At 48.3% G+C, this 72,089-nt stretch overlaps 2 protein-coding genes across 2 annotated transcripts; both read left to right on the top strand.

Annotated features, from left to right (window-relative positions):
* Positions 1-50,244: 50,244 nt before the first annotated feature.
* Positions 50,245-56,390, top strand: LOC123443961 (single-stranded DNA-binding protein, mitochondrial). Its single transcript, XM_045120540.1, has 4 exons — positions 50,245-50,567; positions 50,661-50,887; positions 51,456-51,556; positions 56,032-56,390. The coding sequence occupies exons 1-4, from the start codon at positions 50,316-50,318 to the stop codon at positions 56,103-56,105; spliced, it is 654 nt and encodes a 217-aa protein (XP_044976475.1). The 5' UTR covers positions 50,245-50,315; the 3' UTR covers positions 56,106-56,390.
* A 12,175-nt stretch (positions 56,391-68,565) lies between these two features.
* LOC123440022 (protein MIZU-KUSSEI 1-like) lies at positions 68,566-69,956 on the top strand. The gene has a single exon (XM_045116614.1). The coding sequence runs from the start codon at positions 68,770-68,772 to the stop codon at positions 69,652-69,654; it is 885 nt and encodes a 294-aa protein (XP_044972549.1). The 5' UTR covers positions 68,566-68,769; the 3' UTR covers positions 69,655-69,956.
* The last annotated feature ends 2,133 nt before the right edge of the window (positions 69,957-72,089 follow it).

Raw genomic sequence — 72,089 nt, 5'->3', positions numbered from 1 at the left:
CCCCTATGCTTCAGCCATAGGTTCTATCATGTATGCAATGATGTGCACTAGACCGGATGTTAGCCTGGCCAGTTGATCAAAGATAGTCAGTGTCTTCTGATTATGAACAAAGTGTTGTTGCTTGATAACTGGATCACGTCATTAGGAGAATCACGTGATGGACTAGACCCAAACTAATAGACGTAGCATGTTGATCGTGTCATTTTGTTGCTACTGTTTTCTGCGTGTCAAGTATTTATTCCTATGACCATGAGATCATATAACTCACTGACACCGGAGGAATGCTTTGTGTGTATCAAACGTCGCAACGTAACTGGGTGACTATAAAGATGCTCTACAGGTATCTCCGAAGGTGTTAGTTGAGTTAGTATGGATCAAGACTGGGATTTGTCACTCCGTGTGACGGAGAGGTATCTCGGGGCCCACTCGGTAATACAACATCACACACAAGCCTTGCAAGCAATGTGACTTAGTGTAAGTTGCGGGATCTTGTATTACGGAACGAGTAAAGAGACTTGCCGGTAAACGAGATTGAAATAGGTATGCGGATACTGACGATCGAATCTCGGGCAAGTAACATACCGAAGGACAAAGGGAATGACATACGGGATTATATGAATCCTTGGCACTAAGGTTCAAACGATAAGATCTTCGTAGAATATGTAGGATCCAATATGGGCATCCAGGTCCCGCTATTGGATATTGACCGAGGAGTCTCTCGGGTCATGTCTACATAGTTCTCGAACCCGCAGGGTCTGCACACTTAAGGTTCGATGTTGTTTTATGCGTATTTGAGTTATATGGTTGGTTACTGAATGTTGTTCGGAGTCCTGGATGAGATCACGGACGTCACGAGGGTTTCCGGAATGGTCCAGAAACGAAGATTGATATATAGGATGACCTCATTTGATTACCGGAAGGTTTTCGGAGTTACCGGGAATGACGAATGGGTTCCGGGAATTCACCAGGGGGGCAACCCACCCCGGGGAAGCCCATAGGCCTTGAGGGTGGCACACCAGCCCTTAATGGGCTGGTGGGACAGCCCAAGAGGGCCATATGCGCCTAGGAAAGAGAATCAAAGAGAAAAGAAAAGAAAGAGGAGGTGGGAAGGGAAGGAAGGACTCCCACCCACCAAACCAAGTCCAACTCGGTTTGGGGGGGAGCCTTCCCCCTTGGACTCGGCCGACCCCCTTGGGGCTCCTTGAGCCCCAAGGCAAGGTCCCCTCCCTCCCACCTATATATACGGAGGTTTTAGGGCTGATTTGAGACGACTTTTCCACGGCAGCCCGACCACATACCTCCACGGTTTTTCCTCTAGATCGCGTTTCTGCGGAGCTCGGGCGGAGCCCTGCTGAGACAAGGTCATCACCAACCTCCGGAGCGCCGTCACGCTGCCGGAGAACTCTTCTACCTCTCCGTCTCTCTTGCTGGATCAAGAAGGCCGAGATCATCGTCGAGCTGTACGTGTGCTGAACGCGGAGGTGTCGTCCGTTCGGTACTAGATCGTGGGACTGATCGCGGGATTGTTCACGGGGCGGATCGAGGGACGTGAGGACGTTCCACTACATCAACCGCGTTCACTAACGCTTCTGCTGTACGATCTACAAGGGTACGTAGATCACTCATCCCCTCTCGTAGATGGACATCATCATGATAGGTCTTTGTGCGCGTAGGAAAATTTTTGTTTCCCATGCGACGTTCCCCAACAGGCCGGCCCCGCGAGCTGGCCATGTGCGTCCAAAAGCCCGATGAACCCCTTCGCGACTACGTCACCCAGTGGACAGAGCTCCGCAACTCCTACGAGGGGGTGCATGAGGTACAAGCCATCCAGTACTTCATCGACGGTTGTCGAGACGGCACCCTCCTCAAGCACAAGCTTATGTGCTCCGAGCCCACCTCTCTGGTGGTGCTCATGGCCAAGGCGGACAATGCGCCTCAAGGTGACCACCTCGGACAAGGCTGTCCCTACGCCGGCTACCCCCAAGCCGGCTGGGGACAACTGAGGCGGCCATTACAACAACAAGCGCATGGCGGATCAGATGGATTCGCGCTCCAACAACAAGTTGGTAGCCAGCGTGGAGGGCGACACGTCGGCTCTTCAAACCGGCCCTCCACGGAAGCGTTCCAACAGGAACAACGCCAACTGGCTGCCCAGGCAGTCCTTCGAGCAACTGCTCGACGCCCCCTGCAAGATACATTCTGGGGCGTAGCCGTCCGGCCACACCCTTCGACAGTGCAGCTTCGCGCTCCGGCTGTCGCAAGGGGACGGCCTGCCGGCTCCCCCAGGTGCGCATGCGGCTCCTCGTGCACCGGCTCCTGATCCTGCTCTGGCTCCACCACCGCCGCCTCACGACGATGGCCACCTCCATAACGACTACCCTCATCAAGACGGAGCATTCATCGTCTTCACCAGTGAAGGTGACGACAAGCACAGCCTGCGCCAAAGACAGCGCGAGGTGAATGCCACGGTTCCCCCGGTTCCCCAATACATGCATTGGTCGGATAGACCAATCACATTGAGTCGGGTGGACCCATCCTGCGGTGATGCCCAACCCGGGCTTATACGCGCTCGTTCTCGACCCCACCTTCGCCTCCAAGAGGCTCACCTGCCGGTTCTCCCGGGTGCTGGTCGATGGCGGCAGCAGCATCAACATCCTCTACCTCGACACTCTCCTGAAGCTTGGGCTCAAGGAGACAGACGTCCTGCCGACCAGTACTGTCTTCCACGGCATCATGCCTGGGCAGTCCTGCTCGCCCATTGGTAAAATCTAGCTGGACGTCCTCTTCGGCGACAAAGCTCACTTGTCCCGAGAGTCCATATGGTTCGAGGTAGTGGACCTCAGCAGCCCGTATCACGCGTTGTTGGGCAGACCGGCTCTGGCCAAATTCATGGCTATTCCGCACTACGCCTACCTAAAGATGAAGATGTCGGATCCCAAGGGCATCATCACTGTTGCTGGCGACTACAAGAAGTCGCTCGAGTGTGCCCAAGATAGCAGCCGCCTCGTCGACGCCCTGGTGATCGCTGAGGAGAAGCGGCAGATCGACCGGCTCGTGGCCCAGGCCACCGAGCAGCCGGCGATTCCTTCTCCTCCGTCCGAGTCGGCCGGCGAGGGCTCTTTCAAGCCGGCGAAAGAGATCAAGCAGGTCCCACTCGACCCTGCCAACCCCAAGCAGTGCGTCACCATCGGGGCTGGCCTCAGCCCCAAATAGGAAGGCGAGCTCGTCGACTTCCTCTGTGAGAATCGGGACATCTTCGCATGGTCCCCCAAGGACATGCCGAGTGTTCCGGGGAAGTACACCAAGCACAAACTTCACGTGCGACCGGATGCAAAGCCCGTGAAACAACCTTTGCGCCGCTTCGCCGAGGGGAAGCGACGCACAATCGGAGAAGAGATCACCCGGCTCCTTGCAACCGGCTTCATCATGGAGGTTTTCCACCCGGACTGGCTGGCTAATCCAGTCCTGGTGCTGAAGAAGAACAACACCTGGCGAATGTGTATCGACTACACTATCCTGAATAAGGCCTGTCCGAAAGACCCTTTCGCGTTGCCTAGGATAGATCAAGTGATCGATTCCACTGCAGGCTGCGAGTTGTTGTCGTTTCTGGATGCTTATTCAGGCTACCATCAAATCAAGCTAGATCTAGCTGATCGCCTGAAGACCTCCTTCATCATACCCTTCGGGGCCAACTGCTACACCACCATGACGTTCGGTTTGAAGAACGCTGGTGCGACGTTCCAACGCTGCATGCAGCAGTGCCTACTGCCACAGATCGGCAGAAACATCCACGTCTATGTGGATGACATCGTCGTCAAGACAAAGCAGCACTTCAGCCTCCTCGACGACCTGCGGGAGACGTTCGCCAACCTACACGAGTACAAGATCCGGCTCAACCCGGAGAAGTGCATCTTTGGGGTTCCAGGCGGCAAACTCTTGGGGTTCTTCGTGTCCGCTCATGGCATCGAGGCGAACCCTGAGAAGATCGGCACCATCGAGCGGATGGTGCAGCCGGCTCGGATCCTAGATGTCCAGAAGTTTGCCGGCTGCCTCGCGTCCCTTAGCCAGTTTGTGAGCCGGCTTGGCGAGAAGGCCCTTCCACTCTACCAGCTCATGAAGAAGACGACGAAGTTCGAGTGGAATGACCAGGCGGACGAAGCCTTCCGCGACCTCAAGCGGGTCATCTCAAGCCTGCCAATCTTGGCAGCGCTGGCTGAAAGGGAACCCATACTCATATACATTGCAGCAACCACTCGCATGGTTAGTGTACTATTGGTAGTTCAGCGCAAGGAGGAGGGCAAGGCACTGCCAGTGCACTGCCCTGTCTACTACCTCAGCGAGGTTTTGTCCGCCTCTAAGCAGAACTACCCACATTACCAAAAAATGTGTTATGGTGTTTACCTTGCTGCAAAGAAGTTGAAGCAATACTTCCAAGAGCATGCCATCACTGTGGTGAGCACTGCTCCACTTTCAGAGATCATGGGCAACCGCGATGCCACGGGCAGGATTGCCAAATGGTCCATCGCCATGGCGGAACATGATATTCGGTACGAGCCTCGCACCGCCATCAAATCTCATGTGGTGGCCGACTTCTTAGTCGACTGGGCCGGGACCCAGTTCGAACCGCCGCCTCCAGACTCCACGCATTGGCGGATGCACTTCGACGGCTCGAAGATGCAGACGAGTCTGGGAGCCGGCATCATCTTGACGTCTCCGAAAGGGGACCAGCTCAAGTATGCTCTCCAGATCCACTTCGCCGCCTCCAACAACGTCGCCGAGTATGAAGCACTGGCTCACGGCCTCCGACTCGCCAAGGAGATTGGCATCCAGTGGCTCATATGCTTCGGCGATTCAGACTTGGTGGTACAACAAGTTTCTGGCGAATGGGACGCCAGGGACGCCAACATGGCAAGCTGCCGCTTCCTTATCCAGCAGCTCAGCGACCCCTTCGAGGGCTGTGAGTTCCACCATGTTCCCAGAGCATATAATGAGGCGGCTGATACATTGGCAAAGATTGGCTCCATGCGACAGGATATCCCAACCGGCGTCTCCCTCGAGCAACTCCATAAGCCGTCTATCAGGCCGTCTCCCGAGTCGGCATCGATCCTCGTGCCGGCTGATGACCCACAAGTATAGGGGATCAATCGTAGTCCTTTCGATAAGTAAGAGTGTCGAACCCAACGAGGAGCAGAAGGCTCTGATAAATGGATTTCAGCAAGGTAATAAATGCAAGCACTGAAAGTAGCGGTAACAAGTGATTATGTAGCGAGGTGAAACATAGCAAGCAAAGAGTGACAAGTAACAAGTAGTAGAAACGGTGCAGCAAGTGGCCCAATACCTTTTGTAGCAAGGGACAAGCCTGAACAAAGTCTTATAGGAGGGAAAACGCTCCCGAGGACACACAGGAATTTCTGTCATGCTAGTTTCATCATGTTCATATGATTCGCGTTCGTTACTTTGATAGTTTGATATGTGGGTGGACCGGCGCTTGGGTACTGCCCTTACTTGGACAAGAATCCCACTTATGATTAACCTCTCTCGCAAGAATCCGCAACTACAAAAGAAGAATTAAGACAAAGTCTAACCATAGCATTAAACTAGTGGATCCAAATCAGCCCCTCACGAAGCAACGCATAGACTGGGGTTTAAGCTTCTGTCACTCCAGCAACCCATCATCTACTTACTACTTCCCAATGCCTTCCTCTAGGCCCAAATATGGTGAAGTGTTATGTAGTCGACGTTCACATAACACCACTAGAGGAAAACCAACATGCAACATATCAAAATACGGAACGAATATCAAATTCACATGACTATTATCAGCATGACTTATCCCATGTCCTCAGGAACAAAAGTAACTACTCACAAGACATAATCATAATCATGACCAGAGGTGTAATCAATAGCATCAAGGATCTGAACATAAACTCTTCCACCAAATAATCCAACTAGCATCAACTACAAAGAGTAATCAACACTGCTAGCAACCTTACAAGTACCAATCGGAGTTGCGAGACGAAGATTGGTTACAAGAGATGAACTAGGGATCGGAGAGGAGATGGTGCTGATGAAGATGTCTCCCCTCCGACGAGAGGAGTGTTGGTGATGACGATGGTGACGATTTCCCCCTCCGGGAGGGAAGTTTCCCCGGCAGGATCGTCCTGCCGGAGCTCTAGATTGGATTTGCTCAAGTTCCGCCTCGTGGCGGCGGCAAAACCACGAAAAAGCTCCCTCTTGATTTTTTTTTCCAGACCAGGACGCTTCATATAGCCAAAGAGGGGGCTAGTGGGCCTTCAGGCAGCCCACAAGCTTGCCCACCGCCACCAGGGGGTGGTGGCGGGGGGGCTTGTGGGGCCCTGGTTGCCCCCCTCCGGTAGTTCTTTCGCCCAGTATTTTTAATATAATCCAGAAAGAATCCATGTAAATTTTCAGGGCATTTGGAGATGTGCAGAATAGTGGACTAGGATTTGCTCCTTTTCCAGTCCAGAATTCCAGCTGCCTGAATTCTCCCTCTTCAAATAATCCTTGCAAAATAAGAGAGAAAAGGCATAAATATGGTACCACAAGTAATATAACAGCCCAAAAAGCAATAAATATCAACATGAAAGCATGATGCAAAATGGACGTATCAACTCCCCCAAGCTTAGACCTCGCTTGTCCTCACGCGAAAACCAAGTTCCATAAACATGTCCACATGTTGAGGGACGAAGGTGTCGATAAAACATAATACGGACAAGAGGGCATCATGCTCACACATAGGACAGCAATATATCATAAAGATTCCTATGGGAAAGTAACAATTCCTTCACAAAGCAAAGCATGAAGCAAAAACCTTAGCGAAAAGTGACCAACAATAGTCCATAGTCATTGAAGCAATTGCAATTTATCACAACATCAGAAAGAGTCAAATAAGAGCTTGTAAGGCAAACCCACATACTCAATCATCTCTTTTGTTTTCCACAATTGTTACAACTCACGTGGCACTCATGGTGTCAAAGTTTCAGCTGGACACAGAGGAAGATAGGGGCTTATAGTTTTGCCTCCCAACCATTTACCTCAAGGGTAAAGTCAACAACAATAAAACATAAGTACTCAACTCCAAGTTGATATATGAATATAGATCTTTCCCAAGCATGTGACGGTAGCCAAGACAAAGGCAAAAAGGGAATTGGTGATGATCACCATGACTCTTACAAGGGTAAAAAGTAAAGGTACAAGATAGGTCCTTCGCAGAGGGAAGCAGAGGTTGTCATGCGCTTTTGAGGTTTGAATGCATGTCCTCTTAGTGTGGAGGAACGTCACTTTATATTGCCTCCTGTGACAAAGAACTTTATTATGTAGTCTGTCGCTTTTATGTCTTCCTCATTACTGGTTCGTACAAAGCTTATTTTCCACACACTAATAGATCATACATATTAGAGAGCAATTTTTATTGCTTGCACTGATGACAACTTACTTGAAGGATCTTATTCAATCCATAGATAGGTATGGTGGACCCTCATGGCAAAACTGGGTTGGAGGTTTATGGACGCACAAGTAGTATCTCTACTTGGTGCGGGAGTTTTGGCTAATATGATGTGGAAGCAATCGTCACATGCTAAGGGATCTCTAATCATATAACATTGTTTGGAACCAAGCAATCACAATTCATTATGTTGTCTTCCTTGTCCAACATCTACTCCTAGGCATGTAATAGTTTGGTGAGTGCTCACAATTGTAAAAAGTGTCTAAGATGATATATTTATATGTGAACCTCTCTTTCCTCATTACTTCTTATTAATTGCAACAATGACTGAGGTCTATGTTGATTTATTCTCAACAAGTTTCAATCATCATACGTGTCATAAGTGAAGTTATCACTTTCCATAAGATCGTCTCATGATCTTTCATGCTATCGTTCTTTTCATACTATTGATCATGGCACAAAGTAAACCCTTGACTAAGACACTCTTTATTATATAGCTCGTAAGCTTGAATACATCGGGGGAGAGACAAAAGCAAAAGACTCAAACTAAAGACTAAAGACTTATTCCTCTAAAAGAAGAACTAAAAACTGAAAAGGAAAGAACTAAAACAAAGGTAAAAGCAAAAGATATAAAGGTGATACGATACCAGGGCAACTCCCCCAAGCTTGGTAGATGCCAAGGGGATTGCCCATACCAATGCTTAGTTGTCTTCCTTTGGTGGTGATGGTGGTGTTGTTGGAGCAGTCTTGAGCTTGTCTAATTTCCACTTGAGCAAAGTTTTGCTCCCTTAGATCGTCATTTTCCTCCTCAAGTTTCAACACTCTATGGCAAAGTTCCTGCTTACTCTCCTGCAAGAAACGAGAAGGGATAAACAAGGTCTTAGGCTTCTTCCTATGGTCAGGGAGGCTTGACTTCTTGAACTCCACATGGGTGTTTGCAGGTTGAGGTAGAGGAGCCTCCTCTTCATCGGAACTCGTTTGCTCCTTCCCTTTGGGCTCATAGTCCTCTTCCTCATCAGTGGTCCAGCCATATGGTTCCAAGTCCCCATTAATCCTAGAGTTAGCACGATCATCGGCCACATAGATCTCTTCTTCTGAATCTTGAGAAGACATCTTGACCTAAATCTGCGGCAGACAACAAGCTCGAAACGAAAACAGAGGAAAACTACACGATACAGAGATCAAAACCTTCGGGTGACTATACATTGATTTTTTCTGGGCCAGAAGGAGTCCTCCGCAAGAAAACGGAGTCCGGGAGGCACACGAGGTGCCCACAAGCTTGCCCACCGCCACCAGGGTGGTGGTGGCGGAGTGGACCCTTGTGGCTGCCTCGTTTGCTCTCCGGACTCCTTTTTATTTTTCTAATTTTCCAAAAATTCCAAAACGGAAGAAATTTCCTATTGGAAAAGTATCGGAGTCCAATTTCTTGCCGAAACAGATACATCTTCGTTTTCAAGGTCTAAAACAGGCTGATAAACATCCCTTATGTACTCCTCTGGAGTTATGACATTGATGATATTGATCTCAACATTTATGGGAGTACCAGAGATGTAATGCTTGATTCTTTGCCCATTTACCACTCTAGGAAAATTTCCTTCCGTGTTATTGATTTTGATGGCACCGGAACGATATACTTCCTCGATAACATAGGGACCTTCCCATTTAGAGAGAAGCTTGCCTGCAAAGAATCTCAAACGAGAATTGTATAGCAAGACATAATCACCTACATTGAACTCTCGTTTCTGTATTCGTTTGTCGTGCCATCTCTTAACCTTTTCCTTGAACAACCTGGCATTCTCGTATGCCTGGGCTCTCCATTCATCTAACGAGCTGATATCAAACAACCGCTTCTCACCGGCAAGTTTGAAATCAAAGTTGAGCTCTTTGATTGCCCAATAAGCTTTGTGTTCCAGCTCAAGTGGTAAATGACAGGCCTTACCGTAAACCATGACATGCCCATGGGATTCTTATAAGCAGTCCTATAAGCCCATAGTGCATCATCAAGTTTGCTAGACCAGTTCTTTCGAGATCTATTGACGGTCTTTTGTAAGATCAACTTGATCTCCCTATTACTCAACTCAACTTGACCACTAGACTGAGGATGATAAGGAGATGCAACTCTATGGTTGACATCATACTTAGCTAGCATCTTGCGGAAAACACCATGAATGAAGTGTGAACCGCCATCAGTCATCAAGTATCTAGGGACTCCAAATCTTGGGAATATGACTTCTTTAAGCATCTTAATAGAAGTGTGGTGATCAGCATTTTTAGTGGGGATAGCTTCTACCCACTTAGTAACGTAATCCACAACAACTAAGATGTGAGTCTACCCATTGGAACTCGGGAAGGGTCCCATATAATCAAAGCCCAGACATCAAATGGTTGACAAGTGAATAGTTCATAGGCATTTCCTGACGCTTATTGATGTTCCCTATTCTTTGGCATTCGTCACAAGACAAGACAAACTTACGGGCATCCTTGAAGAGAGTGGGCCAATAGAAGCCTGATTGCAATACCTTATGGGCAGTTCTATCTCCAGCATGGTGTCCTCTGTAGGCTTCGGAATGACACTTCTGCAGGATCTGTCCCTGTTCATGTTCAGGCACACAACGTCTAATAACACCATCTACTCCTTCCTTATAAAGGTGAGGATCATCCCAAAAGTAGTGTCTCAAATCAAATAAGAATTTCTTCTTTTGTTGATAGGTGAAACTGGGTGGTATGTATTTGGCTACGATATAGTTTGCATAATCGGCATACCACGGTGCACTATGTGAAGTGCGGATGACACTTAATTGCTCATCAGGAAAGCTGTCATCAATAGGTAGTGGGTCATCAAGGACATTCTCTAGCCTAGACAAGTTATCTGCTACAGGGTTGTCAGCACCCTTTCGGTCAACGACGTGCAAATCAAATTCCTGTAGCAGGAGAACCCATCTGATCAGCCTAGGCTTAGCGTCCTTCTTCTGCATAAGGTACTTAATAGCACCATGATCAGAGTGAATAGTGACTTTGGAGTCAACTATGTAAGATCTGAACTTTTCACATGCAAACACGACTGCTAAAAATTCCTTCTCCGTAGTGGCATAGTTTCTTTGGACACTGTCTAGAGTTTTACTAGCGTAGTGAATGACATTCAACTTCTTGTCAACTCTTTGTCCTAGAACAGCACCAACAGCATAATCACTAGCGTCACACATGATTTCAAAGGGCAAGTTCTAGTCAGGTGGTTGAACAATAGGTGCGGTTATCAAAGCCTTCTTAAGTATTTCGAAGGCTTCCTCACAATCCTCATCGAAAACAAAAGGAACATCCTTCTGCAAGAGGTTGGTAAGAGGCCTAGAAATCTTAGAGAAGTCTCTAATGAACCTTCTATAGAAACCAGCATGACCTAGGAAACTTCGTATACCTCTGATATATGTGGGGCAAGGCATTTTCTCAATTGCATCCACCTTAGCCTTATCAACTTCAATGCCTCTCTCACAAATTTTGTGTCCTAAGACCATACCTTCATTAACCATAAAGTGGCACTTCTCCCAATTCAAGACGAGATTGGTTTCTTCGCATCTCTGTAAGACTCGATCAAGGTTGCTGAGGCAATCATCTGTGACATCCTCGACTTTTGCTACAGTAAATATTGTAATTAAGCTACAGTGATCACCCGCAAATGATGCCACATCATCGAGAATTACCGTCGTTGACCCGCATTGAATTTCTATCCGGATTCAGAAATTGAAAACAAAAGATAATTATATTTATAAATTCATATTAACTATTAAATAAAGAAAGTATTAAAAATAATAATGATAAAAGAAAGAAAAGAAAAGAAAAGAAATTAAAAAGAAAGAAAAGTGAAATTAGAAAGGAGAAATAATAAAAAAGGCAAACAAAACAAAACAAAACAAAAACAAAAAAAGGAAACCCCCACCCCCACCCCCCTGGCCGACTGGGCCAAAGTGGCCCAGCCGAGCCGGCCCACCCCGCACCCCCTCAAACCCTAGGGCGAGGGAACCCCTCCGTGCCTCGCTCCCTCCCTCCCACTTGCGTCGCCGCCAGGGGCTCCCGCCTCGATTCCCCACCCCCCTCGTGGGGGGCCCCACCCCCACCGACACCTCCCGATCCCTTCTCCCCCACGAGACCGAGGCCTCCTCTCGGTATCCTCTCTCCCTCCCAGTTCCCCCACGCACAGCTCCACCCCGAGGCCCTCTCCCCCACGAACACTCCCTCTCCACGCACGAGACCCCCCCCCCACGCCCGAGCCTCCCATCGGGCCCTCCTCTCCACCTCGCCCCCACCCCGGCCGATGAGCCACTCTCCTCCCTCCTCCCGCCGACGAGCCCCCTCCCCCACCGGGCCTCCCCTACATCTCCACCTCCCTCTCGGCCCCAACCCCCCCGTCGGCCTTCCTCCCGCTCAGTCCAGGAGGGACTGGGCAGGGAGACACCTCTACCTCGGTCGGCCCCCTCCTCCAACGCCGCCCCCCCCTCCGGGAGGGCCTCTTCCTCGCCGGCACGTCCTCACCGGCACCACCGTCATCACCGCGCCATCACCACCGTCACCTCCACCTTCCCGCGAACTCCGGCTTCACCGGGCCGTCTCATCAACGTTGGTGAGCCCCTCCTCGGGCTCCTCCCACCATCTTGTTCTCCTCGCCGTCCCGGTTCCATTCAGGCAAATGGGGCTTCGATCCGTCCACGGTAGAGACCGGTAGGAGGATTTGAAGGATGTGTTCTTCTATGTTGAGTTAGGGAACAGAGTTCTGTGTCTGTGTGTTAACACAGAGAGAGATGGGGAGTGTTGAGAGTTAAAAGAAAATAAAACAAATGATGTATTAGATGTCGTATGTATGTATGTATGTATGAGATGCGATGTATGTATTTGCGTATATAGATATTTGGAGGAATACGATATTTGCATGATTATGTATCTGTGATTAAAATCGAGTATTTGGCCTAAGGTCACTCACCGGTGGGGCCAACGCACCCGCTGTCTATGACAGGGAGGCCCCACGCGATAATTAAAAATAAAATAAAGATAATGTTAATGTTTTTATTAAATAAATAAATAGATATATTAGTTAAATTAATTAATTGGATAATTAGAATAATTAGAGTATGACACGTGGGTCCCCCACTAAATTAATCTGATTAATTGATATTTAATCTTAATTAAAACTTGTGCCCATGACGTTCGGGACCCGCTGGTCAGTTGGCCAGTCAAATGTTGATGTGAGCATGCCATCATGCTGATGTCATAATAGCTTTTTATTAAATTATTCAAATCTGTTTTTAATTCCTAATTATTGAATACAACTTTAAAAATTAGTATTAAATAATCCGTAAGTCAGATCAAAATATTTTCAACATGAAAGTTGATCAGCAGCACGAGACGAACCCGGATACACGGCCCGTTCGTCTGTCACGCGTCCCTAGCTTAGCAAACATGGAACATTTCCATCATTTCTAGTATAACCGGTAGTAGCCCGAGACCCGAAAAATATCGTCAGATATTCTTCCGACCCGTCTATGACGGATGTTGCTGCGTTAGCTCATGTCTAGCCTGCATCTTGCCATGTCATGCTTTGTGTTGCACAGTTGCTATTACTTATTGTTTCTTCCCCCTCTTCTTACCGGTAGACCCCGAGAATGACGCCGCTGTCGGGTACATCTACGACCCTGCCGATCAGTCCTTTGCCGCAGAGCAGCAAGGCAAGCAAACCCCCCTTGATCATTCCTATATCGCCTATGTCTTTCTTCATACTGCTTGCATTAGTATTTTGCTACTGTTGTAGTTAGCTCCTATATCTGATGCATAGCCTATTTTTGATGAACTGCTACTTTCACTCCTGTATCTTTAATCTGCTTAGTATAGGTGGAGCAGTCATCCCCTCTGACCCCGTAGTCCAGTTGCCTCGCTTGTTGTCAAATCTCAATCTCCGATCGACGAGCCAGACCCGACACAGCACATACACCCCCTTCGTTGTACGACGCTACAGAGATACTATCGGGTACCCAGGGTGACACCTCGCTAAGTACTCCTGATGATATCTCTGTAGTATAGCTAGTCGGTCGTGGTTATCGAGGGTGATTCCTCTTTCACCATTCCCGATGTCGCCTCTGTCGTGCAACCCCTCAAGTGTGGGACCCTCGAGGGTGATTCCTCTAAGCCCACCTTGACGGGTACATCGTTCGGAATCCAACGAGGGTGATACCTCGGATTCCCCCCCCCCCCGATGTTACAACCACATAGTTACTCGACCTTGTTACTGGGATCATTGGTGATTAGTTGTAAGACGGGTGGATTCCCGTGAGACTGTGTTGCTGGCCTAATTAAAATGTTAATGGATTTGGGTATTTGATCTGGGTTGGTCGGAGACCTTTTCGCACTAACCGGCTACGCGGGAAGAATTATGGGTGCTCGGCGTCGCGGTATCAGCCGAAGCTTTTCAGATGTCAGCAATCGTAGTGGCGCGCGCCCGAGTGGTCCCGAGATGCATTGCGCTTGTGATTAAGGGATGCTAGGACTGACGTCGGCCGCCCTCGCATCGTGCAGGAGCGCGGAGGGGAACTGGGCCCATGAACCCTTTGCGCTTAGGATTTAGACCGGCGGGCTGACCTCTCTGATTAGTCTTAGGTGAGGCTGCGACGTGTCGATATTCCGAGGCCTGGCAGGACCCAGAAAAGTATGTCCGGCCAGAGTGTTATCGAGCGTGACGGAACATGTGGTGCACCCCTGCATAGATGAAAATTAACTATTCGGATAGCCGTGTCCACGGTTACAGGACGACTTGGAGTTGTGCCTCGATCTTTTACAACTACAATTGTTACTTAACTGGATCATTAGTTTGCCTCGGGATTGCTTCCTCGCACGGAGTCGAGGGAGGATCTTTAGGCGTGACCTCACTTTAATATTGCTGCAACAATATGACTATTAATGTGTTACCCCTGTTCTACTCTCGTCTATTGCTGCAAGACCCTGAAGATGCTAGTCTTCTATAGGACTAGGCCTTCTCTCTCTATTCTCGCATTGCTGCAGTCAGTCCACATATAACCCCCCTTCTTTGATACTGATGCATAATTAGAATAGTTCTGATGTAAGACTTGTGAGTACTTTGGATGAGTACTCACCGCTGCTTTGCTCCCCCTCTTGTCCCCTCGATCCGTTACTGCGACCAGATGATGGAGCCCAGGAGATGGAGGTCCCCGCCGACGACGACTGCTACCCCGACGGTGCCTACTACTACGTGGAGGCCGCTGATGATCAGGAGTAGTTGGGAGGTTCCCAGGCAGGAGGCCTCGCCTCGTTCAATCGTTGTATCTTTTGTGCTAGCCTTCTCTAAGGCACCCCATGTTTTATGTCTGTACTCAGATATTTGTTGCTTCCGCTGACTCGTGTGTTTATCGAGCTTCCGTATTCTAGCCCTCGAGGCCCCTGGCTTGTAATATGAAGCTGATGTTATTTTATTTGTGTCTAGAGTTGTGTTGTGATATCTTCCCGTGAGTCCTTGGGTTTGATCGTACGCATTTGGGTGTATGGTTAGCGTACGATTAAATCAAGGGCGTCACAAGTTGGTATCAGAGCCGACTGCCTGTAGGTAGCCCCCTTTCCAACTCCTTGGCCGAAGTTGAGTCTAGTGTTTGAAAAACTTTACTAACACTGATGTTGTGGCTTACGGGCCCACATCTCAATTGGGTGGTATTAGTATCTTTTACTCCTTTCCTATACTCTAGGCTCTACTCTCTCTTCTCTTTCGGGTCAAAGATTTTACTAACTCTAATATTAGGTTCTCGAATCACATCGACCCGGAGCGTTGGACTATCTACTCTTTCTCCTGAATATGTATTACACACACTGTCATTTGACATCCGTCAATCTTGTTTTCAGATGCGTCCCGCAAGACAGCACGTGCGCCTGACACAGGCCACTGAGACGACTGGGTTCCCGGCCATTTTGGTCGATCTCCTGACAAGGCTGGGATATCGCTGGTACCCCGAGTACACTGTGTTCAAGGATTTCCGCGAGTACAACCAGTACCAGTACCAGGCTGAGGTTCGCATCTTCGACCAGAGGGGTGGCGAGACCCTCGAGCGCCACGTCTTCTGTGGTATTGGAGTGTCGGTCGAGATGGCCATCCATGATGCGGCCTACATCGCCATCACCCGTCTCCGTGGAGCGTACCCTCACCTGGAGGAGAGCCCTTTCAGATACATCCCGCATGCTCCTGCTGGGGATGAGACTGGGTCTGATCTCACTGCCTACACTTCTGACATTCGGGAGCGCTACGACCGTTCCTACGTCGCTGTCTGCGCCCCCTACATGACGCGTCGCTACGACGCGCGGTTTCTGGTGCAGTACACTGAGGCTATGGATCGTGCTTTCCAAGCTCTGACTGTGGAGTTGTATGCTACGCGCGCTCGTCTTTACGACGCGTTGACAGAGCTGCAACCATCACACTGCCCGAGGGTTCCCCCTATGCGCATCCGCGAGCCGAGCAGGACAGATCTACCATCAGCTCTCGAGTGGACTGATGTTGGGGGTAGAACCCCTGCACTTGGACCTCAGCTCCTCGACTGGATGCGGTACCCTCACCAGAGTCACAACGGGACACAGGGTCCTGTCCCTACCTTCTATCACCGCCAGCTACCAGGATTCGATCGTCCTCTCCGACGTTGATGTAGCCTTATCGCTACATCTCGTTGTGGTACTCTTCCACCGCGTGCCTACGCGCCGCCTAGTGAGTCCAGGGTATCGTCTAATGCGTCCGGGATATCGCCAAATTTCGAATTTGTAATCGTTAGTCTGTAATCGAACTTATGTATGGGTTTGTATGTCGAACTGAACTACTATGGAGTATCTATCGCATTTCCCTTTCATTATGCTTAATTACTTCATGAATGCGTGCGATGCCTTTGCAATTACTTTAAGCTAAACTACCCCTGTTAAATATTTAACAGGATGGTTAGACCAGTTGGCCGCCCGCGTGCCCCTGCCAACGATGCACCACCCCCGCCTCCTGGGTATATGGCGGGGATGATCCAACAGTTTGAGCTGAACCGCCAGTTTATGCAAGGGCTCATGGATCAGTTCCAAAGGCCGAACATGAACCAACCGCAAGGCGTGACACTGCAAGACTTCTGCCGCCTCAACCCGGCGATCTACCGCAGCTCAACTCAGCCTCTTGATGCTGATGACTGGCTCCGTGACATTTCTTATGAGCTGGAGTCTGCCAATGTGCCCCTGGCGAGCTATGTCAACTTTGCCACCTACTTTCTGAAGGGTCCCGCTGCTCAATGGTGGGACAGCCACAAGCGCTCTCAGCCCGATGGAACTATCATCACTTGGGCAGAGTTCAAGGCTGCTTTCCGTGCTCGCTACATTCCCCAGGGAATCATGGACCGGAAGAAGCGTGAGTTCCGCAACTTGGTCCAGGGCAACAAGACTGTGGATGCTTATCAGCGAGAATTTCTGGAATTATCTCGCTATGCTGAAGAAGACATTGCGACTGATGCACGCAGGCAGGAGAAGTTCCGTGAAGGCCTCCACCCTGATATCAAGCTGACACTCCTCGTTCAGGACTATGCTGATTTCGCCACCCTGGTGAACAAGGCTATTCAGGTTGAGACTGGTCTGCAGGAATACAAAGATAGCAGCAAGCGCAACCGTGACATGGGCTCATCTTCGGGCTCATATGCACAGAAGCGGAAGATCTGGATTCCCAACAACATGTACCATGCACCTGCTCCTACTCCGAGGTCGTCCTATGCTGCACCTCGCCTGCCTCCTCCACCACCTAGGCAGCCGAGGCTTCCAGCTCCACCGCCTCGAGTTCCTCCTTCCCGTCCTAAGGATGGGCTGTGCTTCAAGTGTGGCCGTCGAGGTCACCGTGCTAGAGACTGCAGGCAGAATCCGCATCAGCTGACACTTCCCGCAACTAGCAGTGGCAACAACCAGAACTGCAACTTCAACGCTAAGCCTACTTATGTTCGTGGTCAGGCCAACAACATTGATATGGGTCAAGCTCAAGACCAGCCTGCTACCGTGATGGGTACACTTCTCGTTAACTCAGTACCTGCTTCTGTATTGTTTGATACAGGAGCATCGCATTCCTTTATGTCGGAAAGTTTTGCATTCATGCATGGCATTAAGTACGAAGAGATGAACGTCCCGATAGTGGTAAACACCCCCTCGGGCCAATGCCGACCCTCCATGGTCTGCTCCAATGTCCCCATTGAAATTGAAGGATTGGAATTCTTTGCCTCTCCCATGTTATTAAGTTCTTCCAACATTAATCTCATACTGGGGATGGACTGGTTGAAAGCTCATACGGCATCGGTCGTTTGTGCCACCAAGACCGTCCACCTCCTACACCCTTCAGATGAATTAATAAGCTACCATGCTCATCTCATCCGTAATGCTGAGGCACGGCTGTATGCTTTGAATGCATTAAATGTGTCGCCTCTTGAAGGGATTTAAAACATTCCAGTGGTTCGAGAATTTCAAGATGTCTTTCCAGAAGAACTTCCGGGGATTCCCCCTACTCGAGCTGTCGAGTTTGCCGTTGACTTGGTACCCGGTACCACTCCTATTGCCAAGTGTCCTTATAAAATGCCACCACATGAACTCCTTGAACTTAAGCAAGAATTGACAACTCGCTCCGTCTGGGTTTCATCCGTCCGAGTTCCTCTGCTTGGGGAGCACTTTCTCTCTTTGTTAAGAAGAAGGATGGGACAAATCAATTGGTTCAAGACTATCGTCCTATCAACCATGCCACTATTCAGAACAAATATCCTCTCCCTCGGATAAATGATTTGTATGATCAACTTGTTGGTTCCACCGTCTTCTCTAAGCTCGACTTGAGATTGGGGTACCACCAGATCCGTGTTCGCAAGGAGGATATTCCAAAGACCGCCTTTGTTACTCGATATGGATCATACGAGTACACCGTCATGTCCTTCGGCTTAACCAATGCACCGGCAACCTTCTCTCGATTGATGAATTATATATTCATGGACTACCTCGACAAATTTGTCGTGGTATATCTGGATGATATTCTGGTGTTTCCGAAGAACAAAGAAGAGCATGCTGAACATCTTCGTCTTGTACTGGATAAGCTTCGGGAGCATAAACTCTATGCGAAGTATTCCAAATGTGAGTTCTGGCTAGACGAAGTGACTTACCTTGGTCATGTGATTTCCAAGGATGGTATTGCGGTCAACCCTGAACGAATTCAAGCTATTCTTGACAGGACTCCCCCGAAGAATGTCAAGCAAGTCAGAAGTTTTCTCGGACTCGCCAGCTATTGCCGTCGATTCGTCGAGAACTTCTCCAAGATTGCGAAGCCCTTAACCAATCTGCTTCACAAAGGTGTTAAGTATGAGTGGACTGATAAATGTCAGGAAAGTTTCCAGGCGCTCAAGGACAAACTGACGTCCGCTCCAGTACTTGCTCCTCCAGATACGAAAAGAGATTTCGTCATATACTGTGATGCTTCTCGTCAAGGAATAGGTTGTGTCCTAATGCAGGATCGCAAGGTGATCGCTTATGCTTCACGTCAACTGCGTGCTCATGAAGAGAACTACCCAGTTCATGATCTCGAGCTTGCCACAGTCATTCATGCATTGAAGGAATGGCGACAATACCTGGTCGGTAATCGCTGTGAAATCTACACCGACCATCAAAGTATGAAGTACTTGTTCACTCAACCGGAGATGAACCTACGTCAACAAAGATGGATGGAGCGTATAGCAGATTTTGACTGTAGTATATCATATACCCCTGGCAAGGCTAACATAATGGCTGATGCCTTGAGTCGCAAGTCATACTGCAACCACCTCCAGGTTCATCAGGTTCACGATCGTCTGCAAGAGGAGTTCCATAAGCTGAACCGCCACATTGTTCCTCAGGGTTACCTTGTTCCCCCTCTTGAAGAGTGTCAAAAGATGAACCTTCGTGTTGTAAATAAGGGTTCCCTCAGTAACCAAGTGGTTGAACCAGATCTTGTGAGCTCCATAAAGAATCTGCAAGACTTTGACGATGATGTCGACAGGATTAAGAGCTATATTGTGAAGGGTAAACCCTCCTTTTTCACTGTTGATGAAGATGGCGCCTTGTATTTCAAGGGTCGCCTATTCGTCCCAAATAAGAAGGAAAATCTCAGGATGACTGGGAAGATGATGGAAGAAGCTCATGACACACCATTGTCTATTCACCCGGGTAGTACCAAGATGTACCAAGACATCCGGCAAAGATTCTGGTGGCCCAATATGAAACAAGACATTGCATGCTATGTGGCAGAATGTGATATATGTCGGCGTATCAAAGCAGAACACCAAAAGCATGCTGGAACTCTCCAACCTATCTCTATTCCCGAGTGGAAATGGGACCATGTTGAAATGGACTTTGTCACTGGTTTCGCCAGATCTCAGAAAGGTAATGATGCTATTCTTGTCGTCATTGATCGACTGTCCAAAGTTGCACATTTCCTGGCCATGAAAGAAACGATTAATGCTAGTCAGCTAGCAGATCTTTATATGTCAAGAGTTGTTTCACTTCACGGTATTCCGTTGGTAATCAGTTCGGACCGTGGCAGCTTGTTCACTTCAAAATTCTGGAAAGTTTTCACAAGGCTATGGGGACTCATCTGTCCTTCAGCACCGCATTTCATCCTCAATCCCAGGGACAAGTCGAACGAGTCAACCAAATTCTCGAGGACATGCTTCGAGCTTGTGTCATTTCTTTCGGTAAGAAATGGGAGGAATCTCTCCCGTATGTCGAGTTCTCTTATAACAATAGCTATCAAGCTAGTCTGAAGATGGCCCCTTTCGAAGTATTATATGGGCGAAGGTGTCGAACTCCTTTGAATTGGTCAGAAACTGGGGAACGGTCACTCTTCGGTCCAGATATTATTCAACATGCCGAAGATCAAGTCCGCATTATTCATGAGAATCTGAAGGCTGCTCAGTTTCGTCAGAAGAGTCAGTATGACCGTCATCAATCAAGATATGGTCTATCAACCTGGCGAAAAGGCTTATCTTCGTGTCACACCAATGAGAGGTGCACACCGTTTCGGAATCAAGGGCAAGTTAGCTCCTCGTTATATTGGTCCTTTCACTGTTCTCGAAAGGCGTGGAAGAGTGGCTTATCAATTGGAACTGCCGACGAACCTTTCTCAGGTTCACGATGTCTTCCATGTTTCTCAGCTCCGTCGCTGCTTCAAGGACCCTATTCGAGCAGTGGATCACGGTATGCTTGAGCTACAACAAGACCTCTCTTATAAAGAGCATCCGGTCCGCATTCTCGACCAAGCTGAACGTAAGACTCGTCGCAAGGTCACCAAGTTCCTTAAAGTGCAGTGGTCAAATCACTCTGAAGATGAAGCCACTTGGGAACGCGAGGATCATCTTCGTGATGAATACCCCGGGCTTTTTCCCTCTACCTCTTAATTCTCGGGACGAGGATTCTTGTTAGTAGGGGAGAATTGTGACATCCTCGACTTTTGCTACAGTAAATATTGTAATTAAGCTACAGTGATCACCCGCAAATGATGCCACATCATCGAGAATTACCGTCGTTGACCCGCATTGAATTTCTATCCGGATTCAGAAATTGAAAACAAAAGATAATTATATTTATAAATTCATATTAACTATTAAAGAAAGAAAGTATTAAAAATAATAATGATAAAAGAAAGAAAAGAAAAGAAAAGAAATTAAAAAGAAAGAAAAGGGAAATTAGAAAGGAGAAATAATAGAAAAGGAAAACAAAACAAAACAAAACAAAACAAACGAAAAAGAGGAACCCCCCCCCCACCCCCCTGGCCGACTGGGCCAAAGTGGCCCAGCCGAGCCGGCCCACCCCGCACCCCCTCAAACCCTAGGACGAGGGAACCCCTCCCTGCCTCGCTCCCTCCCTCCCACTTGCGTCGCCGCCGCCAGGGGCTCCCGCCTCGATTCCCCACCACCCCCACCGACACCTCCCGATCCCTTCTCCCCCACGAGACCGAGGCCTCCTCTCGGTATCCTCTCTCCCTCCTAGTTCCCCCACGCAAAGCTCCACCCCGAGGCCCTCTCCCCCACGAACACTCCCTCCCCACGCACCAGACCCCCCCCCCACGCCCGAGCCTCCCATCGGGCCCTCCTCTCCACCTCGCCCCCACCCCGGCCGGCGAGCCACTCTCCTGCCTCCTCCCGCCGGCGAGCCCCCTCCCCCATCGGGCCTCCCCTACATCTCCACCTCCCTCTCGGCCCCAACCCTCCCCCCCCCCCCCCCCCGTCGGCCTTCCTCCCGCTCGGTCCAGGAGGGACTGGGCAGGGAGACACCTCCACCTCGCCAGATCCGGCCGACCTCACCTCGACCGACCCCCTCCACCAACGCCCCCCCCCTCCGGGAGGGCCTCTTCCTCGCCGGCACGTCCTCACCGGCACCACCGTCATCACCGCGCCATCACCACCGTCACCTCCGCCTTCTCGCGAACTCCGGCTTCACTGGGCCGTCTCATCAACGTTGGTGAGCCCCTCCTCGGGCTCGTCCCACCATCTTGTTCTCCTCGCCGTCCCGGTTCCGTTCAGGCAAATGGGGCTTCGATCCGTCCACGGTAGAGACCGGTAGGAGGATTTGAAGGATGTGTTCTTCTATGTTGAGTTAGGGAACAGAGTTCTGTGTCTGTGTGTTAACACAGAGAGAGATGGGGAGTGTTGAGAGTTAAAAGAAAATAAAACAAATGATGTATTAGATGTCGTATGTATGTATGTATGTATGTATGAGATGTGATGTATGTATTTGCGTATATAGATATTTGGAGGAATACGATATTTGCATGATTATGTATCTGTGATTAAAATCGAGTATTTGGCCTAAGGTCACTCACCGGTGGGGCCAACGCACCCGCTGTCTATGACAAGGAGGCCCCACGCGATAATTAAAAATAAAATAAATATAATGTTAATGTTTTTATTAAATAAATAAATAGATATATTAGTTAAATTAATTAATTGGATAATTAGAATAATTAGAGTATGACACGTGGGTCCCCCACTAAATTAATCTGATTAATTGATATTTAATCTTAATTAAAACTTGTGCCCATGACGTTCGGGACCCGCTGGTCAGTTGGCCAGTCAAATGTTGATGTGAGCATGCCATCATGCTGATGTCATAATAGCTTTTTATTAAATTATTCAAATCTGTTTTTAATTCCTAATTATTGAATACAACTTTAAAAATTAATATTAAATAATCCGTAAGTCAGATCAAAATATTTTCAACATGAAAGTTGATCAGCAGCACGAGACGAACCCGGATACACGGCCCGTTCGTCTGTCACGCGTCCCTAGCTTAGCAAACATGGAACATTTCCATCATTTCTAGTATAACCGGTAGTAGCCCGAGACCCGAAAAATATCGTCAGATATTCTTCCGACCCGTCTATGACGGATGTTGCTGCGTTAGCTCATGTCTAGCCTGCATCTTGCCATGTCATGCTTTGTGTTGCACAGTTGCTATTACTTATTGTTTCTTCCCCCTCTTCTTACCGGTAGACCCCGAGAATGACGCCGCTGTCGGGTACATCTACGACCCTGCCGATCAGTCCTTTGCCGCAGAGCAGCAAGGCAAGCAAACCCCCCTTGATCATTCCTATATCGCCTATGTCTTTCTTCCTACTGCTTGCATTAGTATTTTGCTACTGTTGTAGTTAGCTCCTATACCTGATGCATAGCCTATTTTTGATGAACTGCTACTTTCAGTCCTGTATCTTTAATCTGCTTAGTATAGGTGGAGCAGTCATCCCCTCTGACCCCGTAGTCCAGTTGCCTCGCTTGTTGTCAAATCTCAATCTCCGATCGACGAGCCAGACCCGACACAGCACATACACCCCCTTCGTTGTACGACGCTACAGAGATACTATCGGGTACCCAGGGTGACACCTCGCTAAGTACTCCTGATGATATCTCTGTAGTATAGCTAGTCGGTCGTGGTTATCGAGGGTGATTCCTCTTTCACCATTCCCGATGTCGCCTCTGTCGTGCAACCCCTCAAGTGTGGGACCCCCGAGGGTGATTCCTCTAAGCCCACCTTGACGGGTACATCGTTCGGAATCCAACGAGGGTGATACCTCGGATTCCCCCCCCCCCCCCCCGATGTTACAACCACACAGTTACTCGACCATTTTACTGGGATCATTGGTGATTAGTTGTAAGACGGGTGGATTCCCGTGAGACTGTGTTGCTGGCCTAATTAAAATGTTAATGGATTTGGGTATTTGATCTGGGTTGGTCGGAGACCTTTTCGCACTAACCGGCTACGCGGGAAGAACTGTGGGTGCTCGGCGTCGCGGTATCAGCCGAAGCTTTTCAGATGTCAGCAATCGTAGTGGCGCGCGCCCGAGTGGTCCCGAGATGCATTGCGCTTGTGATTAAGGGATGCTAGGACTGACGTCGGCCGCCCTCGCATCGTGCAGGAGTGCGGAAGGGAACTGGGCCCATGAACCCTTTGCGCTTAGGATTTAGACCGGCGGGCTGACCTCTCTGATTAGTCTTAGGTGGGGCTGCGACGTGTCGATATTCCGAGGCCGGGCAGGACCCAGAAAAGTATGTGCGGCCAGAGTGTTATCGAGCGTGACGGGACATGTGGTGCACCCCTGCAGGGATGAAAATTAACTATTCGGATAGCCGTGTCCACGGTTACAGGACGACTTGGAGTTGTGCCCCGATCTTTTACAACTACAATTGTTACTTAACTGGATCATTAGTTGGCCTCGGGATTGCTTCCTCGCAGGGAGTCGAGGGAGGATCTTTAGGCGTGACCTCACTTTAATATTGTTGCAACAATATGACTATTAATGTGTTACCCCTGTTCTACTCTCGTCTATTGCTGCAAGACCCTGAAGATGCTAGTCTTCTATAGGACTAGGCCTTCTCTCTCTATTCTCGCATTGCTGCAGTCAGTCCACATATAACCCCCCTTCTTTGATACTGATGCATAATTAGAATAGTTCTGATGTAAGACTTGCGAGTACTTTGGATGAGTACTCACCGCTGCTTTGCACCCCCTCTTGTCCCCTCGAACCGTTACTGCGACCAGATGATGGAGCCCAGGAGATGGAGGTCCCCGCTGCCGACGACTGCTACCCCCATGGTGCCTACTACTACGTGGAGGCCGCTGATGATCAGGAGTAGTTGGGAGGTTCCCAGGCAGGAGGCCTCGCCTCGTTCGATCGTTGTATCTTTTGTGCTAGCCTTCTCTAAGGCACCCCATATTTTATGTATGTACTCAGATATTTGTTGCTTCCGCTGACTCGTGTGTTTATCGAGCTTCCGTACTCTAGCCCTCGAGGCCCCTGGCTTGTAATACGAAGCTGATGTTATTTTATTTGTGTCTAGAGTTGTGTTGTGATATCTTCCCGTGAGTCCTTGGGTTTGATCGTACACATTTGCGTGTATGGTTAGCGTACGATTAAATCGAGGGCGTCACATCATCAAAGGAAGACCCATAAACGGAGAAGTCATCCATGAAAACCTCGACAATCTTTTCACAAAAGTCAGAGAATATAGCCATCATACATCTTTGGAAGGTGGCAGGTGCATTACATAAGCCAAAAGGCATACGTCTATAGGCAAAGGTACCGAAAGGGCAGGTGAAAGTGGTTTTCTCTTGATCAGATTGTGCAACAGGTATTTGCGAGAAACCTGAATAACCGTCTAGAAAGCAGAAGTGTGTGTGCTTTGATAGCCTTTTTAGCATTTGGTCGATAAGCGGCAAAGGATAAAGATCTTTCCTGGTTGCCTTGTTAAGTTTCCGGAAGTCTATCACCATTCTATAGCCGGTAATAATCCTTTGTGGGATTAGTTCATCCTTATCATTAGGAACGACGGTGATACCTCCCTTCTTAGGTACACAATGTACTCGACTTACCCAATCACTATGAGCAACAGGATAAATGATTCCTGCATCCAGAAGCTTTAATATTTCTTTTCTAACGACCTCTTTCATCTTAGGATTTAATCTCCTTTGATGATCAACAATTGGTTTAAAGTCAGGATCGGTTTTAATCTTGTGCTGACATAGAGCAGGACTAATACCCTTAAGATCATCAAGAGTATATCCAATAGCAGTGCGGTGCTTCCTCAGAGTTTTTAGTAACTTCTTCTCTTCATGCGCTGAGAGGAGAGCACTAATAATGACAGGATATATCTCGTTCTCATCAAGATAGGCATACTTAAGAGTATCAGGCAACTATTTAAGCTCGAAAACAGGATCACCCTTTGGTGGGGCAGGATCCCCAAGGAGTTCAACAGGCAGATTATTCTTGAGAATAGGATATTGTTCTAAGACAATTTTATCTATCTCATCTCTATCCTCCATATGCATATCATTTTCATGCTCAAGCAGATATTTCTCTAAAGGATCTGTAGGAGGTACGGCAATAGAGGCAAGAGCCATGATTTCATCTCTACCAGACGACTCTCTTTCATGGGTTTGTCTTCCAAACTTGGAGAAGTTAAATTAATGAGACACACCCTCGAAACTTACTGTGACAGTCTACTTAATGCAATCAATGTGAGCATTGACAGTGTTGAGAAAGGGTCTACCAAATATGATGGGACAAAAGCTATCTTGTGCAGTACCAAGGACGAGGAAATCAGTAGGATACTTCCTCTTACCACACATGACTTCTACGTCTCTCACAATTCCCAGAGGGCAAATAGTGTCTCTATTAGCTAGCGTAATAGTGACATCAATGGGTTCTAACTCAGCAGGTGCAATCTCATCTTTGATTTCATCATATAGAGAACGGGGTATTGCACGAACACTAGCTCCGATATCACATAAACCATGGTAACAGTGATCTCCTATCTTAACAGAAACAACGGGCAGGCCAACTACAGGTTCGGGTTTGTCTTTCACGTGAGGTTTAGCAAGTCTAGTGGAGTCCTCACAGAATTTGATAACATGCCCATCTATGTCTTCGGCTAAGAGATCTTTGATAATAGCAACACTAGGTTCAACTATAATCTCTTCAGGGGGTGCAAGTGGTCTAATGTAACCACTACGTATCACAGTTGGAGCTTTAGAATAATCCTTTATCCTAGCAGGGTATGGTGGTTTCTCAGTGTAAGCACAAGGAACAACAGGATCACTAAAAACTATGATTTTCTCCTCAACTAGATTGGTTTTGGCTATGTTGCTTTCTACAGGAGGATGATATTTAAACCACTTCTCTTTGGGAAGATCAACATGAGCAGCAAAAGACTCACAAAGAGAAGCTACTATCTCATAATCAAGTCCATACTTAGCGCTAAAATCTCTAGAAGTGTTTGTCTCAACAAAAGATTTAACGCAATCAAACTGGAAATTCATACCTGATTCCTTACCTCCCTGCAGCTCCCAATCTTCAGAGTTGCATTTGATTCTCTCCAATAAATTCCACTTGTGATCAATATCCTTCTTCATAAAAGAACCGGCACAAGAAGTGTCAAGCATGGTACGATCTTCATGAGAAAGCCGAGCATAAAAATTTTGAGTGATGATTTCTCTCGAGGGCTCATGATTAGGGCATGAATATAGCATTGATTTAAGCCTCCCCCAAGCTTGAGCTATGCTTTCCCTGTCACGAGGCCAAAAGTTATAAATAAAGTTCCGATCACGATGTACTAAATGCATAGGATAGAACTTTTGATGAAATTCCAATTTCAACCGATTGTAGCCCCATGATCGAGCATCATCACATAGCCTATACCATGTCAACGCCTTATCCTTCAAAGATAAAAGGAAAGACTTTCTTCTTTACCTCATCCTCGGGCAAACCTGCAAGCTTAAATAAACCACAAACTTCATCTACATAGATTAGATGAAAGTCTGGATCTGAAGATCCATTTCCTGTAAAAGGATTAGCCAGCAGTTTCTCAAGCATACCCAAAGGAATTTCATAAAAGATATTTTCAGTAGATACCTCAGGTTGAGGAGAAACTCCTCGTGCTTCCGTTTGTGGTGAAGAGACCCCGAACAAACTAATCAAAGGAAGAGTTTCCATAGTGACAAGTGACAATAAATTTCAGCACAATATATAAATGTTACCTTACCAAAGGCGCTTCACTCCCGGCAACGGTGCCAGAAAAGAGTATTGATGACCCACAAGTATAGGGGATCAATCGTAGTCCTTTCGATAAGTAAGAGTGTCCAACCCAACGAGGAGCAGAAGGCTTTGATAAACGGATTTCAGCAAGGTAATAACTGCAAGCACTGAAAGTAGCGGTAACAAGTGATTGTGTAGCGACGTGAAACGTAGCAAGCAAAGAGTGACAAGTAACAAGTAGTAGCAACGGTGCAGCAAGTGGCCCAATCCCTTTTGTAGCAAGGGACAAGCCTGAACAAAGTCTTATAGGAGGGAAAACGCTCCCGAGGACACACGGGAATTTCTGTCATGCTAGTTTCATCATGTTCATATGATTCGCGTTCGTTACTTTGATAGTTTGATATGTGGGTGGACCGGCGCTTGGGTACTGCCCTTACTTGGACAAGCATCCCACTTATGGTTAACCTCTCTCGCAAGCATCGGCAACTACAAAAGAACAATTAAGACAAAGTCTAACCATAGCATTAAACTAGTGGATCCAAATCAACCCCTCACGAAGCAACGCATAGACTGGGGTTTAAGCTTCTGTCACTCCAGCAACCCATCATCTACTTACTACTTCCCAATGCCTTCCTCTAGGCCCAAATATGGTGAAGTGTTATGTAGTCGACGTTCACATAACACCACTAGAGGAAAAACAACATACGGCATATCAAAATACCGGACGAATATCAAATTCACATGACTATTATCAGCATGGCTTATCCCATGTCCTCAGGAACAAAAGTAACTACTCACAAGACATAATCATAATCATGACCAGAGGTGTAATCAATAGCATCAAGGATCTGAACATAAACTCTTCCACCAAATAATCCAACTAGCATCAACTACAAAGAGTAATCAACACTACTAGCAACCTTACAAGTACCAATCGGAGTTGCGAGACGAAGATTGGTTACAAGATATGAACTAGGGATTGGAGAGGAGATGGTGTTGATGAAGATGTTGATGAAGATGTCTCCCCTCCGACGAGAGGAGTGTTGGTGATGACGATGGCGACGATTTCCCCCTCCGGGAGGGAAGTTTCCCCGGCAGGATCGTCCTGCTGGAGCTCTAGATTGGATTTGCTCAAGTTCCGCCTCGTGGTGGCGGCGAAACCACGAAAAAGCCTCCTCTTGATTTTTTCCAAACCAGGACGCTTCATATAGCAAAAGAGCGGGGTTGGTGGGCCTTTAGGCAGCCCACAAGCTTGCCCACCGCCACGAGGGGGGTGGTGGCGGAGTGGGGGCTTGTGGGGCCCTGGTGGCCCCCCCCTCCGGTAGTTCTTTCGCCCAGTATTTTTAATATAATCCAGAAAAAATCCACGTAAATTTTTAGGGCATTTGGAGATGTGCAGAATAGTGGACTAGGATTTGCTCCTTTTCCAGTCCAAAATTCTAGCTACCTGAATTCTCCCTCTTCAAATAATCCTTGCAAAATAAGAGAGAAAAGGCATAAATATGTTACCACAAGTAATATAACAGCCCAAAAAGCAATAAATATCAACATGAAAGCATGATGCAAAATGGACGTATCACCGGCTGACTCTACGATGCAAGCGTCGTCGGCTCCACCAGCTACGCCGGCTACAGCTCGTGTGCCGGCTACGCTGGCCATACCGACTCCAATAGCGGCAGCGACTGAGTCCACGGTGCAAGCGCTGTCAGCTTCGCCAGTTACGCTGGCTACAGCTCCTGTGCCGGCTACGCTGGCCATGCCGACTCCAATAGCGGCACCGGCTACAACAACAACTCCGGCTCCGCCCAGCCTCGAATCATGTTGTTTCGACACCTAGTGGGTGGACGTCATGGAGGTAGATGGCGAGCCAGCTGTCGTAGCAGCACCAGAGACACCTCGTCTCGAGTCCACGACCGCTGCTCCATCAAGCTCGGGGGCTGCGGGAGCCCCTAACAGTCAGGTCGACGCGGAGCCAGCCCTTGTGTCGGCTCCGTCATGGGCTCAAACTATCCTGGCCTTCCTCCTTTGTGGCGAGCTTCCTCAAGACGAGGTGGAGGCGAGGCAGATCCAGCGCAGGTCTGCAGCCTACGCCATCATCAATCGCGAGCTGGTACGGCGCAGGGTGACCGGCGTGTTCCAACACTGCGTCGAATCAGAAAAGGGACACGAGATCCTGAGAGACATTCACCAGGGGGAGTGCGGGCATCATGCCGCCTCTAGAACCCTGGTGGCCAAGGCATTCCGCCACGGATTCTACTGGCCCACGACCCTCGAGGAGGCCGTGGATCTGGTCGACAAATGCGAAGGCTGACAATTCTTCAGCGCAAGGAACCACATGCCGCCTTTGGCCCTCAAAACTATCCCCCTGTCGTGGTCGTTCGCCGTCTGGGGACTGGACATGGTAGGGCCCTTCAAGACGGCTCGTGGTGGAATGACCCATCTCTTGGTAGCGGTCGACAAGTTCACCAAGTGGATTGAAGCCAGACCTATCAAGAAGCTTGATGGCCCCATGTCCGTCAAGTTCATCACGGACATCTCTGTTCGATACGGCGTTCCCCACAACATCATCACCGACAACGGCACCAACTTCGCCAAAGGCGCTCTGGCGCTCTACTGTTCCAAGGTAGGCATCCGAGTCGATTTGGTGTCAGTGGCACATCCCTAGTTGAATGGCCAAGCGGAGAGGGCCAACGGCCTGATTCTGGCCGGCATCAAGCCAAGACTGGTGGCACCACTTGTCAGATCGGTCGGCTGCTAGATCGAAGAACTACCGGTTGTGTTATGGAGCCTCCGCACCACGCCCAACCGGTCGACCGGTTTCACTCCGTTCTTCCTCGTATACGGGTCCGAGGTTATTATTCCCACGGATATCGAGTTCGACTCACCTCGGGTCACCCTATACACGGAAACGGAGGCGAAAGAGGCAAGAGAAGACGGTGTGGACCTCCTCGAAGAAGCAAGGGACTTGGCCTTGAGCCGGACGGCCATCTATCAACAGAAGCTGAGATACTACCACAACAAAAAGATCAAGCCTCTCTCTTTCCGGGAGGGAGGCTTGGTTCTCAGAAGAATCCAGCGCACTGCTGGCCAGCACAAGCTCTCATCCCCATGGGAGGGACCCTTCATCATGAGTAGGGCGTTGCACAACAACGCTTACTACTTGATCGATGCCCGAAAGCCAAGGAAGCGCAAGAGGGACGACTCCGGCTAGGAGACGGAACGTCCATGGAATGCGGCGTTGCTTCGCCCGTTCTATTGCTAGAAGGCAAGTATCAAACAATGGAAAGAGCATGCAAATGTATCTTTCTCCCTCTTCAGGGATCCTCAATGAATGCAATAAAAAGAGCATGCCTCATGCTTCTTTTTATCAAGAGTGCTCACTCCGTGTACGCCCCTTGCCGGCTTCAATAAGCTCGGGGGCTACACTGCGTACGCCCCTTGCTGGCTTCAATAAGCTCGGGGGCTACGCTGCGTACGCCCCTTGCTGGCTTTAACAAGCTCGGGGGCTCGCTAGCCGCTCGGACGCCTTCCCTATATTGTAGAAGAACACATAGTGTAAGCCGGACGATCCCTGGTCACCTCGTACGAGCCTGCGGACTGGCTCCGGCCGTCTGGCTTGCGATGCGACACCAGGTAAGGCCGGATGCACGCAAATTTCGACTACAAAAGGGTCGCCGGCTCCGGCTGGCTCGATCAAATTTACGATCTCATTCAGGCCGGCCTCTACTGGTTTATGTCTTAATCTTTAAGTCTTGATGACTTCGAAAAATCTAAGTCTTGTGTTCTAAGGTCAGAAACCTCGATCCAGTCACAGAGCGGCTCCCGGCTGGCGGGCTGGCGGGGTGGAAACTTAGGAATACAAGGATTGGAGAAAAAGGAGTCAACCAAGAATCAAAAGATAAAGATATAAAACAGCACGCATGGCAATACGAATATAATGCCGAATACATACATTCAAAATGCATTGGCCCACGGCCCACGTTCATTACATCCCCCAGTGGGTGGAACAACAAAAAGGACATCGACTACGGGGCTGCGGCGTCATCGATCGCCCCGGCCGCTGCTCCTGAAGTGGTGGCTTCACCATCCCCGGCTGCTCCCGAGGCGGTTGTGCCGTCTCCTTCGCAAGGGCTCCCGGCTCCATCCTCACTGGAGTCGGCGCTGGAGGCGGCAGCAGAATCCACAGCGTGGTCCGCCTCGCCGGAGCTGCCATCGGGGTCATAGGACTGAAGGCCGTGCAGATCTTGAGGGATCACACCGCCATCTTCACCCCGCTCCAAAACAAAATCGTCCCAAGCGGCGTAATCGGCGATGCCGCTGGCCCTCACGCGCAGCGCCTCCTCCACGCCCCGCAGCTCCGCCTCCGAGCCGTCGCGCTGAGCAATGAGCTTGCCCAAGTCCAGGTTTCGATACCAGGACTTGGCCAAGCGCAGGGCCATGTAGGCTCCAGCGCGCGCGATAGAGGAGCGCCAGGCATCTAGGCGTTCCTCGCCAGCTGCAAGCCAGCGGGCGAGTCGGCTCATAGACACCGGCTCCACGCCATTCGGCCACACAGCCGCCACCATCGACGAGCCTGCAACCTGGAGCTGAGCCACAGACTCGCCCAGGGCGTGCAGGCGGGCCCGAAGGCCCGCCCCGATCTCCTCCACACTCCAGCCGGAGGTAGTATCTACCTCCTACCCAACCGCGCGGCGCTCCTCATGGCTCACCTCGACAGCAGTGTCGGTTGCGACCTGGGTCGCAGGGAAGAGACCCGAGACAGGAAAACAAGGGCGCAGAAGCGAGTAAGAAGAGGAGACGGCCAAGAAAGCTCAAGACAAAAAAAGAGAGACTCACGATGGAAGGCGCCATCGGTCTCATGGGCGCTCTCCAGGACCTCGAGCTCCCGCACCTTGCTTGCATGAGTAAGGCGGGCAACCTCCTCCTGGAGAGCCACCGCAGACTCCAAGGCCTTGGCCAGCTGCGACTGCTTCTGGACAAGGGCCTCCTCCTTCTCCCTCAAGGCGGCGTCCTTGAGGGCCATCTCCTTGAGATGAACCGACGCAAGGCAATCCACGTCGGTAGAGTAGGAGGCTTCCTTCTCCTGTAGCGTGCCGCGCAGCTGCTCCAGCTCGACCCGGCTGGCCGCCTCGAGCTCCTTCTTCTCTGTCTGGAGAAGATCCAGCTGCTCCTGGAGTCGGTCGCCAGCGCCTCGCAAAGCGTCCCGCTCCATGGCAACCTCGCCCAGCCGAACTTCGAGCTCGGCGATCTGGCCATCAACTGCCAGATGCTGAGTCCGCGGCTCATTATAGGCCTGCGCCTGAGCATCATAAAGCTCCTGCCAAAAAGCAAAGAAGAAGCAGGATTAAGATTTGGCCTCGTTAAAACCTAACCAGCACGATTCTCGGGGGCTACACCCAGTGGGTGCGCTAGCACGCCCCCACTAAAGAAGCAAAACAAGGAAAAGAAGCTCTCAAAGAGATTCGGACCGGCCGGTGATCGGTCGACCCGATTCTCGGGGGCTACACCCAGTGGGTGCGCTGTCGCGCCCCCACTGATGCAAGAAGAAGAAAAAGGTGAAATTCAAACCTAAGATGAGGCATTTACCCTGGTGCGGGCCTCTAGGCGCTCCATGTCGCCGCACACCATGCGGGCCGACTGCTCCACCTTGGTCTGGCCACTGGGAAACAGCGACACCAGCTCCAGGACACGGGTGAGCACAGTGCCGGCGGGCAGTCGCGCGCGCGCCAGGTTGGACGCCCGCCATGTCTTCATGGGCCGGCTCCCGACCCGGTCTCCAGCTCCCAGCGTAGCTGGACCGTGGTGGGGAACAACGATGGCGCCAGCTCCAGGTGCCGGCTCGGTAGCCGGCTCTGCCATCATCCCGGCCGGCGCTGCCTCCTCAACAGGAGGTGGATGGGCCACATCCGGCGCATCCATGGCCACCCCGGGCGCATCAGGGGCCGCGTCCGGCGCGTCCAGGATCAACTCCGGCGCGTTGGGCGCCGCCTCGGCCCTGGGGGAGTTGGGGATCGTCTCCAAATCCACCGACGCCGAAGCATCCGGCTCGGAGGGCTGGGCCCCCTCAGCCCTCGGGGCGTGCCTCGAAGCCGCTTCGCTAGCTGGCTCCTCCGCGCGAGCATGCACGGAGGGGCCATGTCTAGCCTTCGCACGCTTCTCCATCGGCTTCTCGGCCTGGCTGGGGCGAGACTGGCTCATGGCCGTCTTCCCCGCGCCCACGTCCCACCGGCGCTTGGACTTCTCCTGAAGCTCCCTCTGGGCAGCATCGGCTGCTGCCCAGCCAGCCCGCTCGGCTGCGGAGGCGGTGTCTTCCTCCACATCCTCCGCCTCCCTGTCGAGCGAAGTTCTTAAGGAACCTAGCTTCCCACAAGATAAATAAAGAAAAGGGGAGGGAATCTTACCCCGCGACCATAGGCACCTGCCTCCGGCCAGCACCACGGCGCTTCTTAGCGCCGCCTGTCCGTGCTCCAGCTGGAGGACCTGGCGCCGGCCGCTTAGGAGCCAGCCTGGATGCTCTGGCACCCTTGCCCTTCCTCCCGGCCGCCTCGTCGGCAGCGGTTGCCCCGGCTCTTTGACACCGGCCGCGCGTCAATTGCGGGCTGGTAACCTCCTCCACCCCATCGGAGTCCTCCTCGAAGGCTGCACCAGAGAAGAATGAGGGAGTCTCGTCGTCATCCGTCCAGTCTACGACGGAGGGCCGCGCGTACTCACCAAACGGCTCTGTCCCTTCCGACTCCAGGGCGTTCTCCGAGCCTGCGGAGGAGTCCGGGCGGGATTCAATCACGCCCTCGTCCTCAATCTCCGAGGCGTCGGACACATCCACGTCAGGAGCGGGCGGACGGAGGGATCCCTGCAGCCTCTCGAACAGCTGCGAAAAAGGATTCGATCGCCGGCTCAGCAAGACGACCGGCTGCAAGATGAACAACAAAGAACAAAGAAGCGACTTACCATTGGAGGCGGACGGGACCTGTTGAAGGGGGTCATCCCCCACGACCAGCTCCCGTTGTCGTCCATGCGGGCGGTGGAGATCAGATTCACCCTTCGTGCTACCACGCTGGGGGTGAACCTCTTGGTGGACATCCTGCAGGGATCATGCTGGCCGCTCATCTGGCAGACCAGATGTGGCCACCTCTGCAACAGCAAGATCTGGCGGGTCCCCATAGTGGTGAGCAGGTCGCGGCCGAGGAGGTCACTCTTCTCCAAGATCTCGAGGTGGGCACAGATCAGCGCCACCTCGGGTATCCGCTTGGGGGTCTTCGCCGCCCAGTTCAACCTCGTCGGCGGGTCGATGTTGAACGGGGGCATGTTGAGGGCGTCCTGGGCGGGGTCGGCGTTCTTCACATAGAAGAAGCCCTTCTGCCACTGCTTGATGGACTCCTGCAGTGGCATCTGGGGGAAGCCCGACTTCAAGCGATGGTGCACCAGCGCGGCTCCGCACGGCGTCATCGGGTGCAGTCCGGTCAGCTTCTCCACCTCGGACTTCTCCATGGCGATGGATTGCTGCTTGAAGAAGAACAAGCTGCGCCACAGATCAACGCGGGGCTCGATCCCCACAAAGCCCTCGCACAGGATCACAAAGGCCGATAGCTGCAGTATGGCGTTCGGCGCCAGGTGATGCGGCTGCAGGCCAAAGAAGTGAAGCCACTCGGAGAAGAAGGCGCTGACCGGAAGTCCGAAGCCCCGGTAGAAATGCTCGTTGAAGACCACGACCTCTCCCACGGCGGGTGTGGGAGCGGTCTCGGCATCGGGGAGTCGCACCAGCACCTGGGAGGCTGGGGGCATCAGTCGGTGATGACAGAGCGCCTCGATGTGCTCTTTGCCGATCTCGCTACCCAGCCAGGCTCCCTGCGACGAGGCCTTCTACGATGAGGACCTTTTCGAGGAAGAGTCGCCGGCCATGGCTGCGGGCAGCTGTTGGGGCATAGTTTATGCCTAAGTAATTTTGGTGATTGATGACAGTACCGTAAAGGACTAACCGTGTGTGTTAAGGTTTCAGATAACACACGTCAACGGCACAAGACGACTCGCCCCCTCGTTCATGGAACAGAAGCACGGAGTTCTCTACGATTCTCTTTATTTGAGTCATAGGAAAGCCGTACTATTAAGAGGGGAACCGTAGTGGAAAGGTTTGCGTGGAATCAATCTTTGCACGCGCACACTTCACATATTTTCCCTTACCTGCATCTTTGGGGCGGCCCCCGCCTCTGTGTTTCTTTCCTCTTTGCAAAATGGTCCCCCAGCGGTAGTACCGCTGGGCCAGGCGGTAGTACCGCTGGCCCAAGCGGTAGTACCGCTAGCCCTAGCGGTAGTACCGCTCGAGTGCTAGCGGTAGTACCGCTGCAGCCAGCGGTAGTACCGCTAGGTGGCGGTAGTACCGCCCCTGGTCAGCGGTAGTACCGCTCCAGGAGCTTTGTACCGCCTGCCTAGCGGTTGTTCGTGGACGAACCTTTTTGTGAAGACTTTCTTGGCGGTGGTAGTGCCTTTGCACTACCAGGGGCCCAGCGGTAGTACCGCTGGAGCTCGGGTAGAGAGTGGGAAAACGGTTGGATTTCCCCCCCCCCACACACACTATATAAAGGGTTCTTCTAGCTGTGGAACCTCATCTCTTACCTCCCCAAGCTCCATTGTTGCTCCCTAAGCTCAAAAGTGCCCGATCTCTCTCTCTAGCCAATCAAACTTGTTGATTCTTTAGGGATTGGTTGAGAAGGCCTAGATCCACACTTCCACCAAGAGAAAAGTTGATTCCCCCGCCAATCCCTTGCGGATCTTGTTACTCTTGGGTGTTTGAGCATCCTAGACGGTTGAGGTCACCTCGAAGCCATATTCCATTGTGGTGAAGCTTCGTGGTCTAGTTGGGAGCCTCCAAGCTTTGTGTGGAGTTTGCCCCAACATTGTTTGTAAAGGTCCGGTTGCCGCCTTCAAGGGCACCTATAGTGGAATCACGGTACCTTGCATCATGCGAGGGCGTGAGGAGAATACGCTGGCCTTAGTGGCTTATTGGGGAGCATTGTGCCTCCACACTGCTCCAACGGAGACGTACTTCCTGTCAAAGGGAAGGAACTTCGGTAACACATCCTCGTATCCATCGGTTCCACTTGTGGTTATCTCTATCCTTTACTTTGTGTATGCTTATGTTGTTGACTATATCTTACTTGTCTTAATAACTCCTGTTGTTAGCTTCATTAGGGTTCACCTCATTGTCGTAATATTTGTGAACCCATATGTTGTTTACCTTAACTTGCTAAGATTAATTAAAAAGTGGTCGTTGTCTATTCACTCCCCCCCTCTAGTCAACCATATCGATCCTTTCAATTGGTATCAGAGCTAGGTTTCTTTATTAAGGGTTTAACCACCCGAAGAGTATGGAAGGCGAAGAGGGAATTAACCATGGGCAACCCGAGGCCATGGACTTGACTTCGGTCACAAGGGATGACTTGAATACGGCTATGGCCGCTCTCAAGACGTCCTTGACGAACGAAGTCAAGACCATGATTAAAGAGTTAATTGAGGGATTTAAAAGTTCACCCGAACCGGCTATAGTGGTTAAACCCACCGTCACCGATTCGGAGGCCAACTCCTCTAAGGAAGCGGCTAAAGGTATGCGACCTTCCTCATCTCACGAAAAGGATGGGACTGGAACATATGCCTCAGTTCCACCCCCCATGGTCTATGGAGGATCCGTTTCTGCACCACGTCTTAATCATGTTGGTCCTCCTCCTAAGCTTGTGAAAGGTGACTTTGCTAACTGGGTATTTTCTATTAAGTCTCATTTGAATCACAGCTCAACAAACTTGTGGAGAATCATCGAGCAAGGATATTATCCCCATGATCCAATCAACCTCACTCCAAGAGAAGATGCAGACAATCAATACAATCACTCCGCTTTGTTTATTCTCTAGTCTGCAGTGCCACCTGAAGATCTTCCTCACTTGCGTCCCTTCACTTTGGTCAAGGATTGTTGGGAGCATATTATGGTGTTGTACAAGGGAAGCTCAAGCATTCAACGATCCAACTATGAAGTGATACTTGATAAGGCCGATGAGTTTGTGATGAAGGAAGACGAGGACCCTCGCGATCTCTATCGGAGGGTGACTGCTATTGCTGTGGCACTCAAGGATCTTGGGAGCAAGGATGTGGATGATACATGGGTCAAGCGCAAGTTCCTTAAAGCCATCATGCCTTTCAACAAAGCCATGTCATCTGTCATTCGTCAGCGGCCAGACTTCCACTCCTTGTCTTCCAGTGAGGTGTTGGATGAATTCATTGCAATGTCAATCATGAACGAAACAGCCGACAATGCACTTGCTCGTGTTCGATCAAAGACAACTTCACCCAACCTTGCGTTGAAAGCAAAAGCAATGCTTGAATAAGAAGAAGAAGATGAGGAAGAGGAGGGCTGCCCTGAAGACACAAAGTATGCCTATCATGAGCACATGGCTCTTGCATCAAGGCAATTCTGGGGCAACAAGAGGAACTCAAGACCCTCCTTCACCAAGAACAACTCGAGTGGATTCAAACCCAAACAACGAGTAAGGACATGTTATAACTGTGGTAACGTGAGTCACTTCGTGGCCGAATGTCCCTATGAGAAAAGGGAAGACAACAGAGGCAAGCTCATTCGCAAAGACAAAACCAAATCATTTCCAATCAAGAACAACTTTGTCAAGAAACCTCGCCCAAAAGGGATGGTGGCCCTTGAAGAGTACCCTTCCGATGATGATGATGATGATGATACAGTGGCAACGGCAACTATTGCTATTGCCACTACCTCTCCCCAGAAGGTGTCTCTCTTCAACGCCCCAACAAGAACCACATCACCAAGTGCCTCATGGCAAAAGGTATCAATCAGGTAACTCCCATCATTAAGACCAACATTACTTCCGCCCCTTCATTGTTAAATTGTGTTGAAGATAGTGATGTTGGGGAACTTAATGAGCATGATCTTGACAAGTTTCTGTGCACTATTAAGGGAGAACCCAAGAAGCACTTTGTTGCTCTCTTGGAACAACTGGGTGAGGCCACTAACCTCATTGAGTCTCATGAGGAGACCATCTCCGAGCTTCAGGGACACAGTCGTGACTATGCCGATGAAATTGCCGAATTATCTAATGCTCTAGAAAAGGAGCGCACTCTTCGTTTGGCTCTTGAGGAGTCATATAACGATGACTGCGCTAAAATGCAAAAGAAACTAGATCATGATGTTGTTCTTATTCGTATGCTTAAGTCTGAAAAGTATGCTCTTGAGGTTGGCCATGACAGACTCAAAGAGGAGTTTGACACACTTGACAAGGCCCACAAGGTCTTGAAAGGTGCTCATTTCTCTCTAAAAGAGTCTCATGATCAACTCCAAGCAAAGCTTACCAAGGAGATCTCTACTTGCCCTCCCTTTGTGTTAATTGATAATGCTTGTGCAACTAACCCCTGTTGTGAGCATGTACACCTTGTGGAGGAAAATGCCAAGTTAAAGGAGAAACTTGAGAAGGGCCTTGTGGCATGCATACAAGGTGAGAAGAGTCTAAACGACCTCTTGAGCACTCAAAAGGGTGTTGTAGGAAAGGAGGGACTTGGACTTACCTCCAAGTCAAAAGGTAAAAGGAGGAACAGGAACAAACGATCTCCCACCCTCATGGACATCTTTGTCAAAGAGGGTGAGGGGACTCAGAAGGTGAATAGGAACAAGGTGGACTATGGAAACCTCAAGAAGGGCAAAACCATTCCTACTAACACAGCCGGCAAACTCAATTCTTCTTATGTCTTATGTTGTGCTGGTGATGGGCATGTTTATGCCAGATTTGTTGGTTCCTACGATGAGGATATTGAATGGGCTATCTGGGTTCCTAAGACCCTTGTCTCAACATGAAAGGACCCATTAAAAAATGGGTCCCTAAAACCAAGCCTTGATCTATTGCAGGAGTTTGCTTCCGGTGGGGTGTCATGGTTGCTCGATAGTGGAGCAACAAATTATATGACCGGAAGCAAGGACTTAGTGGTGGATGTGCATCCCTCTCCATCTATGCCCACCCATGTCCAATTCGCCGATGCATCCTCTTCAAAGGTATTGGGATTTGGTAAGGTGGCCGTCTCTGAAGATTTATCTATTGAGAAGGTCATGCTTGTTGAGTCACTTGCCTACAATTTAATTTCGGTTCGTCAACTCGCAATTATGGGTTTTTCCACATTCTTTAATCTTGATACTGTGGTCCTCCTGAGAAGCAAGACTCTTAAAGTAGCCTATGTTGGATATGTCGAAAATGGTCTTTATGTGGTAAACTTCTCAAAGCGACCCACTAAAACTGCGACATGTTTAATGGCTAAAGTTGATGTGGGCTGGCTTTGGCATCGCCGTTTAGCTCATGTCAATATGAGATCTTTGCGAAGCCTTCTGACAGGGGACCATATTCGTGGACTAACAAATGTGAGTTTTGCTAAAGATCGTGTTTGCAGTGCCTTCATTGAAGGAAAGATTCACGAAACTGCTCATCGTCCAACGACTCTTATCTACACTAAGAGGCCATTGGAACTTCTCCATATGGATCTGTTTGGTCCTCCATCATTTGATAGTCTTGGAGGCAGAAAGTATTGCTTAGTGATTGTTGACGACTACTCAAGATATACCTGGGTATATTTCTTTAAAAAGAAGAGTGAGACTCAACAAACGGTCATCAACTTTGCTAATGAAGCGCAACATCAACATGAAGCAAAGATCTTGATGATTAGAAGTGACAACGGAACCGAGTTCAAGAACTACACCTTGGATGAGTTTCTAGGTGACGAGGGAATAAAACACCAATATTCTGCACCATATACCCCTCAACAAAACGGCGTGGCAGAAAGGAAGAACCGGACCTTGATAGACAATGCAAGGACAATGATGGCAGAATTCAAATCTCCATATAACTTCTGGGCAGAGGCCATCAACACAGCATGTCATGCATCCAATCGGCTCTATATCCACAAAGGCTTGAACAAGACTCCGTATGAGATTCTAACTGGAAACAAACCCAATCTCAAGTACTTCTGGGTATTCGGTTGTAAGTGTTTCATTCTCAAGAAAGGTGCACGGTTAGCTAAATTTGATTCTAGAGCACATGAGGGTATCTTTGTTGGTTATGCTACAAACTCTCATGCTTACTGTGTCCTCAACAAGTCCACCGGACTAATTGAGGAGACGTGTAACGTAGAGTTTGATGAAAATAATGGCTCCCAAGTGGAGCAAAGTGGTCTTTGTGATGTAGGTGATGAAATTCCTCCCCAAGCCATAAGAAGAATGGGGATTGGTCAAATACTCCCCATTGAGAAACCCCTTGTGGCCGAAGGAGAAGGACAATGCTCTACTCAAGTGGAGCCATCACCTCCACAAGTCCCACACGCTTCCGATGAACAAAGAGAAGACTCTCAACAAAATAAACAAGCTCAAGGTCAAGATAAATTGCCCAACAATGATGATGTGTCTCAGGATATTCAAGCACTACCCCAAGACTCCGAACCTGCTCATGATCAAGATCAAGTGCAACCCCGAGATCCAGACCAAGTAGAAGCACAAGATCAAGATCAAGAGCAACCACAAATACAAGAACAAACTAGTGAACCTGCTCAAGTCGAAGGACAAGATGATCAGGAGACTGTCTCACAATTCCCTTCTGCAGCACCAACAGCCGGCTCAAGACGCAAGGGCAAGCAAAGTAAACAAGTCGATGCTCCCCCGTTATCTAATGAAGAACTCTTGGAGCGTCGAGCAGCCAAGATTGCGAACAAGCTGAGAGTCAAGTCACATCTTATGAAGAATGTACTTGGCAGTTTAAAAAGGAGAGTATCCACCCGCCAACAGATTTGGAATTATTGTGAGCATCACGCGTTTGTTTCGTATTGTGAACCTCAACAGGTACATGAAGCGCTCGATGATGAGGATTGGCTTATGGCCATGCACGAAGAACTTAACAACTTCGAGCGCAACCAAGTCTGGGATTTAGTGCCTAGGCCAACGGAGGAACATAATGTTATCGGGACCAAATGGATATTCAAGAACAAGCAAGATGCCAATGGGATTGTGATTCGAAACAAGGCAAGATTGGTGGCTCAAGGCTACTCCCAAGTCGAGGATATGGACTACGGTGAAACCTTTGCTCCTGTTGCTCGTCTAGAATCTATTCGCATGTTGCTTGCATTTGCTTCTCATCATAACTTCAAATTACAACAAATGGATGTGAAAAGTGCCTTTCTTAATGGTCCTTTAAATGAGTTGGTCTATGTCAAAAAAAACCCGGGATTCGAACATCCCAAGCTCGCCAATCATGTGTACAAACTTAATAAGGCACTCTATGGCCTTAAACAAGCCCCACGCGCGTGGTATGAGTATCTTACTGAGCTGTTACAAGATCGTGGGTTTGAAATTGGGAAGATAGATCCCACTCTTTTTACTAAGAGGGTTAAAGGGGATTTGTTCATATGCCAACTATATGTTGATGATATTATCTTTGGCTCTCCTAACATTTCTTTCAATGAAGAATTTGCTGCACTAATGACTGAGAAGTTTGAGATGTCCATGATGGGAGAGTTGAAGTTCTTCCTCGGGTTCGAGATTAAACAAGGTCTAGAAGTGACATTCGTCAAACAAGCCAAGTACACTCAAGACATGCTCAAACGGTTCGAGCTCGAAGATGTCAAACTGGTCAAGTTCCCCATGCCAACAAGATGCAAGCTTGACAGTGATCCCAATGGTAAAGCAGTGGATCAAAAGGTATATCGCTCCATGATTGGATCCCTCCTTTACCTTTGTGCATCTAGACCGGATATTATGTTGAGTGTAGGGATATGTGCACGGTTTCAATCCGCACCAAAAGAAAGTCATTACATGGCTGTTAAGCGAATCTTTCGATATTTGGCTCATACCCCAAACTTTGGCCTTTGGTATCCCAAAGGAGCAAACTTCAATCTAGTTGGCTATTCTGACTCAGATTGTGCAGGAGATTGTGTGGAGAGGAAGTCAACGTCTGGAGGATGCCAATTCCTTGGTCGCTCATTGGTAAGTTGGTCGTCAAAGAAGCAGAATTGCGTCTCTTTATCATCCACCGAAGCTGAGTATGTGGCAGCTGCAAGTTGTTGTGCACAATTGCTATGGATGAGGCAAACTTTAAAGGATTATGGTGTCACTTGTGACAAAGTGCCTCTTCTGTGTGACAATCAAAGTGCTATCAAGATTTGCCTCAACCCAGTGCAACATAGCAAAACCAAACACATTGATATTCGCCATCACTTCATTCGTGAAGATATCAAGCTAGGTGATATTGAGGTTCACTTCATCCACACTGAAGAGCAACTTGCAGATATTTTCACTAAGCCTCTAGATGAAGCAAGGTTCCGGGAGTTAAGGCATGAGCTAAATATCATTGATTCAAGTAATGTGGATTAAAGCTAGGCATGTTGCACCTCACTTTGCATTCCATCTTGGTCTAGATGTAGGCGTGGACATAGGGGGAGTGTTGTTCTCTCAATGAACTTTCCCTCCCCCCATTATGCATAAATCAATCTAGTCTTTCACTTTAGCCATTGTCAAATGGCACTTGTGCTTCAAAGACGAGCATTGGTCATGAACCCAAGGATAATTCTTCGCGGTGTCATACCATTGTCTCAAACATAGGTGGCCTCGGCCACCGCCCCCCCACACCTTTCTTTCGTATAGAAGAAAGGATATAAAATGACAAGTCAGTACATATTTCTCGTGCTATCTTCCTTTTTCACTTACTTGTCATTTGCCCAAGTTCTTCTCTTATCCTAGGCCGTGTTGTGTCATTTGCAGCGGTACTACCGCCAGGGGTAGCGGTACTACCGCCAGGACCCCAGCGGTACTACCGCCAGGGGTAGCGGTACTACCGCCAGGGGTAGCGGTACTACCGCCAGGATTCCCATCTAACACAACCTACTAGGAAATTTTTAGGGCTGTCTCAAGGGGGAGCGGTACTACCGCCAGGGGGAGCGGTACTACCGCCAGGACCTCAGCGGTACTACCACTGCATCCAGCGGTACTACCGCCAGGTAGCGGTACTACCGCCAGGTCCACAGCGGTACTACCGCTGGCCCGTACCCCTTGGGCTATATAAAGGAGGGGGAGCCCGTTTTTCCCTGTCTCTTTCTTCTTCCTCACGGCTCCTCCCTCCCCAACCCCGAAATCCCCCTGTTTTGATCTCTATTCGTGGAGCTCCTTCTCTCCGTTGGATTGGAGGGTTTGCTCCACTTCTCCTTCCTCCTCCAAAGGCCATGAATCCCGGTAAAGCTCCTCCCCTTCTTCTCTTGGTTGATGTTCTTGTTCTAGGGTTAGGAGCATTGGTGGTTTGGATTCATGTCTTTGATCTTGTGCCTTGTTCTTGGATGGCATGAAGGAGATATTTGAGGGGAGTATAGGTCCTATGAATCTTTGCTGTTTATTTTGCCATGCCCTAGGATTTACATGTTTTAGATCAAGCACTTGAACTATGTTTGGATTAGATCTAAAACTTGCTCTCTCTTGCCTAGGCATGTACTTATTTCGGTGGTACTTGTGATCCTCATGTGTGTAGGGCTGTGGTGGAGTTCTTAGTGTTCATACACAGCCCATGCCCCTCGTAAAATTCGTGTAGCCATATCCGTGGGGTCTATTTTATCTGTCAGATATGAAAATCACACCCCAGCGGTACTACCGCCAGGGTAGCGGTACTACCGCTAGGACCCCAGCGGTACTACCGCCAGGAGGATTCACTATGCATTCTTTTCATGTGGTTGGCAATGAGTGTTTACTTTTCTGCCTTTTCTAGTTCATTGCCTTGACTCTTTTTGTCGCTTCTTTTTGCTGTGTGTTTTGTGTCACAGGTGGTGCTCGCCATTCGAACCCCTCACGGGACATGCATTCAAAGCATTATCGCAACCCAGAGGCTCCAGAGGGTTCCGCTACTTCAGGTCTGCAACCCAAAAAGCAGGCCTTCAAGAAGACCGCGCACAAGGACAAGGGGATCAATGTCCGCACAATGCCCCCCAAGGACTTTCTGCGGTTCCGCACTCAAAACCATTATCTCCAAGAGAAGGTTGTGATCAAGAATGTTGACCATGTTTGGACAAGGGATCACTGCAGTATCTACTGTGATATTGTCATGCATTTCAAGAAGAACTTTGTCCCCGTTCAGTGGATTGACCTCGCTCATCTTCAGCGGAACCTGGGCTATTTTGGTGATGCCCTTTCTCTGATTGACAAACTGGGCATCAAGGACATCATCACTTTCAAGACAGATTTTAACCCCAATGTTGTTGCCCAGTTCTATGTCACGGTCCACTTCTCACCAGATGACGAGCGCTCTATGGTGTGGATGACTGGGACTCAGAAGATGACCGGTACCTGGCGTGAATTCATGGCATTCCTCAAGGTAGAGTTCCAGGGAGCTGACACTCCACTTGGGTCGCGTCCTCATGCTGCAGCTCCCACTGATAGGCCCCCCGCCAAGGACAGATTGCAGCAACTCTATGTGAAGAAGGGTGTGCTCCCCAATCATCTGGACATCATGCATCAGATCTTCCGCAACACCCTCTTTCCTCGCATTGCTAACTTCGACGAGGTTCATGGCTCTCTGGCTGAGATGCTGGTGCTCTGTGAGGAGGCTATGACTAAGGAGTCTGCCCCTCTTGATATCTCTGATGTGATGTTCACGGAGCTCTGGAACTGCATCATGATGCGCAAGGTTCCCATCTACGGGCCTTATCTGTTCGCTTATATCAGTCAGAAGTGGCAAGATACCTATCCGCAGGAGGAGCTATACATTCAGGCTGACTACATTGTGTACGACCCTGTCAAGCTTCATGTCAAGGATAAATGGGCCAACCCATCAACTTCCTCTCAGCACATGGATACTGACACAGAGACTGCTGCTGACAGAGGAACCGCCTCTCAGTCCCGCTCTTCTGCCATGCCATCTTGGGCCATCAAACTGCAGGATAAGATGAAGACCCTATTCTGTATGCAGGCTAAGGGTCAGTACCAGACGCACGTGGCTCAGAAGGCGAGCCGCCAGAGGAACAAGCGTGTCCTAAGGACTCTTGATGTTGACATCTCCAGCGGATTAGAGGACGACATCACTCCAGAGGCTACTTGGATGCGGGCTCAAGGGTACCAGTGGTCTGGCGATGAGGAGGAAGAGGAGGAGCTGGACGATCCGAAGGGTACCGACGAGTCTGGCGATGCTGAGGATGAGGAGTAACCACCTGTGGCGTTAGGTGTGCCCCTTTTTGGTGTCTTGTGCCAAAGGGGGAGAGAGTCTAGGAGATTTGCTTTCAGAGTCGAACTTTGCTTTGCTTTGCTTTCTTTCGTGTTTTTCTTCGAACTTGGTTTGCTTCTAGTTTGCTATCGTTTGTGAGACATGAACTTATGTGAGATTTATTTCCATCATATGCTGTGAGTCATATGCCCCGTATTGTCATATATCTCTATCTTTTTGTTCTCATATTTCTCTCTGTGCAAATCCGGTATTGTCATCAATCCACCAAAAAGGGGGAGATTGTTGGGGCATAGTTTATGCCTAAGTAATTTTGGTGATTGATGACAGTACCGTAAAGGACTAACCGTGTGTGTTAAAGTTTCAGATAACACATGTCAACGGCACAAGACGACTCGCCCCCTCGTTCATGGAACAGAAGCACGGCGTTCTCTACGATTCTCTTTATTTGAGTCATAGGAAAGTCGTACTATTAAGAGGAGAACCGTAGTGGAAAGGTTTGGGTGGAATCAATATTTGCACGCGCACACTTCACATATTTTCCCTTACCTGCATCTTTGGGGCGGCCCCCGCCTCTGTGTTTCTTTCCTCTTTGCAAAATAGTCCCCCAGCGGTAGTACCGCTGGGCCAGGCGGTAGTACCGCTAGCTCTAGCGGTAGTACCGCTGGAGTGCTAGCGGTAGTACCGTTGCAGCCAGCGGTAGTACCGCTAGGTGGCGGTAGTACCGCCCCTGGTCAGCGGTAGTACCGCTCCAGGAGCTTTGTACCGCCTGCCTAGCGGTTGTTCGTGGACGGACCTTTTTGCGAAGACTTTCTTGGCGGTGGTAGTGCCTTTGCACTACGAGGGGCCCAGCGGTAGTACCGCTGCAGCCAGTGGTAGTACCGCTGGAGCTCGGACAGAGAGTGGGAAAACGGTTGGATTCCCCCCCACTATATAAAGGGTTCTTCTAGCTGTGGAACCTCATCTCTTACCTCCCCAAGCTCCATTGTTGCTCCCTAAGCTCAAAAGTGCCCGATCTCTCTCCCTAGCCAATCAAACTTGTTGATTCTTTAGGGATTGGTTGAGAAGACCTAGATCCACACTTCCACCAAGAGAAAAGTTGATTCCCCCACCAATCCCTTGCGGATCTTGTTACTCTTGGGTGTTTGAGCATCCTAGACGATTGAGGTCACCTTGAAGCCATATTCCATTGTGGTGAAGCTTCGTGGTCTAGTTGGGAGCCTCCAAGCTTTGTGTGGAGTTTGCCCCAACATTGTGTTGTAAAGGTCCGGTTGCCGCCTTCAAGGGCACCTATAGTGGAATCACGGTACCTTGCATCGTGCGAGGGCGTGAGGAGAATACGCTGGCCTTAGTGGCTTATTGGGGAGCATTGTGCCTCCACACCGCTCCAACGGAGACGTACTTCCTGTCAAAGGGAAGGAACTTCGGTAACACATCCTCGTCTCCATCGGTTCCACTTGTGGTTATCTCTATCCTTTACTTTGTGTATGCTTATGTTGTTGACTATATCTTACTTGTCTTAATAACTCTCGTTGTTAGCTTCATTAGGGTTCACCTCATTTTCGTAATATTTGTGAACCCATATGTTGTTTACCTTAACTTGCTAAGATTAATTAAAAAGTGGTCGTTGTCTATTCACCCCCCTCTAGTCAACCATATCGATCCTTTCAGCAGCTAAAGCTCGAAGGGATTGGTGGCTTTGCGGCGACAAAGGCGAGGAAGATGAAGAAGGCGAGCTCTTTCTCTCTGGGCTCACGGAGGAAGAGAGCGTGGATGCGGGGCGAGAAGGGGGGCGAATGGCCTCCTCGGAACCCCCGCATCCCATTTAAACCCCACGAAGCATCGTGGGGAGGGGATCCGGTGCGCACGGGACCCCCACTAGCCCCGTGTATTACGGGCGGTAACGCTTCCCTAAGCCCAACCGTCACGGAGTAAATCTGCAGAGGATCTCTCGCGCGGGGGCCGAGGGGGCGTCGTGGCGGGACCGAGGGCCCAGGCCCGGTCCCGTCACCAGTAATCACCATCATTACATCAGGCGGGGCCTAGCATGTGGCGCTCTTTGGGCGACCTACGACGAAGCCGAGGCGTCACTTCGAAGTCAGCCGGTTTCGAAGCCGGCGCTCCCCGTCACGAATGGCGGCAGAAATACCAAGGCAAATCATCAAGCCGGTGAGGCCTTCCGCCCGCAGGCGGCACGCCTCTCCAGCTTCGGGGACTACTGTCGGGGGGATAACCCCGGGGTAGGCTCATCGAGCCTACTCCTTCATTTCCTGCCCAAAGGATATGAACAAACACAGTTTCCCAAGGCCCAAGTCTTCTGACCGGCTAGGCCGCGCCTACCGGCTGGAGGGCGAGGCAACCATCTCTGTGGCCGGCCAGGCAACCCCTGCCGGCTAGAGTCGAGACGGTTACCTCTTCCTGACCGGCTTGGTTAGTCCAGCCGGCTAGGAACGAGGCGCCCGTGCCCAAGCCGGCTAACCAAGCAGGTTAGCCGGCCGAGGATCACCAGTCACATCAAATCGTAGGTCATGATGAGACCTTAGATTAAAGGTAGCTACGCGTTAGCAAAGGTACTGGATCGGAGCGTCCGGCGGGTATGAGCGTCGGCGGCCACGCCGCTGACCTACCCCGGCTCTGATCCATCACCTAGCATAGTGTCGGACTATCACACTCCCACTCCATTACTGCACTTGGCGTGGGGAACAGTGGAGGCAGTCGTACTACCTACCCATGATGAATCTCGTTGGACGACGCTCGACGTACAGCGCGTGCTCGACGTCAACCTTAAGCGAGAGATCTATGGGCCAGCCGGCGGGTCCCATCGCCAATCGAGACCATGCAGCCGGCGGGGCCCTCAAGCGACAAGACAAGACTCTCATGGGCCCCTGGTCAGCCGGCGAGGCTGCCAGCCGGGTCCCACTCTTGTACCCTTTATCCATATTGTAGGCCGGTGGGTTCGCCTATAAAACCCCCCGGTCGCCCTCCATGCAGGGGGATCCGATCATTCCACAGACGTACAACACTACACACCCACCAACCACATAAAGAGAGGCAGAGACGAGCCGACTGCTCCCCTCTTCCTCCTCCCAACACAGCTCCAGGAGCAACCTTGTAATCCGTTCATACGCATCAAACACTCCGGCAGGACTAGGGGTCTTATCTCTACGAAGAGCCCTGAACTTGGGTACATCGTGCGTCCCATGCTTGTACCAACCTCGTTCCAAGCGTCCTCCTTTGTCCCTTCGGTTCTCACCGACTTTATCCTACCTATGGCATATGTTGTGAGTATTCACTGACACTCGTCCATCTGGAACGTTGTGTGTGTCACTCCAACAACTTGCTGCAACGAGGGGCAAACATGAAAATGCAACACATCTTGTTATATATTGTTTCTTGAATTGGATCAGTAATCCGGGAGGTTCTATACGACGCCTTCAACACTGGTTAGGCGAATCGACGCCTACAACGCTCCTCCTCATGGGCCGGTCTATGTAGAATGTATTGGTCCTTAAAAAATCAAAAATAGTTTATGAAATTTTTAAAAAGTTCAAATTTACGAAAAAGATCAATGATTATAAAAAAACTTCACCAATTTTTAAAATATGTTTATGTATTTTCAAAAAGTTCACAAAATTCGACAAAAAATATTGATTTTTAAAAAAGTTCATTAATTTTTAAAAACAATTCATTGATTCTGAAAAAGTTCACGAATTTTAAATTATGGTAATCGATTTTCGAAAAAGTTCATCGATTTCATTAAAAAAATCAACGATTTTAAAAAAGTTCACCTATTTTAAAAAGAAATCATCGATTTTTAAAAAAATCACTTGCTAAAACACAAATGGGATATCTAAATGGGCGAGCTCATGATAGAGTGCTGCAGGTGCGGGTTAGCAATTTTTGTCGACGCCTGTGACACTAAATAGGGTTTCCCCGGTAATCCTCTTAGCTATACCTGGCCAAACGGGTTGGCCTGGCACGACCCGTCAAAATCGTGCCTGGCACGGCACGGCCCGTTTAATAAACGTGCCTCGGCTGGCCGTGCCGTGCCGACCCACGTGCCCGAGGTTCAGGCCCAAGCACGGCACGGGGGCTATACGAGCCGGCCCCTCAGGCCCGCTGGCCTGTTAGGATTTTAGTATTTTAAGCCGTTATTTGAGCCGATTTCGGCCTGTTCGGCTATTATTTTGATCAATTTTGACATACTCGACTGTTTTTTGGTTGATTTTAATCTATTAGGCTTTTTTATCTTATATATATATATAAATAAAAAGGGTAACCGAGCCGTACCGTGTCGGCCCGCGTGCCCAGCCTCCATGCATGAACCGAGGCGTGCTTCATGCCGGGCCCGAGTACGATTAGCCCGTGCCGGGCCAGACCCATGTTGTGCCAGGCATGCGGGCTGTGGGGCCGCATGGCCCGTTTGGCAAGATCTGCTCCTAGCCAGCGGTCCACCTAAGCCCCAACGCAACCCACCAAAGCTAGGGCTTTGCACAGGGTTTAGCGGCGAACTCCCCCCTCTTCCTCTCGCCGACGCGCATCCATGGCAGCCGCCACCTCCTCCTCCCTCCTTGGCCGCCGCTTCCTCCTCCTCTCCCGCCGCTTCGTCTCTTCTCCTCTCCGCCCCTTATCCACCACATCGCCTCCGTTCTCACACTCCCCCGAGGGATCCGATGCCGAGCCCGACCCCGACCCTGCGCCACCCGCCGATCAGGGTAATCAGTACCGGGACCAGCCGAGGGCTCCCCACACCACCCGCCCCCTCGAGAATGGCCTCGACCACGGCATCTACAAGGTTTTATAGAACCCTTGGTTCTCTTCTCCGCTTGGGCTTGCTTGGCTAGAGCCGAAATGTGATGTGCGCTTTTTGTTTGGTGGATTCGCGAAGGCTATAATGGTTGGAAAGGTGGGGCAAGAGCCTGTGCAGAAGCGGCTGCGGAGTGGGAAGACCGTCGTGCTGTTCTCGCTGGGCACCGGGGGCATCCGCAACAACCGACGCCCGTTGGACAACGAGGAGCCGCACCAGTACGCCGAACGCAGCTCCGTGCAGTGGCACCGCGTATGCATCTACCCGGACAGGCTGGGTAGCCTCGCGCTGAAGCATGTCAAAACCGGGTCAGCGCCTTGCCTCCTCCCAAGCTATGAAATTTTGACATGAATGAGATGTAGCGAGATGTTTGAGCGCTTTGCTCTCAGTTTTGCTAACTCGGATCATGCCGCTCAAACCGCTTGCTTATCAGCTTTGCGAAATACTACCTCTGTACCAAAATGTAAGACGTTTTTTGGTTTTGCATAGGGCATAAAAAACGTCTTACATTTTGTTACGGAGGGAGTATTATGTTCTTAAATCCTATTCGTATGTTCATCCTTCCACCTAGTCCTGAACCTAGATTGCGAAATCTGAGTACTTGATTCTGTTGGTGAATAATTGAGTATGGACCAGTTTACCTTTTATTAGGTTTCAGTGAGTGGGAGTTACAGACTACTGTTATTCAGTTCTGGTGGATTGGTTATCTTAGTTGTAGTTGGAAACTGAATATGAGTCCTGTTGTTTGTAAAATTTAATTTGCATATTGGTCATGTGGCAATATGGTCAGTGTAGTTTGGGTTTTATGCTGCTCCCTTTGTGTTTCTGCTTGCCTTCAGTTATACCTCTAAATGTTCATCAATTGAAACATTTCAGGTCTGTTCTCTATTTGGAAGGAAATCTGGAGACAAAGGTGTTCTCTGATCCTATTACTGGGCTCGTTAGACGCATAAGAGAAATAGCTGTTCGTGGAAATGGTATGCTTATTTATTAGATAGGACATAATCAGCTTCTTTTTTGTTCATACCTCTGTTATTTGTTTTCAGCCTTGTCTTAAAACCACAAGTTTTTATATGTTACAGGACAAATCTTTGCTTTTAAATTTTACTTGGGGGACTTGTTAAATATAGGCTAAAAATGCCACCAGTAGTAATCTTGTTATTTTCCTAAATGTTCGTTTTTACAAACTTCGTTTAAGGGTTGCATATTGAATAACCATTGTTCAGTTATTCAGAATATCAGCTAGCTGCCAACTTCTGAATTAAAAAACTTGCCATCTCATCCTATGTTAAGAGCATCTTCAATAGATGATGTATATTTGAAGATGTAAAAGTGGGTGTTGTATAATTTACATCACCAAAAAGTGCCTTTTACATCTTCAAAAAAGAGCCAACTCCAAGTCTCCAACAGATGACGTATAAGATGTAAACCTCCTACTCGAACAGATGATGTAAAAACGGCTAACAGTCGCGCGGCGGCAGTGATGCAGCCACTGTACAGTAGCAGTTCAGCCACACTCTAGCCGCACAACAATTGCGCAGTTTGAAATAAAAAACATCCCGAATTAAAACATAAAATTTTATCTGTCCACAATATCAAATTATTACATAATTCATCAAATCTACAACATCAAATGCAGCGCAAATACAACAATGTTTTTGAATAATACACCAAACAAAGGATGAAAATAGACTTTCTTGCACAATACAACAAACAAAGACTGAAACTAGGAGGTTCTTTTGCCATGCCACTTCCAGTACTTCTCCATCAAATATTTCTGAAGTTCATCGTGTGTACCGGCGTCTCTAATTTCATGGTACACCTTCATGAAACATCTGATTCGCTCCTCTTTTCTCATCAGGATAACGCGTATGCCCATAGCATCATAGAAGGTGTAACCACATCCTGCCCATGCTCATTCTCTGTTATGCGTGATCAGGGAAGCAAACATGATGTATCAAAGGTTGTTCTAATCTCAGAATCTAAACGGTCCTCGCACCATAACAAATTTGGATTGCAAAATTCCAAATGCCCTCTCAACATCTTTCCTAGCTGCCGCTTGAGCATTGTGAAAATAGAGTTCTTTCTTAAAAGTACTCCACCTTGGATAGATCCCATCCGCTAGGTAGTATCCTTAGTTGTATGTGCGACCATTTGCTTCGAAGTTCACCGGTGGAGCTTCTCTATTTGTTAACTTGGCAAAAAGATGTGACTGGTTGAGCACATTTATGTCGTATGAATGCCAAATCAATGTTTCTTGATCGGCGACGGCCTCAAGAATGATGATGGCATCCTTCGAGCGTCCCTTAAACTGGCCATGCCATGCTTTAGTATAATTATTCACTTCCACTTCATTCAATCGATGGACCCAAGCATACCTGAAAACCCACGGGTTTTGTTCATCTTGAAAAGCCTTCGAGTGTCTTGAGCATTGGGTGCTCTCAAGTAGTGTGGACCAAACACTTCTACCATAGTCTTTACAAATTGTTTGACATAAAAGATAGAAGTGCTCCCTGCCATCGCCAAATTGTCATCAATGTAATCTGCCGGAACACCATAGGCCATCATGCGCAAAGTGACAGTGAACTTTTGCTCGGTGCTATGTCCAAGCAAACCGGCACAGTTACTTCTCTGCTGAAAAGATCGATCATGTTGCTTCACGGAATTGAAATGTGGATGAACAGATCCTTGAACATCCCGAACCGGTGACGGAAGTACATCTCTGGTAAAATGGGTGGTCTACCAAACTAGTTGCGCCTCAACCTCTCATGCGCCTCAACCCGTTCTCTCTGGATGAACTCACGGCCAAACACGGAACCGTCGTGTTTCGGCTTCTTCCTCTTGTGCATCGTCACGAGCATAGCAATGTCCCCTTCTTCCGTCAAATCAAACTCCTCATCCGACGAGGAATCGTCCATGAAAGAGCACTCGCACGAGCTCATCTACAATATGGTAAACATCATCAAACTACATCATCATGCCTGATAAAAAACTCCTAGTTTACACGATTTTTTACAATTGGGGATTTTGTCGAACATGTTGCATGCAAGGTGGAAGAAACCGGCCGGCGGCATGGCACAACGTTGATAGGCGGTACAAAGGCCGTCCGAGGTGGGCGACGGTTGCTTCAACGGCCTCTGGATGGCCGCGCGGCGCGGCAACGACCAAAAAAAGGGCAGCTCGGGGGGTTGTGTTGGTTGCGCGGCCGCCCCTACTATCTCTGGCGGTGGGCACAGCCGCTACCACGGAAGGCGGCCGTGAGCTGCTACAACCATTACGGCTGTCGGAGCTTTGGCGAACCTCCGAATCGACTGCGCGGTCATTAGCGGGGCGGGCTCAAATCGGCGGGTCGTCGTCGGCTAGGGCGGCGTGGCTGGCTATGGGGATAGGCGACGGGATCGCGAATGGACAGATGGGCGGCGGCGGCGTTTCCAGGCACAAATCGCCGGTGGCGGATGCGGGTGGGCGGCCAGCGGACGCTGGAAATTTCAGATTCGGCGGTTGGGCGGTTGGCGTGCGGCTGGACATTTTACATCACTAGGCGGCTGGTGATGCAAATTTGGATCTCCAGGTGTTGTATTTTACATCACTTGGAGGACTTGATGTAAAAACATCTACATCATCTGTTGGAGCAGCGGTCTTTATGCCTAGAAGAAGTAAAAAAAGCAGTTATTTATACATCCACATCATCTATTGGAGATCCTCTAATGTGACAACATACAGTACTGTAGTGAGGAAAAAACGTGCTAAAGACACTTTTGAAGCCCCATGAATTAAATCACTTGTAATCAAAAGGTTATCTGCATTCCCACTATCTGGGTTTGGTAGCATCTTCAGGTTGATTCACAACTGCACAAGCAGAGTAGTACTACTTGAGCCATACAGAGTTTGTATCTGCATCTTCTACATTTTCACTTTAGATCACATTTTCTTCTCCATTTTAACATAAAAAGTAGCTGATTTAAAAAAAAAATCTGTTAACCAAAACATCAAATCCTTGCTAATAAATAGAGATTTTGGTAAGCCATCTGGGCTAGGAGCTGTACTGGCTTCATCTCTTGATTTACTAATTGTAGCATTAGAAAACTCTGTTGTTTGTGATTTTCCATGCCAAGCTTAGACTCTGCTTGTGCTTCTCCATACAATATTGGGCTAGGCTCTCACCTATGTTACCACTGCACGGTTCCAACTGTTTACTCATGTGTCAACCCAATTATTTTATTCAGAAAAACTCTTGATCTAGTCCACTCTAAAATCATCAAACCACCATTTAATACTTTCAGATAAAGAACAACTAACCATACAAATGTTCCATAGTCGGCATCAGCGCTCGTGCGTTGCAACGGAAAAAAAAAATCACCTCCTTATACATATTGGACGATTTTTGTAAATCCTTTGACAACAAACAACATGATAAATAGCGTTACATAAAAATGTAATGATTGCATGATTTTTTTAGTGTACTCAATGTGTTTTTAAAAATCTTTATGGGCACGATTTAAATAAATATGAAGGTCAACATTAATTCACTTGTTTACACAAACCTCGTATCAACAATTTAGTATACATCATCGTATATTGATTGGTTATTGTACACGATGGAAAATAGGATGACTATATATGTACATATTGTAACCTTTAGCATATGGTAGCTAGTAGGAATCAACATCCGCTGTAGTGTCAACTATATCTTTTGTGAGAGCATTAAACTGTTATATCTACTCAAGTTAAATGGGACAAGAAACATGTGTAATAGGCATTTCCAAAATAACCAATCTAGAGAAGGTATTAATTAATATTGCATAATAAGCTTTATTGTAGAAAGTAAGATGCAAAATAATAGCATATTTGAAATCTTCACTTTTTTCTGAGCGATTTTCATATATAACATGTTAGATTTGGAGTTGGGATTTGAAAGATATGAATGTTTTAAAAGCATTTGAATTTACAAAAAATTTGAAGCAATAGGAAAAACTGGGCGGTGGAGGAGTCGAACTCAGGTCTCCTCCTAGTGTGTGCTGCAGCAAGGCATCGGTGCGTCGGCCACTGGGCTAGATCCATGACTGTGCTGAAATAGAGGTGAAACATTATATATACCAAATTAAACGAACCGTTTTTCGTTTTTCCACTTAAAAAGGGAGTGCGGGTTGAATACACAAAACGTCAGGGGCTTTTTTGCAAAACCGCCACAACGGACGACAGAAGCAGTCGCTGCTTTATTATTAAGGAAATATTTTGGTTCTTGACAAAGTTTATGTAGTATGCCAATCGTCTTATTAATGATGTCCTCATGTCCCTTGTAGTAACATTGATAAACTGATTTTCTGTGCTAGTTTTTTTATGCTAAATTTTAACGTACAAATTAAAGTAACATGGCCTTTGAAATTATGTTCAGCTTTGCGACCGTGTTTAGATTATGGAAGAATATGATAAAGTTGTTTCTTACAAACAGGTCGGTTTCTGTTTCTTGGTAATGATGGCAATGGCCCCAAGATAGGTGAAGTGAAGGGCGTTGGGTACTTCTGAAAGTGAGATCCAAAATAATCCTTTTGAGAACTGAGACTGAGGTACTGCACGAGTGCTACACCTGGAGTATCGTCAACATCCCAGCATCGGACCAATAATGGTATGTTGTTGCTGCAGTTTGTTAGTTTGGCCTTGCCTAGTCACATTCATGTCTTCATTAAGCTTTCAACGCCATTGTAGATGCCATTGTAATTGACAAGTATCTAACTTGTACGGTGTAACTCTGGTTGGAGTACAATGCATGCTCTTATGGAGATAATTTCACTATGTACTTTTTACCGTTAATTTCTCGCCGTGTTCTTTTTTTGTAGGGTGTTTCTCCCTTTTCTCGGCCACAAATGTTTACTTGCGGATCGTTAAGCTAGTGTGATAGCAATAAGACTGAAAATATACATTATAGGATGAATAATTCACTTTGCTAATCCCTCCGTCCATAGATATACATTAGCACCAATAATTAAATTTATAAGTCCTTCATTTTGAGTATACCCTCTATCCATAAATAAGACCCAAGGTATATTTTTGAGGTATATGTTGACCATTGATAAGATTGAATGATCGTTAATATGTGGGATAGAAGCTATCAGAATCATACCATTGAAAACTCGTTTCGAATATGAACTCGATGTCGAGTTGTGCATTTTGGAGACGGAGATTCATGGGGGCCTTTAAATTGAAACTTTCTAATTTCGATTTTTTTCCAAAAACAAATGCACATGTATACAAGGATGTCAAAGCATCTACAACCGGCGGTGCCTAATCCAGACCCCTATAGGGCACGGCCTATTGAATTCATGCTACAACCAGTTGTTTCAAAAGTTTGAACTGATGGAGGAAGGCGGACAATATATTTCAACACTCCTCCTCACGTCTAGTCTATTGTAGTCCTTCGATGTAGGTCACATAATCGTTTATTTTTAATACTGCGCTGGCAGGATCTTAAACTCAAGGTCTTTTAGCCCAGATATCAATACTGAATTCATGCTCCAGCTAATTGCTCAAAAAGTCTAAATTGATAAGGAAGGTGGACAATATATTTCAACACGGCCGTAGACAAAAAGTCCAAACTGATGAGGGAGGCGGACAATATATTTAAACAGACAATGATCAAGCACTCATCCAAAGTTTCCATACATCTTCCGTGACTTTTTTGTGCTCGCTACATCTTCCGTGACTATACTTAAAAGAAGAAGGAAATAATAAATCCCAAACATTCGAATTTTAAGCATGACACTCTAAATATTTTTATGGATAACTTTTAGTTGATGCGAGGTTGAACTAAAAAGTAAACTTAAATAAAAATGTCATGTTTTATCAATTAAAATTGTCGCTTTGCGTCAACTAAAGTTGCTATGAGAAATGTTCGGGATGACATGTTGTAAATGCAAATGTTCATGATTTATTGGTGTCAGGTTTGCTGCTTTGTTTACTCGTGTTGTTCTGTCCTATCGACCGCACGGATCCCATCACATGGGGTGAGAAAAACAGCTACCTCTGTCGTCTCCTTTTCCTGGTTTTATTCTCAGAGAGTTCAAGCTCTAGTGCTTTACAATGTGTGCAGCGCCAAACAGTGCCTGGATGTGTTTCCATTTCATTTCGAGCAATCCACATCCACATCCAGGTCGCCGTCATGATTTGAGCGTCGTTGTGGGGTCATATTAAGATCAGTCGCGCTACTGTGCTTTCTCCATAACCCTTTTCCCAGGAGGCAGCTTGGAGGCATTTGGGCCATGAGACAGGGGTGGGCAAAATTCAACATGCTAAACTGCGTATGTCTCTGAACCAATTCTCAGCCCACACCTGCATTACTTATAGTGTACCTGAATAGCTCTCGGTCACGCCCACACAAGATACTTGGAACAAGTTTCTCAAGAGTAAGCACGTTACAGCGAGATGCAAGCAATGTGTGAGAAATAGTCAGCACCATGCCACCAACTAATGCAAAGCGTTGTCGCCCAAATCTTCATGCTCAACTGGAATTCACCTACATTGTTGGCCGGTTCATTATCTGGTTGCCATGTTTCGCGTATGGTGTCCAGAGATTTAGTTACCGGTCAAACTAGTGACACCATTCGTAGCATTTGCTCACGGTTGACATGGGACAGACCAGCTTATATGGAGTAGGTTATAACTCGGGGCACAGCGCAACAAGCAATCCTACCTACTCGCTCGCACCACATCTCTCTAACCGGTCCTGTTTGGTTTCATAACAAATTACGATAATCTGAATTATGAAGATAGATTATATAATGTAGTTTATAAAAATAATCTAGGTGGACATGTTTGGAGATCAGATTATACAAACTGTAATCCAGAATTTTCATTGCATAATGACCTATCTGTACTTTGTTTTTTTTAAAGAAGGGTGGCGGTGGTAGGAATGTAATTATTTCCAACTTTACAAGGATAATGGATCATTAGCAATCCATAATCTGACTTTAGCTGGGTAGAGTATATTATGAGTTTTTAATAAACTGTCCATCTAGTTTTTATAATCTACATCATAATCTGTCATGTTTGAAGACATAATAGATTATAAAAATTGAATTATATAATCTGAGTGGTTTCAAACAGAGCCCTAATCGACTCCACGTACCGATGTACACTTAGTTGGAGAAACCCTCTGAATTTTAACATCAGACGCAGAGATGCAGTACAACTTATGGCGGTGAGTTGGCCGCCATTTTTACCGGAGCTGGCCTGCATCCACTGAGTTGTGAAGAGGAAACACCTTATCAGCATGTTAGGAGCATCTCCAACATCGGCGCCAATGCGCACGTGGTAAATTGGTCTTTTAGCATGCACGGGACGGAAACACGCGCTCCAACAAAGACGGAAAATTAACGCGCGCTGTAAACGATTGCGCGTGCGTGGGGAAAGCGGGCGACCGCATGCTAGATTTGGCACACCGCTTTCGGCGCGCCTATAAATTGCGGCGCTCGCCACAAGGCTACCCATCGTCATCCACACTGTTACGCGTGCTCTGCCGCTTTGTCGCCCCTTCCCCGCCCCGCCATCGACGCGCCCCCATCGAGCTACCATGCCGTTGTGCCGCCGTAGATCTTCGGGCTACCGCGGCGTCCGCGAGCGTCCCTCCGGCGCCTACGACGCCGAGATCCGGTCCGACGACGCCCGCTGTGACAACCCGAGACCGACGTTCCAGAAGATTCTCCTTCTATTCCGTTTACGTCGTGTGTTTATTTTATTTGTCGCATCATCATCGCATCATTCGCATCATCAACATTGCATCGGCATCCCGTTGCCGCCAGTTTTCAAAACTTGCATCCGTTGTTAGTTGCCGGTTCTCGTCGTTGTCCGTTCTGAGCCCGACCGCACACGCACGCACCCGCGGCATTGATTAAACCCTGTTTTAAAAGCTTGTATAAAACTTTGTCTGATTGGGTTGAAACTTGGCGTGCAGTCGGAATTAGTTGTATCTAGGCCGCCTGTCAAATTTCGTCGCAATCGGAGTCCGTCTGGTACCCGAACGGTCGACCGTAGCGGCACCATATTCGGTCTATCGTCGGACGTTTTATGTGTTTGAAAATACGTTGTTGGGTGCCGTTTTCCCTCTCATCTCCGGCTAACCTACTCTACACGACCACTTACCCCGTCCCGCGTGCGAAACCGTTCGATTCTGATCGCGCGGTTGGATCCAGGACGAAATTCTGCTAAACCTAGCCCCCTTCACTATTTAAATAGCCGCACATGCCTAATCTAACCCCTCTCTCCCTCTCTACCTCATTTCTCGTGCCCCTCCTAACCCTAGCCGCCACCTGAACCTGTTCCTCCTCCCACCTCGAGCCAGGCCCGCCCGAGCCCATCTGGGCCCGGATCAGTCGCCGCCAGCTCCGCCTCCCGTCCCCGTGCCCGTGCTCCACCGTGCTCGTCGCCGCCCTCTCGATCTCGGTCCCCGCCGCCTCCAGCTCCCCTAGCCGCAGCCCCGCCGTGGCCAGCCAGCCCGCGCTTCCGGTTCCACCCGTCGACCACCCCAGGACCTTCCTCTGCTGCGAGCTCGCCGCCAGCCCTTGCCCGACCACCCTCCGGTCGCCGTCGCCTCCAAACGACCAGATCCGGCGCTGGCCGATCAGGTCCGACCGGATCCATCTCCCCGCCGAGGCCCTGCGCCGCGCGTCCACTGGCAGAAGGAGCGCCGCCGCCATGGCCAGGTCCTCGTGCTCCCGGAGAGCACGGGAGGACGAGGCCTCGCCCCGCGTTGGCCGCCCCAGGCCTGCCCCGACGGCCCAGTTGGGCCTCGCCCAGCGCCAGGCGCGCCCCCGGCCCAGTTCACCCCTGTCTGCAGCCCCCCTGACCGGCCCAGCCTCCTCTCCAGGGCGGCCCATGAAGCCGCTATGGTGCGTTGCCCTTTTTCCCTATTCCTCGCCCAGTGCGAGATATACTTATCTCGCGCGTGCCCCTGTTTCGGCCCATTAGCTAGATTCGGCCTAAGTGTTTTTTTCCTTTTCTCTGGCGATTTAGTAATTTTAGGAGAATAGAGTTTTGTTCAAATGCCCGTAGTTTCTTAACCGTGCATCGGATCGGAACGTTTTAAATATGTAACTTGTGTAGTTTTGTGCGTAGATTCGTAATTTGTAACTTGCATGCATGTTTGATGTGGTTTGACCCGCTGTTTGCCTAGAAACGCGTGCTGTCCTATTATGTTTTTGTCCCATATTTATTTTTCGTGCGTGTCCGGGTTGCTCAAACCCCGTAGATAAAATGCTCATGTTTTAGAAACCCTTTTGCCATGTATTTTAGAGTAGTGGTTTGTATTTTTGCATGTAGGATTCCGACGCTAGTTTGTTATACCGTGTTTAGGACATATTTCCGCATATACGTGTGGCATTGTTTTTATTTTGCAACCCCACATGTTATATATGTTTTCGGGGTAGAAAAATCCATAGAATTTAACTGTGTATTTAGTTTTAGCTTTTGAGCAAGTTAGTTCGCGTGATATTTTGCCATGTTGCCTTTTGTTTATTTTTTTGTGGGATTTAATCCGTGCATGATATGAGTAAGTTGTCAACTAGAGATATGTCCTTGGATGTGTAGACTAGCCCCTGATAATTTCGGTTGCAATAAAAATCCATGTTTAGGTGTGGTTTGCTTGTTCTTAACTTGCTAGGAAATAGTGTTGTTTTGGAGATGCTGAAATATTTCTAAGTCTGAAATCTGTTATATTTTGTTGCTATCTTTGCATGAGTTTATCTGGTGATCTGTAGCTCTTTTGAGGTTGGTGCAATGGAGTTAGTTGTAGACTTTAGGATTCTCTACCATGCTGTCAATTTTCATGCCATTTGGAGTCTTGTAGCTTATGATTTTTCTGCTGTCAATATGCCTTCAGATTGAAAACTACACTTTCATAAACTGTGGTTTTCACTAAGTCTGAAACAGTGTGTGAGATGCCATTTTGTGACTTCTTTTCCTAGTGTTCCATGCTTCCATGCTAGATGTTATTAGTTGTATGTTGTAGTGCTTCTTGCCCTCTTTCGTCTCATGCATTGTTTGAGCAATTTGGATTTGTGTAGCTCGTAGTTGTGGGGTGTTGAAAATGCTATGTGGCTAATTTTGGCAGATTGTAGTGATTTCTTGTTTAGCTCGTAGTTGTTGAACCGTTGCTCCGTTTTGATCGTGTCCTATATGAAACTTGCTTAGAATCTCGTGTAGTTTCATGTTATCTTGGTGGTTATGTGTTTTGAAATGCTTGTGATTGTCGTTGCACACATATTGCATTCTTGCCATCATATCTTGCGGTGTTCGTATCTTTTGAACCGTAGCTCCGTTGGAGATGTTCTCTATGTGTAAATTGCTTGTAACGACACGTAGAATCACGTGAACCTATTTATTTTTCTGGTTAACAAATATTTAAAAGTGTTAGATCAGATCTGGACAGAAATATAAATTAACGCATGAGGTCATCTCGGAGATGCTATATGTCATTTCCGACCTCATTTAAAATGCCTAGATAGATAGTTTAATTACGCTTCACCTCTTGCCATGTTTAACCACATTTAATATTGACGTGTACCTAATCGGGATAGAACTAAATAATTCGTATGTGGAGTTTCGTCAATATGCAACTCGTTGCATATTGAAGTTCACTTAATGTGTAGTGTTTGTTTGTTGTGAAATGCCATGCCATGTCTTGCATATATTCTTTTGGTCGTGCATCATATGTGGATTGCATCTTGTCGTGCATGTGTCGTGGTGAATATCGTGTGTTGATCCTTGTTTCCGGTTTGCTTCGTCTCGATAGAGTTCCGCAAGCGTGTCAGATTGTGAGGACCTGTTCGACTATGTCGGTTCGTCTGCTTCACGGAGTCGCTCTTCTTCCAAGCGGGATCTCAGGCAAGATGACCATTTCTGAAAGTGCGTTATATCGACTAGAGGGGGGGGGGTGAATAGGAGATTTTTAGAATTTCATCACTGAAGAAATTCCTTTTTAGGAAATTCCTCACTGATGACTAACTTACAACGGAAACAGTTAAGGATCAATCGTGCAAACGTTCACAACAGCAGTATTACAGAGTGAAGATTATGAAAACAGATTGCACAGTAAGCAGGCACGCAGAATACAGATGATGATTAACTCAAGTGAAGAATTTGGGGTTGAGGAAATTCAGAGAAAGTCTTCAGCAAATTCTTCAAACAGTCACAGTGAATGTCATCAACACATAATACAGAGAATGTAAAGAGTTGAGGAATTAGAACCCGATTCTTGGTGAAGACTGTTGTTGATGACCCAGTTCCAACTGCTGTGACAGTTGTACATCTGGTTTGGAGCGGCTTGGTATTGAAACCAAAGGACACCCAGTCCCGGGACACACAGTCCCTACCGTATTCTCCTTGAGCTAAGGACACACAGTCCTCGCCCAACACTCGTGGTAAGTCTTCAGGGCAGACTTCCAAACCCTCACAAACTCGGTCACCCGGCGATCCACAATTGACTGCTGGATTGCTCTAGACCATGACGCCTAACCGTCTGGAGGATGCACAATCCTCAAAGGTAAAAGGCTTCAGTCCCACACAGGAACAACTTCTTCAGTGATGCTCAATCACTAGGTTTGGTTTGTGGTTTCGGTGGGTGTATTTCCTCACTGATAATTTACTCTCGAAGGCTCTGAGGAATTTGGGTTGCTCTTATGACAAGTGTCAGTTTCTAACGGAGCAGCCAACCAGCTAGTGGTTGTGGGGGGCGGCTATTAATAGCCTGGGAGCATCCCAACATGATTTGACACTAATGCCCTTAAATAATATGACCGTTGGAGTGGATAAGACCAGTGACTTGGCGTGGCTATCGAAACGGTCGGGACCCTCAACTGTGAGAGTCCTCATGTCACTCATATTCCTCACTTGAGGCTTTTGGTAGGATTTGGCTTGGGTTGAGCATCATGAGGAAATTCATTCCATAGCGTTACTTTGACCCCCTTTAACAGTACGGTGTTCCTATTCATCAAATGCGAAGAAAGTAAAAACAGAAAGCGTAAACCTTCACGCTTCAATTTCTTCAAAATGATTTTCTTCAGGAACCACCGATCTTCTCGATATCAATATCTTCATGAGGAATATCAATTTCATCGTAGATTCCTCGTGATTCATTTCTTCAGCTTCAGACCAATTTCTTCAACTGAAGACATATATTTTTAGGGGTCGATATTCTTCAAATATCTCAAACTCCTCAATGACTTATAGATCCTGTGTACACTTATAAACACATTAGATACTTAACCTATAAGTCTTCAAACCACCAAAATCACTAAGGGGCACTAGATGCACTTACAATTTCCCCAGATACCATTACTATCATTGCCATGCTAGTTTTACCGTTTCTATCGTTATGTATCGTTGCCTACCACCTGTTAAATATCAGCCTCCCAACATTTCCATGAAACCTTCAACCTGTTCACAACCTAGCAAACCACTGATTGACTATGTTACCGCTTGATTTACCATGTGTTAGCGTTGCTAGTTGCAGGTGCAGTTGCTTCCATGTGATAACATGGGTTCCTTGTTATATCACCCTATTAAATGCTATTTAATTAATACACCTATATACTTGGCAAAAGGTGGAAGGCTCGGCCTTTCTAGCCTGGTGTTTTGTGCCACCTTTGCCCCTTAGTTTCGTCTACCGGTGTTATGTTCCATAATTGAGCGCTCCTAACACGATCGGGGTTGTTATGGGGACCCCCTTGATAATTCGTTTGAGATTAAAGCTGGTCTGGCAAGGCCCAACATTGGTACTACATTTTGCCCAACATAATAATTTTGTTAATACTGAAAAGCATAGGGCGTCATGAACCTGAGGAGTAATTTTACATAATACAGGGAGGGCTGGTGCTGATGGTGCTGGTCCAAAACAGAGCACTGTGCGGGGTCAACCCGGGGCAACTCGGGTGATGTCTATCAGGCCACCGTACGCTTCGCTTATCCGTCGTGTCCTGAGAACGAGATACACGGTTCCTATCGGGATCGTCGACACGTCGGGCAGCCTTGCTGGATTAGTTTTACCTTTGACGAATGTCTTGTGCATCGGGATTCCGGTGATGCTTTGGGTAATCTCAGAGTTCAGGTTTCCCACTAAGGAGTCCGACTAGATCGCGAGCTTCGTGATCGAGGATTTCTATGCGGCTTGTGGTAATTTGTGATGGACTAGTTGGAGCACCCCTGCAGGGTTAAATCTTTCAGAAAGCCGTGCCCACGGTTATGTGGCAACGTGAAAACTTTGTTTAACACTGGTTCTAGACAACTTGAAGTTAACTTAATTAAAACTTGCCAACTGTGTGCGTAACCGTGACGGTCTCTTTCGTGAGTTCCTTCTCCGATCGAGGACATGGTGGGGTTATGTTTGAGGTAGGTAGGTGTTTAGGATCATTTATTTGATCAACAGTAGTCACGTCCGCTATGCATAGATCTTCCCCCTCTTATTTCTTGTACTCGTAAGTGTAGCCACCAAATATATGCTTAGCCGCTGCTGCAACCTCACCACTTAATCATACCTCACCCATTAAGCTTTGCTAGTCTTGATACCTTTGGAAATGAGATTGCTGAGTCCCCTGTGGCTCACAGATTACTACAACACCAATTGCAGGTACAGGTAAAGGTTACTTGACGCGAGCGCGTTGATTGTTCATTTGGAGTTGCTTCTTCATCTTCTTCATCGATCTAGGATGGGTTCCAGGCCGGCAGCCTGGGATAGCAAGGATGGACGTCGTTCTTCTTTTCTCGTTTGTTTTTGTCCGTAGTCGGGCCCTCCTCTTACTCCTGATGTTTATGTATTGTACTGTTGTGACTCTAATGTAGTTTGTGGCGAGTGTAAGCCAATTCTATATATATATCTCTTCTTTTCAGTACATGTACTTGTAACGATATCCATTCTTGCGAAACGACAAGATGTGCTTCTATCCCTGACGAGGCCCTTGTGCCAAATTGAGGATAGGATCGCATCTTGGGCGTTATACCCGCCTCGGCCTCGGCACGTTCGAGACCCCGCACGAGGCCGCCCGCGTGTACGTAGCAGCGGCGTGGCGCCTAGGGAGGCCTCGCGTCGATGAACTTACACGACGTCTACACGCGCGAGCAAGCACATGCCATCACCCCTCCGTCTCGTCTGATAACACACCAAGACCGTGAGGACCACCGTCGGCGACAACGCCGCCTCCTCATCGCCGAGGAGGACGAGCAAGCCATGGCGGAGTGGCGCCAGCGCCACCTGGAGGACGTCGCCCCGAGAACGGCTTCTGGGCGGAGAGGACGGCAAGGCGCCGCGCGGAGCGAGCGGACATGCGACGGCGCAAGGCACTGGCCATATCGCAGAGCGATCTCGTCAACGCCAGTGGGAAGTCATTCTTTGGGACCGACGATGAACGTTCGGATGACATTTGGCTCGATACCTCGGACACCGAGGACGATGATGATGAAGATGACTGGGAGTAGGTTCTAGTAGTTGCACCGTAGTTTTTATCTAGTTGCACCATAGTTATTTATCTATCTATGCGATGTATCTTTTTATCTATGTATTGTTTAATCTATCTATTTATGTATTGTGCGAGCGCGCGCTGCATTTTAGCGCACCTGCTGGAGCTACGCGCGCGTGCTAAATTTACCGCGGCTGCTGGAGCCAACGCTCCCCGTCGCGCTAAAGCAGGCTCTCGACGCACTGCAAACTGATTTTTAACGGGCCGCGCGTTCGGGGGCTGTTAGAGATGCTCTAAGAGGGTGAAAGGAACATTATCCTTACTGAACCTAGAAGCTTTCATCAACAAAGTGCGCGAGGAGATAATGCTATGGAATCTCGCTCGAAGCGAAATTCCTTTGGATCCAGGTTGATTACTCGTTATCCACATAGCTGGCCAAACGGGTCGGCACGTCACAGCACGACACGACATGTTTACTAATCGGGCCGTGCCGAGTCAGCTCGCGGGCTGCGCCTCGAGACCCAGGTACGGCCCGACTATTAAACGGGCCGGCATATTGACCCGATTAACACGTTGGGTCGTATACTTTTAGCCTCATGAACTTATTGTTAGGTCTATTAGACCATATATTATGTATACATATTAAAAAAAATTAAATAAATAAATATATATATATAATAAACGGACCGTGCTATGCCGGTCCGAATGTCCAGCCTCGAGGCACGGCCCGAGACATGCTGCGTATTTGGCACAGACTCAGTTTAGTCGTTCCGTGCCGACGGACTCGCGGGCCGGCCTGCTTAGCCCGACCCGTTTGGCTAGCTATATGCTGATTACTCATGTTGAAGCCAGTGTGGCGTCTTTTGCGCTTCTTTACGTTTTGATTGGTTTTTCCTTTACCGCTTCTGCGGCCCTACTCTTTGTAGCCTAACTTTGGTTCTTCCTTCTAATAATATATTTGGTATTTTCTTCGTTTCAAAATAAGTATCTTAAGCTTAGTACAACTTTATACTAAAGTTAATACAAAGCAGACCGGAGCCACGATTTGATCATAGGGGGACGAAGAAGACTTTGAAACAGACATGAGACATAGCACAAAAATATTGCAAGCAAATATTATATTTTCTTTAACTTTTAAATGTAGATCTACGCCTCCCGGTCACACGGACACTTATACAAATCAATAATCTCATTAATATTAAACTTCACAGCTATTTTCATCCAGATGTATAAAAGCATTATATAGAACAAAACTGTAACCAATTTTATTTTGAAGACGTGTCTTTGATAAATTTGATCACTAAAAAAGCTCCATAGTTCCATTTGAGAGAGGGACAATTCTGACCAATCGTAGTAACATATCAATCATTGGATACACATATGATACCTCATATGTCCAATAGGTTGCTCTTTGGCATCTATCTCCCTGATTTGATTTGCATCATCAACCGTGGAATTAGTGTTTGTAGCCACTGTCTTGAAAATTACTTGTCGATGTTGTCTTCCTCTGCATGACCTATGCAATTGTAATATTAGTACAAAGAAAATATGTAATCTGTAACTTATCTGACAATTAAAAAATGTACTAACACTAATAACTGATTAATTGGTTTGTGTAATCAAAATGATGCTACAATATTTAAGAATCCATAGACTGTAGATAATAATACCTTTGCCTCTTCACGGGATCAAGTTAGTGGAATTTTGTCTGGCGGTGCCGTCGAGCTGATCATGCATAGTCCGTACATCCAATTGCAGAATTGTAATTGACTGATGTGTGGCAAGCAGCTGCTTTGCTAACCGTGGAGCGGCGACGATGCGACGCCTGACGGCCGGCGGAGACTGCTCCATGAAGCGCAAACCCTAGCCGCCTAGCGTGTCACGTGCAGCATCGTCAAAAGGCTACGGAGACTATTAAGTTGCCACAAGGCCACGATGCATGCCTGTGCGTTGATCTATTCCTTTTTTCTAGGTGAAGCATTGATCGATTACGTGAAATCTTAGATCTAGCTGATGATGTGGATGTGTAGGTACGTGCAGCCTTGGGCCTTAACCCTTGTTGCCTTAGTTGCAAATTCGTTGTGGCCTTGACACTTGCAGCCTGGTTAATATCCTTGCTAATGACCGATAAATACAAGGCTAATATATTAGTACTAGTCCCCCCTAGAACTCGTTGGGGTGGCCCATCCATAGGGGGGTCTGGCCCCGCTCGCCCTCCAGTGGCTCCGCCTCTAGTACAAAGTTAAGACAGTTATTTTGAAACGAAGGGAGTAGTATCTAGCAACGTTTTAAAAAATAAAATAAGCATGTTAACATGGTAAAAATGGTAAATAAACATGTGTTTAATAAGCCAGCCAGTCTGGAGTCCTTTTTTTCCCGACAAAGGGTGTCCGGAGGTGAGTCTATGAATTTTGATTTATCAAATGCTACAGTGCTCGTCTCCTGCTTGCCTGCCTGCCTGCCGGTGGCGGGGCTGACCACTACCGCAGAGGCACAGACTCACAGCAGCGTGTCTTCATTTCCTCCTCGAGCTCGAGACACAACAAAACAGAACAGAGCCAAGCCAGAAACAAGACAGAGCTCACAGTCACACACACGCTTCTCTTCTCTTCTCTCCTGTCTGTCCAGTTTGGTGGGTTCTGCTCACCAGTTTCCCCTCACAGTACAAAACCCCATTCCTTCCATCATCCTCCATAGATAGGCACACACAGCCGGCGCGCAATAGACACCAGCAGCTTCTGCAAGAAACCATGAGAAACATCATGGAGAGAAGCCCCCACGAGTCCTCCTTCTCCTTCTCCCGGAGGCACTTCAAGTGGCCGGTTCTCGGCAAGAGCAGCAGCCATGGCGCCACTAGTGCCGCCGCCGCGGAGGAAGGTTTCGTCAAGATCGGCTCGGACAAGCAGGCCGAGGATGACGAGGAGGCGTCCATGGCTTTCTCCTCCACCTGCCGGTCCTTCCACTCGGAGGACTTGGTGTCTCCCCCGCCCAAGCCTCTCAAGCAGCACCGCAAGAACACAAAGCTGGGCCGCACGGCCGTGTCGCGCCTGCGCACCGCGCTGGCAGCGGCAATCTCCGGCCGGCACCGGCAGGTCGGCCTCGGCTCGCGGCTCACCGGCACGCTGTACGGACACCGTCGCGGGCACGTCCACCTTGCGTTCCAGGTCGACCCGCGCGCGTGCCCGGCGCTGCTGCTGGAGCTGACCGCGCCTACGGCGTCGCTGGTTCGCGAGATGGCCTCGGGCCTCGTGCGCATCGCACTCGAGTGCGAGCGCTCCAAGGGCGCCTCCGCATTCCCCGGCACCACTGCCACCGGGGGCCGGAAGCTGCTGGAGGAGACGGTGTGGCGCGCCTACTGCAACGGCAAGGGATGCGGGTACGCGGTGCGGCGCGAGTGCGGGGCCGCGGACTGGCGGGTGCTGCGCGCGCTGGAGCCCGTGTCCATGGGGGCCGGGGTCATACCGGCGTCCTGCGGTGGCGGCGAGGGCGACGTCATGTACATGCGCGCGCGGTTCGAGCGCGTGGTGGGCTCGCGCGACTCGGAGGCATTCTATATGATCAACCCGGACAGCAGCAGCAGCAGTAATGCCAACAGCGTCGGCCCCGAGCTTAGCGTCTACCTTCTTAGAGTTTGATGATCCCGCGTTTGCAGTTTGCTGGGAGTGTCCTGCGTGCTTTGAGCTCTTTTTTTTTTCTTCCTTTTTTTCTTCTTTTTTACTGTATTATGTAGTTCCCCCTTTTTATGGCATCCTTCCTGTCGAATAATGCATGTGTTGTTTATTAGAGCTAGTAGTATATGGTGTCGCTTGGTTACTGCTCGGCTACGAGCAACTATAGCAGAGCCGCATTATGCAATCCTTCCTAACAAAAGGGATTGGACCCGCTTTGATGCGCTGTTCGTGTTGTTGAGTTTTCATTAAAAAAACATTCTTGTTCGTGTTGTTGAGTTCTCATTAAAAATACTCTTTGTGTAATGCGTATTAATTTTTGAAATGTCAAATCTCGTTAAGTTTAATCAAATTTGTAGATAAATATATCAATATTTATAATGTCAAATCAATATCATTAGATTCAACATGAAATTAATTTTTTTACATTTTATTTATTTAGTATTGTGGATGCATATATTTTTTACGCTGAACTTGGTCAAAGTAAAACATTTACTTTTTAATATTTTAGAAAAGAAGGAATATTTGGTTTGGCGAGTGGGCGTAGATGATGGGGTGTTCTTTTTATAATGCAATGTTTTGGTGAATCTTTTTACCGTATGATTCTATGTTATCTGCTAAACAACACATATTTATATGTAATAAGTTTATACTCCATGACTGAATGTATTATTGGTGCTACAATATTAAAAGTTACCGTTTCTTTTTCTAGTTGGTGAGAGGGCGCGCATGATTAATATACCGTTATAGGGGAGTTGTTGTTGATGGATTTGATAAATCGTTGACCCGGTTAAAATCTGAACCAAATCCATAATTAAGTTCCTCAATCGAATGGGAAAGCTTCAAAATTAGAGTGCAGAGTGAATTAAAAGAATTAATGAGAGAGCACCTTAAGAAACTGTTAATGAAAGGGCATGTTGCCCCTTAGTGTGGTTTTGATAATTAGTGACAATCTTTATGGACAAATGCTTTCACACAGAGATATATTGGAAGGGATATTACATAGGTGGAGCCTCAAGGATGATTGCCATAAAGATGACTCTTAGCTTTGGGATCGAATGACAATTTCTATGGAGCATCAAGGACATTGTATCTTGTACAAGGAAATGTTTCATAGTGATGCATGAAGCATGTTGAATTTATGTGAGAAGAGTTCTGTCAAAAGCCTCTCAAAGAAGTCCTCATGGTATCCTCTGTGCTTAAACCGTGCGCATGGTGTTCGGGGGTCATGCTCACGGGGTCCGGGGAAATATATCTGGACACCCCATGCCCATGGGCTTCTTGACCCCGTGCACACCGGTGTCGGTATCAAAATTGGCAGATCTTGGGTAGGGAGTACCGAACTGTGGATCTTGGATCTTGGGTAACAGGAGACAAAGGAGACGATGTTTACCCAGGTCCGGGCCCTCTTAATAGAGGTAAAACCCTACGACTCTCGTTTATATTGATAGTGGAGTATCAAGTACAGAGTTTGATCTACCTCGACATCGTATGTTGTGGTCTAAACCCTAGGAATAATGATCTTAACGTGTCCTATGAACTAAAGCCCTTCGGTTTATATAGATACCAAGGGTACTAGGGTTACACAATGCCAGTTACACCAAGGAGAAAACATGCCGATTACCACGTGGCTGTGGGGTGCAAGCCAAGTCTTCAGAAGAGTCCGTCTTGGATACATCATCGCCTTATCTGTACGGATTCCAACGATAATTATAAGACTGTCCAGGAGTCCGGCCCATAGAAACAGGTAAGCGGCCTGAGGACCCCTTAATCTCGGACTCCCTCAGTAGCCCCTGAACTGGCCTCCAATGGCGTAATCTTGATTTCAAGCTGCTTCTTGCATCCAAGGTCTTTGACTTGCGGGGCGAGTTCTCCTACCCTTTTATATTCACCCGGTAATAGTTCGGCCACCGATGAGTTCCTGTTTCCAAACAACATAAATATATAACTTAGCCTCAAAGGTCGACCGCTCGATTCGTGAACAACATATTTGTGTGATAACTTTTCTAACATAAGGTGGCATCTGGTCAAGACCCGTGATCCGTCACAAAAACATGGTTCGAGGATGTTTTCATATTGACATGCTCCATCAACATGGAGATCATGTTTCACCTTCCAAGGGATATGGTTTATGATTTGGGCTATCCCATGCGCACATAACTGCACGGTTTATTGGGAAATGGTTAAGTTCACAGTGCAGCAGAGGGGCTCTTGGTATTACAGTGACTTATAAAGTAAACCGTCACCACAGCCTCCTTACGCTTTCCGGATCTCACATCGCCGTTGCCTTTCCCAATCCTCAGAGCTCCAGCTTCCAAGCTCTCTCCTTTCCCCAATCCCCTCGAACCCCTTCCCTAGTCCGGCCATGGCCGGCTAGGGCTCGAAAGGAAAGTGGGAGGCCT

The sequence above is a fragment of the Hordeum vulgare genome, chromosome 3H (assembly GCF_904849725.1).
Source record: "Hordeum vulgare subsp. vulgare chromosome 3H, MorexV3_pseudomolecules_assembly, whole genome shotgun sequence".
Lineage (NCBI taxonomy): Eukaryota > Viridiplantae > Streptophyta > Magnoliopsida > Poales > Poaceae > Hordeum > Hordeum vulgare.
This window is presented reverse-complemented; position numbering and strand designations above follow the sequence as displayed.

Coding starts and splice junctions, on each gene's coding strand:
- LOC123440022 (XM_045116614.1), top strand. CDS start 68,770: ATGAGAAACATCATGGAGAGAAGCCCCCACGAGTCCTCCTTCTCCTTC.
- LOC123443961 (XM_045120540.1), top strand. CDS start 50,316: ATGGCAGCCGCCACCTCCTCCTCCCTCCTTGGCCGCCGCTTCCTCCTC. Junction 50,568..50,660: donor TCGACCACGGCATCTACAAG/GTTTTATAGAAC, acceptor GGATTCGCGAAG/GCTATAATGGTTGGAAAGGT. Junction 50,888..51,455: donor CTGAAGCATGTCAAAACCGG/GTCAGCGCCTTG, acceptor GAAACATTTCAG/GTCTGTTCTCTATTTGGAAG.